This window comes from Aquarana catesbeiana, linkage group LG01 (assembly GCF_042186555.1).
Source record: "Aquarana catesbeiana isolate 2022-GZ linkage group LG01, ASM4218655v1, whole genome shotgun sequence".
NCBI lineage: Eukaryota > Metazoa > Chordata > Amphibia > Anura > Ranidae > Aquarana > Aquarana catesbeiana.
Window position 1 is genome coordinate 514,427,691 of NC_133324.1, and position 71,453 is coordinate 514,499,143.

At 45.1% G+C, this 71,453-nt stretch overlaps 1 non-coding gene and 20 pseudogenes across 1 annotated transcript; all 21 read right to left on the bottom strand.

Annotated features, from left to right (window-relative positions):
- Positions 1-11,605: 11,605 nt before the first annotated feature.
- Positions 11,606-11,724, bottom strand: LOC141124206 (5S ribosomal RNA; annotated as a pseudogene).
- Positions 11,725-11,822: 98 nt separating this feature from the next.
- On the bottom strand, positions 11,823-11,941 carry LOC141124204 (5S ribosomal RNA; annotated as a pseudogene).
- Positions 11,942-18,773: 6,832 nt separating this feature from the next.
- On the bottom strand, positions 18,774-18,892 carry LOC141125021 (5S ribosomal RNA; annotated as a pseudogene).
- A 230-nt stretch (positions 18,893-19,122) lies between these two features.
- On the bottom strand, positions 19,123-19,241 carry LOC141125168 (5S ribosomal RNA; annotated as a pseudogene).
- Positions 19,242-19,560: 319 nt separating this feature from the next.
- Positions 19,561-19,679, bottom strand: LOC141125093 (5S ribosomal RNA; annotated as a pseudogene).
- A 93-nt stretch (positions 19,680-19,772) lies between these two features.
- Positions 19,773-19,891, bottom strand: LOC141124200 (5S ribosomal RNA; annotated as a pseudogene).
- Positions 19,892-20,211: 320 nt separating this feature from the next.
- On the bottom strand, positions 20,212-20,330 carry LOC141124405 (5S ribosomal RNA; annotated as a pseudogene).
- Positions 20,331-21,453: 1,123 nt separating this feature from the next.
- Positions 21,454-21,572, bottom strand: LOC141124574 (5S ribosomal RNA; annotated as a pseudogene).
- A 941-nt stretch (positions 21,573-22,513) lies between these two features.
- On the bottom strand, positions 22,514-22,632 carry LOC141125077 (5S ribosomal RNA; annotated as a pseudogene).
- A 306-nt stretch (positions 22,633-22,938) lies between these two features.
- LOC141125142 (5S ribosomal RNA) lies at positions 22,939-23,057 on the bottom strand (annotated as a pseudogene).
- Positions 23,058-26,106: 3,049 nt separating this feature from the next.
- On the bottom strand, positions 26,107-26,225 carry LOC141125074 (5S ribosomal RNA; annotated as a pseudogene).
- Positions 26,226-27,156: 931 nt separating this feature from the next.
- Positions 27,157-27,275, bottom strand: LOC141125148 (5S ribosomal RNA; annotated as a pseudogene).
- Positions 27,276-27,964: 689 nt separating this feature from the next.
- On the bottom strand, positions 27,965-28,083 carry LOC141124871 (5S ribosomal RNA; annotated as a pseudogene).
- An 89-nt stretch (positions 28,084-28,172) lies between these two features.
- LOC141124680 (5S ribosomal RNA) lies at positions 28,173-28,291 on the bottom strand (annotated as a pseudogene).
- A 527-nt stretch (positions 28,292-28,818) lies between these two features.
- On the bottom strand, positions 28,819-28,937 carry LOC141124668 (5S ribosomal RNA; annotated as a pseudogene).
- A 307-nt stretch (positions 28,938-29,244) lies between these two features.
- On the bottom strand, positions 29,245-29,364 carry LOC141124835 (5S ribosomal RNA; annotated as a pseudogene).
- Positions 29,365-29,679: 315 nt separating this feature from the next.
- Positions 29,680-29,798, bottom strand: LOC141125112 (5S ribosomal RNA; annotated as a pseudogene).
- A 98-nt stretch (positions 29,799-29,896) lies between these two features.
- On the bottom strand, positions 29,897-30,015 carry LOC141124427 (5S ribosomal RNA; annotated as a pseudogene).
- A 306-nt stretch (positions 30,016-30,321) lies between these two features.
- On the bottom strand, positions 30,322-30,440 carry LOC141124740 (5S ribosomal RNA; annotated as a pseudogene).
- Positions 30,441-48,130: 17,690 nt separating this feature from the next.
- Positions 48,131-48,249, bottom strand: LOC141125164 (5S ribosomal RNA). Its single transcript, XR_012241372.1, has one exon. It is a non-coding gene; the product is annotated as a 5S ribosomal RNA (ribosomal RNA).
- A 12,962-nt stretch (positions 48,250-61,211) lies between these two features.
- LOC141125097 (5S ribosomal RNA) lies at positions 61,212-61,331 on the bottom strand (annotated as a pseudogene).
- Positions 61,332-71,453: the final 10,122 nt, after the last annotated feature.

The window sequence follows — 71,453 nt, forward strand, 5'->3', positions numbered from 1 at the left end:
ACTTATACGGTGATCAGTGGTGAAAGGGTTAACTAGGGGGCCATCAAGGGGTTAAAACATTTATTAGGTAGTATATGGGGGTCCCTGTCGCTATAAAACGCTGACGGCGAACCTAAATATTTAGATCCCTAACTAGCGTCACCAGCGACACTAATACAGCGATCAGAAAAATGATTGCTTAGCGACACTGGTGACAGGGGGTGATCAAGGGGTTAAAACTTTATTAGGGGGGGTTAGGGGGGTATCCTAGACCTACAGGGGGGTAATACTAACTGTCCCAACACTGTAACTGTCACAAACTGACACCAATGCAGTAATCAGAAAAAAAAAAAAAAAACTGCTGGTGTCAGTTTGTGACGGGGGGGGGTGATTGGGGGGGGGATCGGGGGGCAATCGGGGGGGGGAATCGGGGTGTTTAGTGTGCCTGGCATGTTCTACTGTGTTGTGTAGTGTTGGTGCACTCACATACCTGTCTTCTCTCCTCGGGCCGGAACGGAAATTACCGAGCCGAGGAGAGATGACATCATTTCCTTTGCTGCTGTTTAGCATACAGCAGCAAAGGAATGATGTGATTGGCCGGCGGCGATCGCGAGGGGGGGCCTCCCCCTCATCTCCGATCGCCGTGGGACCAAAGACGACCGCCTCGGGCACCGGGGGGGGGTCCGATCGGACCCCCCACCCGCGGAAGGCAAATCACGTATATATACGTGATTTTGCCTGTCCGTGCCACCTTGCCGACGTAAATCGGCGTGAGGCGGTCGTCAAGTGGTTAAACTACATCTTCCTGCCACTGATAAGTGAAAGCATTTCCCTATCTTTTGTTTGAATTTCGTAAAAGTGGGATAAGGTTTTTACTAAAATATTGGTTAGGATCCTTTGTCATGACGATTCCCAAGTATTTCAATGCATCCACTATTACCAACTGGAGCATTCCATGTACTGTTGGCACACTTATGGGGTCTATAGGTAATAACTCACAAAGAGAGGACACAAGGAGAGGAGAAAAAAGTGCTGCTCACCCCTATGAATAGGAACAAAAGAGAGGAGTTTCCCCGGGGTTGGAGTTTTTAGGCAGCACAATAACAGATTGAGTCAATAATGTATGAAAAAATAGACGTATTTATTTTTACAAAAATGACATGACATGAAAGTTAAAACAATGAGCTCCAGTGGGAAGTACTTTAAAATTTGGGTTAAGCTAAACATACAGTACATTTGCAGATATAAATCCATAACAACAAAAAAAAATGTTGATAATATGAACATTAAGCCTGACGCGTTTCAACCCATACACTAAGGGTCTTCTTCAAAGGGTCAGTCTGCTGGAAAATATATATAAGATTGGTACACATATAGAAATCTTACTTATGTATGATAAAATTAATATATAATACATAGATGTAATATAGTTACCCAACAATGTATGTCCAGCAAGAAAAGAAAGAAGCCTCCCACATGGAGATCCCTTTTAAAAATTACTTTTTTCTCTTCCCCAAAGGGGAGTCCCAAGGCACCTCCACTGCCACAGCAGCCAAAACCGGGGCAGTAGTCCAGCGATGCAACTTACGAGAGGTCACACTACCAAGCACCACCTGCTAGGTCAGAGGGACGGCCGAAAGGCAGGCCACACCTGTGATGAAATGTAAAGACAAACTAAGTGGAACGCCCATTATGTATAAAACAAATTAATAAAATTAATGGGCGGACAATTGGCCACCAGGAGACAGAAGTCTCCAAATGTATCATATGTATATAAGTAAAGAAAGCCTCAAAGCATTCAGAAGATATCTATGTATGCCAAATATATAAATAGGTAGAAAAAGGGGGGGGGGCCAATTAGATGGAGTGATTACATAGTAAGTAAAGAAGGTCATGCAAGCCAGGTCAATTTATACCATGTCAAATTAGTGGTAAGATGAATGTGAAGGAAAAGAAAATGAAAAAAAGGGGGGAAAAAAAAGGGAAGAGGATAATGGAAGGAAAGTGAGAGGGTGATGAGCATAGCATGAATAGTGTGAGAGTGAGGAAAAACTGTGCAATAGGTCTATGCTGTGTGAGAAAGGTGGTGACATAAGTGAAAAAATATTTTGAAAAAACCAACAGTGAGCAAAACGAGTGAGAGAGTACCCAAAATAGATCCAGGGAGTGAAAGGAAAAAACGTGAATCCAAACATTACCTTAGAGGGTATTAGATAGCACATGTGACTGCACCATATTGCCCCATATAAATAGACTGTAACTTGTGACCCAACCCGGGATTGGCCGCAAGCTGTGTCGGGCTCAGTGGATCAGTATCCAATCCAAGTCAACCAGTCTAAAATGAAATACGTATAGAAGAAATATCACTATAAGTAGATAAGTAAAAATAAAAGTAATTGATTTCATCATGAACCATAGCTACATTGGGCAAAAATGGTGCAAAGACACATTGCTAAGAAATATACTTACAGTGCAGGAGCTGTGTGCGCTTCTAATCCACCTGACAGGAAGAGACTAGAAGTGTATGGTTGCTACCACCCATATATATACCACTTACTGGGGGTGTGTGTGCCTCACCATGATCCACCACAGGTGTGCACTGACGGCCGATCAAACCATCACAGGTGGCATGGCCACCATCTGAGCAGCCTAGTGTGGCCTCCCCGGCGTTCGGGAAAAGCCGAACGGCTCCGAAATGACGTCACTCTCGTCGCAATTCCGTGACACTCTCACGTCACGTCGCACGCACGGGGCCTCGCGCATGCGCAGTGAACAGGGAATGCCTGAGAGTGTTCCGGAACGCCACCGGCAAGGAGGAAGGATCCCCAATGTGGCTCCCGGTGCCAGCCCGGGTGCCTGATGAGGAAGAAGGGGGGAGGAGCCGCCTGACAGTTGCCGGCTCCCCCCCTTGCCGGGAAGCCACATCAAAGGACAACCCCCAATCCGGAAGCGGCAGTGACCAAGGCGCCAGGTTCCCGATGGGAGAGGAGGAAAAAACAAAGGGAACACAAAACAAAACAGTCATTTATTACAAAACTTAGGTGTATAAACAAAGCAGGTATATGAAGAAGAGGTGGATAAGATTAATGTCTAACACACATAGGTGTTATCCCCAAGGTCTTCATAATTTCTTACATGTACATAGTAAGCAGGTATATGAAGAAGAGGGGGATAAGAATAATGTCTAACACACATAGGTGTTATCCCCCAGGTCTTTATAATTCCTTACATGTACATAGTAAACGTTTACACTTCAACAGTGGTGCTACTAGGCATCACATGTGATATGTATGCATGAGACATCAGTAAACACAGGAAACTCAATCACATATATTGGTAGATCTGCAAGATCAGAATCAAGCTAATAATAGAAAAATAAAATAGAATAAAATAAAACGGAGGGGAGGGAAGGAGAGATTGGTCAGAAGATCTTTTTAATTTTAATTAATTTTGATCAATTTTAAACTGATATAGAGGGGGATAATATTACTGGGTTTTCCCAGAAACAAAGCCCTTTAGGAATGGGGCGAACAAAATAGCCTAATTTAATCCTGGGAACGAGGTGGAATTTCATTTAAATATCCACCTCTGTTCGTGTTGCAGCAGAGTTTTGTTTCAATCACCGCCTCGTTCTGGTATATAAATCCGATCGAGAGTGGTGAAGGACACTTTGGGCATCTTGTAATTCTGCACTTCCACCACATGTCGCCCAAGTAGTAGGTAGTGGTTGCCAATTTGCATATGATAGACGTGTTTGGATATTCGGCAATGGAATTCTTGTTTCATCTTACAGACGTAATATGCTCCGCATTCACATAACATGAGGTACACAACTCCTCGCGTCTGACAGTTAGTAAAGTGTGCGGGCTTAAAGGTCGTCCCATTTGGAAGGCAGAAGGTTTTTTCACATCTTATGTATTGGCAGAAAGAACAATGTCCACAGGGAAAAGATCCAAAAATGGAGCAGTGTTTCTGTCTTTTATGTGCATCCTTAAACTCACTTTGAACCAATTTCTCCTTCAGCGAGGTAGACCGTCTGAAAGTAATTAAAGGGTTAGCTGAAATAAACCCACTGACTTTTGGATCGTCCATAAGTCTAGGCCAATGTTTCCGAATAATATTTCTGATCAATTTATGTTGTTTGGAAAAGCGTAGGATGATCCTGGTAGGATCCATACCAGGATAATTCCCCGCCTTCTTTTGAGATAGCAAGTCACATCGGGATTGCGCAGCCGCTCTATTAAAGGCCTTACATAAACAAGAGCGACTGTAGCCGCGTGCTAACAGTCTAGTTTGTAGGTTCTGTGATTCTAGTTTAAAGAGATCATCAGAACAGTTCCTGCGCAGTCGCAGGTACTGTCCATATGGGATGGATTCTTTTAAAGCTGTGGGGTAAAAGCTATCCGCATGGAGGATTGTGTTTCCTGCGGTGCTTTTACGAAACAGAGTACTGGAAATTTGGCCCTCGGGGGGTGCACCTCAGCTGTACATCCAGAAAAGTCATATGGTCATAATCATAAGTCATAGTGAACTTTAGATTGTATTTGTTCTGATTGATGCAATCAAAAAACTTCAACAGCATTTCTTCAGAGCCCTCCCAGATGAGGAGGACGTCATCAATGTATCGTAACACATAAAAATGTGGCTCGTATACATGGCAAGGTCCCCATCACCTCGGAGGGCTCTCTCCCACTCCCCCAGGTACAGGTTGGCGTAGGCCGTACACGAAACAGAGTACTGGAAATTTGGCCCTCGGGGGGTGCACCTCAGCTGTACATCCAGAAAAGTCATATGGTCATAATCATAAGTCATAGTGAACTTTAGATTGTATTTGTTCTGATTGATGCAATCAAAAAACTTCAACAGCATTTCTTCAGAGCCCTCCCAGATGAGGAGGACGTCATCAATGTATCGTAACACATAAAAATGTGGCTCGTATACATGGCAAGGTCCCCATCACCTCGGAGGGCTCTCTCCCACTCCCCCAGGTACAGGTTGGCGTAGGCCGGGGCACAGTAAGTGCCCATAGCCACGCCCTGCACCTGGAGGTAGTGGGAGTTGTTGAAGACAAAAAAATTGTGATGTAGAATATAGTCAAGCCCATCAATGATGAATTCATTCAGTGCTTCATATTATTTCTGACTTCTCTGAAGGAATGCCTGTACAGCTGCAATCCCCTTGTTATGGGGGATCGAGCTGTACAGGGCCTCAACATCGATGGCCACCAAAAGTGAATTTGCTGGGAGAGTTATTCCCTTGATCAATTGGAGTAGGTGTATTGTGTCCTTCAAAAAGGAAGGCATACACAAAACAAATGGTTGTAGGAAAGAGTCAATAACCTTACTCACGTTTTCGGATATTCCTCCATTCCCGGAGACAATTGGTCATCCGGGAGGTTTTGTTTGGATTTTATGGATATTAGGTAAGCTGTAGAACGTAGCCATACGTTTTATCCGAATAAATTCGTATTGATCTTTGGTGATCACTCCTTTTTCGAAGGCCGACTGAATTAGATCGTAAAATTTAGTATACGAAATTTGTATAGATTTGGTGGAGATGGTTTTATACCACTCACCATTATCTAGGATGTCTTGGCACATACGTACGTAATCCCGATTATCCATCAGGAACACGTTGCCTCCCTTATCTGATGGTTTTATTGTGATTTTAACATTGTTACATAGAAGATCGACGGCCTCAGATTCCTCAGCAGTTAGGTTTTGGGTGAGAGGAAGACAATACGATACTGCTTCTGATTGCTTCTCAAGCGCTGTCTGTTTTTCCTACACAATGTGAGTGAATTATGATATGGATGCAGATTACCTCATAAAGTTAGCTTTCATTGCACAATGATATATTTCTCTTTTTTTCTATTTCTGCAATATCAATTACGAACTGGGAGGACTATTATTCAACCACCTAGTCAACCTCAGAGCTGCAGGGCTGATATGTGCAGCTCCCTGCTGATTAATTGAAGAAAATTGGTTCCAACATATCTGATTATTAAGTGAACATTTCTATTTGTCTAAGGACTGAGTTTTAATTGCTGGTATATTTCTCTATACCTTTACTTTGTTTTTTATTTTGGAAATTTTTTATAACAATATCCAATCAATTGTTTTTCATATTTTGTACACCACTAATTCTGTTTTTTATTTATTTCCTTGTATTGATTAGGGATTATTAATAATTTATACTTTCATGGATACATCATCGTTTTAATAGGAAGTTAATTATTAGCGCACTTATATATGTATTCATTAATTAGGTTTTGGGGACATGTTTTCTTGCGTGGGAGTTTGGAAATATCTCTGAGTGTTTGTTTGACAAAAATCTCTATGCTTGGATTAAGGCTAAGAGGAGGAAATTTACCAGAAGATTTTTTCGAAACTTGTTGCAGGGTACCGTGTAGGTTCATTAGCATTTTCAAGTAAGGTTTCTAAGTCGATTTGATCTATAAGATCTAGAGTGTTATTTTCCTGAAATAGGAGTGTCAGGTCACGTAGGGCCTTAAATTCCTTCATAATGAAGCTGGCCCACTCGGTCGTATCAATGTTAGTATCGGTCTTTGCATGAAGGAGCTTCAATAATAGCTGACGTGCAAATAGCTGTAAATCAGTGACCACTTCGAATAAATCGAAGTTTTCCTGTGGGCAAAAAGTTAATCCGCGTGATAGTACATCAATCTCATCTGGGGATAGATAATAGGACGACAGATTAATCACGCTGAAGGATTCTGTTGAATCCGCGTGACATAAGCATCCAAATTCCCTACTCCCCTGTCTGTTTGGGATGGGGAGGATCCCTGGTTTAAAGTTTGTATGTGTCTTATTTGTTAAGATATTGGAAGATGAAGGGTCTATTTTGCTCGTGACTATATTAGATGTGTCAAATTTAGGCCCAGGAGGCCTTACCTCACCAATGGGAACGCTAGAACCACTCTCTGAGGCGATCTCGACGGTACATTTTTTCCTGTCTTGTTCTGGGGAGCCCTTGTTATTACGGCTCCTTTTAAATTTACCACGTCCATTAGGTGGTATCTTCAGATTTGGCTAGAATTAAATTAATTTTTGGGCTTAGATACGCTGTTCATATTGTTAGATTGTTGTTGCGACATATAATGCTTATTTTTTTGATGTTTTTTTTGAAGGTTGGTATTCCATTTATATGCTCATCCTTCCGAGAAGGCAGTGTGATCCCTCCAAAATTTCGACTCTTTTTTCTGCAAGACGCCTCTATTATAGGCCGACAGACCATCCCGGAGGTTCGCCTGTAGTTCCAAATAGAGGGCGTGTTGCATAAAAAGTCTTAAAGAGGCTTCTATATTGTCAATTTCTATGTCCAACAACGCCGTTTGTTTATTGTATTCTCTGGTAAGGATAGCCATCATTTCCTGGGAGCAGGCATTTAGATTAGCCTCCCATTCTCTTTTACATTCAGTGCTAATTTGATCTAAATTGGGGAATATTTGGATCCGAAGTCCCAAAGAGTTAATCTTCTCCTTACTATATTTGTCCAAAATTTTGATGTGCCAAAAGAGTGCAGATTTTTTCTCAAGTATTCTATTCAAATTGTGAAAGAGGGATGAGATCAGGGTTTTAGCTTGATCCCCCTGTTCAAAATTTGTCTCATAACCTGACATCAGACTAGCCCACTCAACTCCCTGGAAGTTGCTCATATTGACATTAACTCTTATTTCAATCATGCAGGTACCAACATTAAATGAACAAGTAATCCTATGTTCTGAAGCTCATGTTTCAACTCTCATGTGTCAGAGGGGAAGGGGTGTTTAACCACCCAAAAAATATATTACAAAGAGAGGACACAAGGAGAGGAGAAAAAAGTGCTGCTCACCCCTATGAATAGGAACAAAAGAGAGGAGTTTCCCCGGGTGGGGTTTTTAGGCAGCACAATAACAGATTGAGTCAATAATGTATGAAAAAATAGACGTATTTATTTTTACAAAAATGACATGACATGAAAGTTAAAACAATGAGCTCCAGTAGGAAATACTTTAAAATTTGGGTTAAGCTAAACAGTTGCATCGCTGGACTACTGCCCCGGTTTTGGCTGCTGTAGCGGTGGAGGTGCCTTGGGACTCCCCTTTGGGGAAGAGGAAAAAAGTAATTTTTAAAAGGGATCTCCATGTGGGAGGCTTCTTTCTTTTCTTGCTGGACATACATTTTTGGGTAACTATATTACATCTATGTATTATATATTAATTTTATAATACATAAGTAAGATTTCTATATGTGTACCAATCTTATATATATTTTCCAGCAGACTGACCCTCTGAAGAAGACCCTTAGTGTATGGGTTGAAACACGTCAGGCTTAATGTTCATATTATCAACATTTTTTGTTGTTGTTATGGATTTATGTCTGCAAATGTATGTTTAGCTTAACCCAAATTTTAAAGTACTTCCCACTGGAGCTCATTGTTTTAACTTTCATGTCATGTCATTTTTGTAAAAATAAATACGTCTATTTTTTCATACATTATTGATTCAATCTGTTATTGTGCTGCCTAAAAACCCCACCCCGGGGAAACTCCTCTCTTTTATAGGTAATAACTCAGACTTCTCCCAATTTATCTCCAGTCCTGTAAAACTGCCAAATGACTCTATTATTCTCATTGCCTTTAACAATGAATTACTCGTATCTCCCAAGAAGAGCAAGATATCATCCACTTGCGCGATTCTTTCTTTGCTCGTCCTTCTCTGCAAACCGATTATCTCAGAACTCGCGCTTATGGAGATAGCCAGGGGCTCCATCACCAAAGCAAAAAGCAATGGAGATAATGGACACCTCTGTCTCGTCCCCCTCTCAAATTCAAACCAATCCGAGAAATCATTATTAATTTTTAATCTTGCCTTGGGTCTATCATAGTGCATTTTAATCCAACCAATAAAAGAGGGACCAAATCCAAATTTCCCCAACACTCGCCAAATGTATCCCCACTCCACACTATCGAAAGCTTTAGTCACGTCTAGAGTCAATACTGCTCTTGAACCCCGTTGGGGATTGTAAATTTAAGAAGGCCCTTCTGATATTCAAGCTTGTGGATCTATTGGCTATAAATCCCGCCTGGTCCATATGGACCAGTTTGTGAATAACTCTATCTAGTTTAGCTGCCAAAACCTTGGCCAATATTTTGGCATCGGTGCATAAAAGAGAAATTGGCCTATAAGCGGCCACATCAAGGGGGTCCTTCCCATCTTTCTGTAGCACTATGATAGTTGCCTCCAACATTGAAGCGGGCAGGTGGCCTCCCTTAATTGCCCCTCCTAGTGCTTTTAGCAACTCTGGAATTAATACATCACCATAATATTGATAGGCCTCAATTGGAAGTCCATCTGGGCCAGGAGATTTTTGGTTTGTCATACTGGCTATCGCTTGTTGAAGTTCTGCAAGTGTTATTGGAGTTTCTAATAGATCACTTTCCTCTTGCGAGATGGCCGGTATTGCCAGGACCCCAGGAACTCCTCCATTACACCCTCCATTCCTTTTTTCTGAGTGGTATAAAGTTTTTTATAATAGTCCCTGAATATTTGCACTATCTTTGAGGTATTTAATAACATATCTCCTCCTAGGGACCTAATGGCAAGGATAGTGGATGGAGCAGTGTTGGACTTCACCAACTGCGCCAACAACTTTCCCACTCTTTCGCCCTCTACCAAGGAGACCTGTCGCTGAAGGAAACGCCTAGTCTCAACCTTCTGCATAATAACTACCTTATACTCTTGCTGTTTATCTAGCCAAGATGTTTCCCTCTCAGGGGTTGGGTCTATTATATAATTATTTTTGGCCTTAAGCACCTCTCTGAGTTTTTTCTTCCCCACTCCTAGCCTCTATTGAATTTGGCCACCTGCTGTATTAGTACACCCCTAAAAAAAGGCCTTTAGGGCATCTCACAACTCAACAGGCGGCACTGTTCCTTCATTAATTTCTACAAATTCTCTCAATTTAGGGAGAACCCCATCCGATTTTTTAATTAGTTCAGTACAGATTTATTTTCCACTCCTTCTGGGGTTTATTCCCTCCTAAATTCAATGTAACCACAACAGGGGAATGGTCTGATATACCTCTTGGCCAATTTAACATTTTTTCGGTAATCTGTAATGCTCTATCATTCCCCAAAACCAAATCTATCCTAGAGAGCGCAGAGTACGAGGCTGAGTAGCATGAATATTGCAAGACTCCCAGATTTCGTGCCCTCCACAAATCTAATAACATCACTTCGTCCAGAAATTGACGCAAGAGACTCTTCTCCTTAGACTCTGAGAGAGTCCGTACAGGAAATCTATCCAACTTTCTATCCAATATCTCATTAAAATCACCCACCACTATAATCGGCACCCCTTCTTTATCTAGCAGGAATTCATTTAATCTAAGCATAACATCCAAATTAAAGAGGCAGAGAGATGTATATATTTGCCACAACATACATACTACTGTCAATTGAACAGTAGAGAAAAATATAACGGCCCAACTCATCTATACTGGACTGCCTGCAGGAAAAGTTCACCCCTGTTTTCACCATAACGCTTACCCCCCCTACTATAGGAGGAGTGAACCGCATGGAATTGACATTGGTATTTCTTCGACTGTAGTTGCTGGAGTGTATTTTTAGTTAAGTGGGTTTCCTGCAGGCAGACCAGTTCTATGCCACAACTCTCCATCATGGAGAATACTGTCATCTTTTTGAGCGGTGTCCTCAGTCCCCTGACATTCCAGGAGCCTATTTTTAGTGTTTTAGCTTGCATCAAAATACCAAGAAATATGTACCGACCTGGAGGATATATCTATATAAAACTAAATTCATTACAAATTGACACTTTAACACCCCTCTGCCATACATTATTTTAAACAGTGAATTCTGTGTCACCTCTACTTGTAAAATCATTAGTGACTTTAAATGGCGTTCCAGCATAACCAACCTAAATAAATATTTACTAAAAGATACTTTCATGTGGGTTTCAAATACCTTTTTCCTATAATCATAACTTTGTGTGTAAGCCTGTATCCAACAAAGGTGATTTCCAATAGTGTTCCTACTTACTGTGAGTACTTTTAAACCAAGCTTCCCCATTTTCAGTGCTTCAGCAATACCTAGGTTACCTCCAGGTTCTTTATTCGGTGGTGAGCGAGCGAGTGGTGACCTCTACATACAGCCAGGACTTGTCGCACTCCCATCGCTTCCCGAATATCTCTCAGCGGCGTGCGGCATGTGACGTCACTCCCGGCTGCTCTTCGGCGCTCTCAGCTGCCCAGGAAGGATCGAGGATAGTTGGAGAAAATCAGGACGGCCTCGGATTCCCGAACTCTGTCCACCGGGATGAAGCACCCCGCCCAGCATCCGCACACAACGCACTCCCCGCCACAGCAAGCATGCCCCACCAGGTATGTCTTTGTCTAACAGGGGGAGCAGAGGGAGCAGAGGAGGGGGAGAACACTCAGCGTCCTCTCACTCACTCCATACCGCAGCTCACCACACACCCAAGCATCCGGTCACGCTCCCTCGGCCGTAGGCATTCTGCTATGGCATTCTTAACCCTCTTGAGAAACGGCAAGATGGTCACCTCGGGAAACAAGCCAAAATATAGGTCAAGTCCAAAAAAAAATAAAGCCTGCGGCACCTGGTTTTCCCAGGCGGTCTCTCATGCAGGTACTAACCAGGTCCGACCCTGCTTAGACTCCGAGATCAGACGAGATCGGTCGCTTTCAGGGTGATGTGGCCATAGGCAATCTCCTTTGGCACTCTCAACCCTCTTGAGAAACGCCAATATGGTCACCTCGGGAAACAAGCCAAAAAGTAGGTCAAGTCCAAAAAAAAAAGAAAGAAACCGATGATACCTGGTATTCCCAGGCGGTCTCTCATCCAGGTACTAACCAGGCCCGACCCTACTTAACCTCCAAGATCAGATGAGGTCGGGTGCTTTCAGGGTGATGTGGCCGTAGGCAATCTCATTTGGCACCCTCAACCGTCTTGAGAATCGCCAAGATGGTCACCTCAGGAAACAAGCCAAAATATAGGTCAAGACCAAAAAAAAAAAAAAGAAGCATACGGCACCTGGTATTCCCAGGCGGTCACTCATCCAGGTCCGACCCCGATTAGTCTCCGAGATCTGATGAGATCGTGCGCTTTCAGGGTGATGGCAATCTCCTTTGGCATATATATTTATTAGATAGTGAAAACTACCAACTACCAACCCGCGCTAATGGAAGCTTGTTAAACTAATATAGATTAAGGAGCAGCACGTTATAATGGTGATGAAAAATGAAAAACAATAATTGATTGCAAACCGCGCTCCCTGTAAAGTGCAAGTGCAGATGACACACTCTAATTTAAACAAAGTACAAATGTAGTATAAATATATGGTGTCAATATTGATACTCATGAGTAAATATCACCTAAATGAAAGCAGCGAATAATCAAACATCAAAGATTGAAAAAAAAAATAAAAATAAAACAAGACCAGTGAAAGCAACAGTCCAAATTCAAAATGAGTTCAAAAAATTAAATTAAAAAATTATATTCAAAAAATTAAATTCAAGAAAGTGTTCAAATAATGTTGAAATCAGACTCCTGGATGAATCCTCCTGGGGTTCAGCAAGGCATCAGACAACAGTAATCCACCAACACCGGCCACACAGCCTACTCACCAGATTGTGGTGACTCCCATGACAGAAGTCAAAGAACGCTTCAAGAACAGCCAAGGAAGCTCCACATGATCACGGCTTGGTTCAGGTGCTGGAACTCAGGTACCTCAGGTAACACTGTAACTGCTTAGATGCATGCAAATGAACTCCCGGATAGAGATGGGTCATTGAAGACCATTAGTGCCATGCATGGGATAAGATGAATGAATTCCCATCATGAAGTATGCCAAAATTTATTGGTCAGGCTAAAAACAGGCTAAAAAAGCTAAAAACCGCATCACCCACGTGTGGGTTCAAGTGGACAAACAAAATACGTTGCGAATGGAAATGGCGTGTCACGTTCGGTGCGTCCGACTGGTTTCGTCAGTGTGTGCTGACGTCATCAGGGATCGCACGAACTCGCACGCCACCTCCTTAAATACACACATCAATCAACCTTGTTGTTATAAAAAAAATACACACATCAATCAGAGGCTTCCAATCCGGTGATGTCCCACCTTGCAGAGAGATTAACCATAATTGAAAATTAACACTGCCATCTTGTGGCCAGCAAGTAGAATACGGTTATAAAATTCCTAAGGTATCTAAACTGCCATCTTGTGGATAGATGCCAGATTGCGCAACTGAGTAAAATGAATAAATCAGAATGCATAAATAAATTAAATAAAATGAGATTAAATAAATAAACTTAAATTTTAAGAAAATAGAAGGAAATATATAAATATAAAGGGATGAAACCGGAATGGATTGTCCCTTCACAACCAGTATAAATATAGGTCAATAATTGGACAAATAACAATTCAAGTCGATGTCGACATTGATACCTGCCAGAGTAAGTGTGTTCAAACGATAAATCCATTCCATTTCGTTTTTTGATATTCTCTGAACCATATTTCCTCCCCTCCAATCAGCATCCAGCTTGTCAATCCCAAAAAATCTAGCCAAGCTAGGATCCTGCCGGTGGTGGATTCTGAAATGGTTAGAGACTGTGTTTGGGAAAACCATTTTTAATATTTGTGAGGTGTTCATTGATACGGGTGCAGAGGTTTCTTTTAGTAAGTCCGATATACTGTAACCCGCACGGGCAAGTAATAAGGTACGTGACATAAGTAGATTTACAGGTGATGAATTTGTCTACTTTGTAGTCTTTGCCCGTACTAAAGGATGTGAAGTGTTCTACTTTTCTCATATTATTCCTAGTTAAATTTCAGGCTTTACACTTCCTACAATAAAAACCCTTTGAGATCCAAAAAAGTGGGAACTCTCCTGGGGGGTTTAATACATTCGGGGCTAGTTTATTTCGTAAACACGGTGCACGCCGATAGATGAACCGCAACGTATTTTGTTTGTCCGCTCGAACCCACATGTGGGTGATGCGGTTTTTAGCTTTTTTAGCCTGTTTTTAGCCTGACCAATAAATTTTGGCATACTCCACGATGGGAGTTCATTCATCTTTTTCCCATACATGGCACTAATGGTCTTCAATGACCCATCTCTATCTGGGAGTTCGTTTGCATGCATCTAAGCAGTTACAGTGTTACCTGAGGTACCTGAGTTCCAGCACCTGAACCAAGCCGTGATCGTGTGGAGATTCCTTGGCTGTTCTTGAAGCATTCTTTGACTTCTATCATGGGAGTCACCACAATCTGGTGAGTAGGCTGTGTGGTCGGTGTTGGTGGTGGATTACTGTTGTCTGATGCCTTGCTGAACCCTAGGAGGATTCATCCAGGAGTCTGATTTCAACATTATTTGAACACTTTCTTGAATTTAATTTTTTTACTATAATTTTTTAATTTAATTTTTTGAACTCATTTTGAATTTGGACTGTTGCTTTCACTTGTTTTGTTTTATTTTTATTTTATTTTTCAATCCTTGATGTTTGATTATTCGCTGCTTTCATTTAGGTGATATTTACTCATGAGTATCACTACTGACACCATATATTTATACTACATTTACTTTGTTTACATTAGAGTGTGTCATCTGCACTTGCACTTTACAGGGAGCGCGGATTGCAATCAATTATTGTTTTTCAATCTCCTTTGGCACCCTCAACCCCCTTGAGAAACACCAAGATGGAAACAAGTCCAAAAAAAAAAAAAAAAAGTCTACGGCACCTGGCATTCTCAGGTGATCTCCCATCCAGGTATTAATCAGGCCGACCCTGCTTAGCCTCCACGATCAGACGAGGTTGGGCGCTTTCAGAGTGATGTGACCATAGGGAATCTCTTTTGGCACCCTCAACCCTCTTTTTTTTTTTCCAATAGATTTTTATTGTTTTTCAGAAATATAATAACAAGAATACAAGAGATAACTGTAGTAAGTATAACAGTGTTATCAGTTACACAGTGACACTAATAAAACTGCGATACAGGCAGTTAACTAAACAATATTGGAAACAATATATCGATTGTGAAGGTTCAGATTGTTGATCCTTAATGCGATTTTAGTTTCTTTCCGGTTGGAGTGCGGTAGATCTGGTCTATGGTAGCCAATTGGCTGGCTCCCCTCTGGCACCCCATTGGGAGCCTACTGTGCCCGAGGGGGCCCGCCTCGTCATCGTAGAATGTGAGTTAGTTATACACACCTAAGGAGAAAAGGTCATTTCAGCTTTTGTATACCAGGAGGACTAAGGCGCCCACCTATTGAGGGCGTCTTGGAGACAACCTGAGGAGGACGCCACCATCCGCTCATACGTGGAATGTAGTTGGGTTAAGTCTATTACTTGAGCTATGGTGGGGGGATTGTTGTTTTTCCATTGTCTAGCGATTGTTAGTCTGGCTGCCAGAAGTAAGTGGACACAAGTATGTTGTATTGTGTGAGGAAAGTCTTCTATCTCTGGGGATAAAAGAGCCAAGGCTGGGTTTAGTGGGACCTGTTGAAGGGCAATATCAGAAATGATCTCAAAGATTTTCAGCCAGTATTGGTTCAGTTTGGGGCACCTCCATAGAACATGCATAAGGTCTCCTCGCAAACCGCAGTGCCTCCAACATCTATCAGATATGTGGGGATTGAATCGGGACAAGGAGGCAGGGGTATAGTACCACCTTAGGGTAATTTTGGCCAATAATTCCCACAATGAGGAACAACTTGAGGTTCTTTGCATGGTTTTACAGGCTTTGAGCCATTGAGTTGAAGTAAATGATTGTTGTAAGTCTGTTTCCCATTGGACATGAGAGGTGGTTTTAACGAAGGTCTGTTTCTGGTGGAGGATGTTATAAAATAACATAATTCCTTTTCGATATGGAATGTTAAATGTCAGGTAGACCTAGCTGATGTGTGGATCGAATGTAGGGTGTTAAGATTGGATTGGATGGGCAATGGTGGATTTGTAAGTATTTGTAGAAGTCAGTTTGAGGGACATTGAAGTCTTTTTGGATGACACTGAAAGATTTAAGCGAGCCATCGGAGTATAGGTTGTGAATGCATTTTATGCCTTTTGCAAGGCAGGAGTTAAGAGAAATTTAGTTAATGAAGTGGTGTAAAGTCAGTAAGGGAATTTCCACTTTCGTTGTGGGCATGGTTGGGTAATTATGGGTCAGAAGATCCAGCCATGTTTTAATTGAAATTTTCATGGTCGGGGGTAAGTGAGATGGAATCTTTGCTCCCAGTTGAGCTCTGAAGAGCCATACATTTGTTGGACCATAGGAGCCATAGGTGGACTGAATGGAGCCCCATATTGTAGTGGGAGAGGGAAGGAACCATTCTTTTAGTTGAGTTAAAATAGAAGCCGAGAAGTAATCCGGAAAATCTATGTAACCCACTCCCCCATAAATTCTGTGTTTGATTAGTTTGGCGTGGGAGCACCAGGATTTTTTCCGGTTCCATACGTATCTGGATAGCATTGTTTGAAGGGATTTAAAGAAGCTGGAAGGTATAGGGATGGGGAGAGTTCTGAATAAATATAGGATTTAGGGTAAATGAATCATTTTGAACGCGGCTAGCCTGCCCCACCAGGAAAACTCATGTTTGGCCGTTTTGCACAGGTCATCTTGGATTTTGGTTCGAAGTGATATGTAGTTACGAGACAATAGAGATGTAGTGGACCTAGTGAGTTTTTGAGATTTTGTTGGGTTAGCTTTGTAGTAGGAGACCTCTCCGAACCAGTGTAAGATTTTTTGGACTTCATGTAGGGAAAGTGAGGGATTGGTTAATATTAGGATTACATAATCCGCGAATAGGCTTATTTTGTGGACTTTTTTTCCTATGGTGATGCCGGATATTTTGGAGTTGGACCTAATGTGTTCAGCCAGGGGTTCCATCACAAGGTTAAAAATTAAGGGGGATATTGGGCATTCCTGTCTTGTTCCATTCATTATTTGGAATGGGGTGGATAGTAGATTTGAAGTGTAGACCCGGGCCGATGGAGTAGTGTATAGGGCCAGTATGGCTTGAAGGATGCGTCCCTCGAATCTGAATTTACGGAGTACCATGGACAGGTAAGTCCAATTGAATGCCTTCTCTGCGTCTAAGGATAGAAGCAGAGATGGCATTCCCGTGGAGTTGGAGTGGTGTATAAGGTTGATCAGATGCCTGGTAGCGTCAGAGGTCTGACGGCCTTTAGTGAATCCTGTTTGGTCATAGTGAATTAGCGATGGGAGGATATTTATGAGTCTGTTTGCTATCAGTTTGGCATATAATTTGAGATCTAGGTTTAAAAGTGAGATGGGACGGAAATTTTGTGGGGTATCGGGTTCTTTACCTGGTTTAGGCAGGGTGATCACTAGAGCAGATAGCATTTCAGGAGGAAATGAGAAGGATGCAGCATTTCTTAAAAACACCCTGAAGGTAATCAAAGAGGTACAGCAGGGACAACTATTACTTTGTGGTGACTTTAACTTGGTTCCAGACAATGATATGGACTCATCTTCTGGTCCTAAAAGATTTGCTTCTCCACTAACTTCTTTTCTTGCAGCTAATGACCTGTATGATGTCTGGAGGTGTTGCCACTCCACAGAGAGGGACTACACGTACCTTTCCCCACGTCACAACACATACTCTCGTATTGACCTGTTTGTCACTGATAAGTGGCTTTTGCAAAATATCCATGATTCCCAAATCCACACCATCACCTGGTCAGACCACGCACCTGTCAGTATAAAAATTACTAATAAAACCACCAACCCCAAATCTTATATCTGGAGGGTGAATAACTCCCTCCTTCAACAACCATCCAATGTCAAATACCTGTCTCAAAAACTGACAGAATTCTTCCTTGACAACACAGGCTCTGTGGCTAACCAGGCGGTCCTGTGGAACGCCCACAAATCCTTCATAAGAGGATTTTTTTATACAAATTGGATCTAAAATGAAAAGGAGGAGGATGTAGAAGTTGGATGAACTAACTGCTAAAATAGCTGAAGTTGACTCCCCAAATAAATTACATCCATCACCTTCACTTCAATCTCAAATTTTCAAACTACGACATGAGCTTCACTCAGCACTACTTGAGGGATATGAAATCAACCTTCTTTTCTTTTGTGGGACTGCATTGAGCGGTTTCCTGCTGTGTTGTGGAGCTTTGTGATGGCTCCCGATGAGCAGTATTACGCTGTTTAAGTCGCTGTTTCCTCGATCCTCGTCCGAACTATGGGCTTAAGTGGCCATCTCGATTGTGCGAGAGCCACGCCCCCCAACCCTCTTGAGAAATGCCAAGATGGTCACTTCGGGAAACAAGCCAAAAAATAGGTCAAGTCCGAAAAAAAAAAAAAAAAGAAGCCTACGGCACTTGGTATTACCAGGCTGTGTCCCATCCAGGTACTAACCAGGCCCGACCCTGCTTAAACTGCGAGATCAGACGAGATCAGGTGCTTTCAGGGTGATGTTGCTGTAGGCAATCTACTTTGGCACCCTCTTGAGAAACGCCAAGATGGTCACCTCTGGAAACAAGCCAAAAAATGGGTCAAGTCGAAAAAATGAAAAAAGAAGCCTACGGCACCTGGCATTCCCAGGCGGACTCCCAGGTTCTAACCAGGTCTGACCCTGCTTACCCTCCGAGATCAGAGGAGATTGGGCACTTTCAGAATGATGTGGCTGTATGCAAACTCCTTTGGCACCCTTAACCCTCTTGAGAAACGCCAAGATGGTCACTTCAGGAAACAAGCCAAAAAATAGGTAAAGTCCAAAAAAAGAAGCATACGGCACCTGGTATTTCCCAGCGATATCCCATCCAAGTACTAAAAAGGCCCGACCCTGCTTAGCCTCCAATGTCAGACGAGATTGGGCGCTTTCAGGGTGATGTGGCCGTACACAATCTACTTTGGCACCCTCAACCCTCTTGAGAAATGCAAAGATGGTCACCTCGGGAAACAAGCCAAAAAATAGGTCAAGTCCAAAAAAAAAAAAAGAAGCCTACGGCACCTGATATTCTCAGGCGGTCTCCCATCCAGGTACTAACCAGGCCCGACCCTGCTTAGCCTCCTAGATCAGACAAGATCGGGCGCTTCAAAAAAAAGTTCAAACAGTTCAAAAAAAAGAAAGAAGCCTACGGCACCTGGAATTCTCAGGTGGTCTCCCATCCAGGTACTAACTAGGCCCAACTCCGCTTAGCCTCCAATATCAGATGAGATCGGGCGCTTTCAGGATGATGTGGTCGTAGGCAAACTTCTTTGGAACACTCAACCATCTTGAGAAACACCAAGATGGTCACCTCGGGAAACAAGCCAAAAAATAGGTCAAGTCCCAAAAAAAAAAAAAAATAGATGCCTATGACACCTAGCATTCCCAGGCAGCCTCCCATCCAGGTACTAACCAGGCCCGATGCTGCTTAGCCTTTCAGATGAGATGAGATTGGGTGCTTTCAGGGTGATGTGGCCGTAGGCGAGCTCCTTTGGAACACTCAACCATTTTGAGAAACGCCAAGATGGTCACCTCGGGAAACAAGCCAAAAAATAGGTCAAGTCCAAAAAAAGAAAAAAGAAGCCTACAGCACCTGGTATTCATAGGCGGTTTCCCATACACGTACTAACCAGGCCCGACCCTGCTTAGCATTCAAGATCAAACAATGTCGGGTGCTTTCAGGGTGATGTGGCCGTAGGGATTCCCCTTTGGCACCCTCAACCCCCTTGAGAAATGCCAAGATGGTTACCTCGGGAAACAAGCCAAAAAATAGGTCAAGCACAAAAAAAAAGAAGCCTACGGCACCTGGTATTACCAGGCGGTCTCCCATCCAGGTACTAGCCAGGTCCGACCCTGCTTAGACTCCAAGATCAGATGAGATTGGTTGCTTTATGAGTGATGTGGCCGTAGGCAAACTCCTATGGCACCTTCAACCCTCTTGAGAAACGCCAATATGGTCACCTCAGGAAACAAGCCAAAATATAGGTCAAGTCCAAAAAAAAAAAAAGAAAAGAAGCCTACGGCACCTGGTGTTCCCGGGCGGTCTCTTATCCAAATACTAACCAGGCCAGACCCTGCTTAGCCTTCAAGATCAGACGAGAGAGTGCATTTTCAGGGTGATGAGGCTATAGGGAATTGCTTATGGCACCCTCAACTCTCTTGAGAAATGCCAAGATGGTCACTTTGGGAAACAAGCCAAAAAATAGATTAAGTCCAAAAAAAAAAAAAAAGAAGCCTACAGCACTTGGTATTACCAGGCTGTGTCCCATCCAGGTACTAACCAGGCCCGACCCTGCTTAACCTGTGAGATCAGACGAGATCAAGCGCTTTCAGGGTGATGTTGCTGTAGGCAATCTACTTTGGCACCCTCTGGAGAAACGCCAAGATGGTCACCTCTGGAAACAAGCCAAAAAATGGGTCAAGTCCAAAAAATGAAAAAGGAAGCCTACGGCACCTGGTATTCCCAGGCGGACTCCCACCCAGGTTCTAACCAGGCCTGACGCTGCTTAGCCTCCGAGATCAGCTTTGATTGGGCACTTTCACAATGATGTGGCTGTATGCTAACTCCTTTGGCACCCTTAACCCTCTTGAGAAACGGCATGATGGTCACCTCGGGAAACAAGCCAAAAAATAGGCCAAGTCCAAAAAAAAAAAAAAGAAGCCTACGGCACCTGGTATTCTCAGGCGGTCTCCCATCCAGGTACTAACCAGGCCCGACCCTGCTTAGCCTGTGATATCAGAGGAGATTGGGCGCTTTTTAGGATGATGTGGTCGTAGGTAACCTCCTTTGGCACCCTCAACCCTGTTGAGAAATGCCAAGCTCGGGAAACAAGCCAAAAAATAGGTCAAGTCCCAAAAAAAATAGAAGCCTATTACACCTGGCATTCCCAGGCGGCCTCCCATCCAGGTACTAACGCTGCTTAGCCTTTCAGATGAGATGAGATCGGGCGCTTTCAGGGTGATGTGGCCGTAGGCAAACTTCTTTGGAACACTCAACCATCTTGAGAAACACCAAGATGGTCACCTCGGGAAACAAGACAAAAAATAAGTCAAGTCCAAAAAAAAGTAGCCTACAGCACCTGGAATTCTCAGGCGGTTTCCCATCCAGGTACTAACCAGGCCCGACCCTGCTTAGCCTGTGATATCAGAGGAGATTGGGCGCTTTCAGGATGATGTGGTCGTAGGTAACCTCCTTTGGCACCCTCAACCCTGTTGAGAAATGCCAAGCTCGGGAAACAAGCCAAAAAATAGGTCAAGTCCCAAAAAAAATAGAAGCCTATTACACCTGGCATTCCCAGGCGGCCTCCCATCCAGGTACTAACGCTGCTTAGCCTTTCAGATGAGATGAGATCGGGCGCTTTCAGGGTGATGTGGCCGTAGGCAAACTTCTTTGAAACACTCAACCATCTTGAGAAACACCAAGATGGTCACCTCGGGAAACAAGACAAAAAATAAGTCAAGTCCAAAAAAAAGTAGCCTACAGCACCTGGAATTCTCAGGCGGTTTCCCATCCAGGTACTAACCAGGCCCGACCCTGTTTTGCCTCCGATATCAGATGACATTGGGTGCTTTCAGGGAGATGAGGCCGTAGGCAACCTCCTTGGGCACCCTCAAGCCTCTTGAGAAACGCCAAAATGGTCACCTCAGGAAACAAGCCAAAAAATAGGTCAAGTCCAAAAAAAAAAAAAAGAAGCCTATGGCACCTGGTTATCCCAGGTGGTCTCCCATCCAGGCACTAACCAGGACTGACCCTGCTTAGCCTGCAAGATCAGAAGAGATCAGGTGCTTTCAGGGTGATGAGGCCGTAGGGAATCCTCTTTGGCACCCTCAACCCTCTTGAGAAACGCCAAGATGGTCACCTCGGGAAACATGCCAAAAAATAGGTCAAGTCCAAACAAAAAAAAAAAGAAGCCTACAGCACCTGGTATTCCCAGGCGTTCTCCCATCCAGGTACTAACCAGGCCCGACACTAAAGCCTCCGAGATCAGATGAGTTGGCCGCTTTCAGAGTGATGTGGCCGTAGATAATCTCATTTGGCACCCTCAACCCTCTTGAGAAACGCCAAGATGGTCACCTCGGGAAACAAGCCAAAAAATAGGTCAAGTCCAAAAAAAAATTAAGAAGCCTACGGCACATGGTATTTCCAGGCAGGCTCCCATCCACATACTAATCAGGCCCGACCCTGCTTAGCCCCAGACAAGATCCGTCGCTTTCAGGGTGATGTGGCCATAGACAATCTGCTTTGGCACTCTCAACCCTCTTGAGAAACGCCTAGATGGTCACCTCGGGAAACAAGCCAAAAAATAGGTCAAGTCCAAAAAAAAAAAAAGAAGCCTACGGCACCTGATATTCCCAGGTGGTCTCCCATCCAGGCCCGACGCTGCTTAGTCTCTGCGATCAGACGATATTGGGTGCTTTCAGGATAACGTGGCCGTAGGCAATCTCTTTTGGCACCCTCCACTCTCTTGAGAAACGCTAAGATGGTCACCTCAGGAAACATGTAAAAAAATAGGTCAAGTCCAAGAAAACACAGAAGCCTACGGCACCTGGTATTCCAAAGCGGTCTCCCATCCACTTACTAACCAGGCCCGTCCCTGCTTAGCCTCCGAGATCAAACAAGACCAGGCACTTTCAGGGCGATGTTGCCGTAGCCAATCTCCTTTTGAACCCTCAACCCTCTTGAGAAACGCCTAGATGGTCACCTCAGGAAACAAGCCAAAAAATAGGTCAAGTCCAAAAAAAGAAACCTACGGCACCTAGTTTTCCCAGGCGGTCTCCCATCTAGGTACTAACCAGGCCCAACCCTGCTTTGTCTCCGAGATCAGATGAGCTGGGGTGCTTTCAATGTGAAGCGGCTGTAAGCAATCTTTTTTAGCACCCTCAACCCTCTTGAGAAACGCTAAAATGGTCACCTCTGTAAACAAGCCAAGAAATAGGTCAAGTCCAAAAAAAAAAAAGAAGCCTACGGCACCTGATAATCCCAGGCGGACTCCCATCCAGGTACTAACCAGGACCAACCCTGCTTAACCTCCAAGATCAGACGAGATCAGGCGCTGTCAGGGTGATGTGGCCGTAGGCAATCTCTTTTGGCACCCTCAACCCCCTTGAGAAAAGCCAAGATGGTGACATCGGGAAACAAGTCAAAAAATAGGTCAAGTCCAAAAACAATTTTAAAAGACGCCTACGGAAACTGGTATTCCCATGTGGTCTCCCATCCAGGTACTAACCTGGCCCGACACTGCTTAGCCTGCAAGATCAGACAATATTGGGTGCTTCAAGGGTGATGTGGCCGCAGTCAATTTCCTTCGCCATCCTCAACCCTCTTGAGAAACGCCAAGATGGCCACTTCTGGAAACAAGCCAAAACATAGGTCAAGTCCAAAAAAAAAAAGCCTAGGGCACCTGATATTCCCAGGTGGTCTCCCATCCAGTTACTAACCAGGTCCGATGCTGCATGGTCTTCGAGATCTAAAACTTTCAGGGTGATGTGGCCGTTCACAATATTCTTTGGCACCCTCAACCCTCTTGAGAAATGCCAAGATGGTCACCACGGGAAACAAGCCAAAAAATAGGTCAAGTCAAGTCAAAAAAAAAAAGGCTACGTCACCTGGTATACCCGGCCGGTCTCCAATCCAAATACTAACCAGGCCCGACCCTGCTAAGCCTCCGACATCACATGAGAGAGTGCACTTTCAGGGTGATGTAGCCCTAGGCAATCTCCTTTGAGAAACCCCCTTGAGAAAAGCCAAGATGGTGACATCGGGAAACAAGTCAAAAAATAGGTCAAGTCCACAAAAAATTTTAAAATGACGCCTACGGAACCTGGTATTCCCAGGCGGTCTCCCATCCAGGTACTAACCTGGCCCGACATTGCTTAGCCTGCGAGATCAGACAAAATCAGGCGCTTTAAGGGTGATGTGGCTGCAGTCAATTTTCTTTGCCATCCTCAACCCTCTTGAGAAACGCCAAGATGGCCACCTCTGGAAACAAGCCAAAAAATATGTGAAGTCCAAAAAAAAGAAACCTACGGCACCTGGTATTCCCAGGTGGTCTCTCATCCAAGTTGTAACAAGGGCTAACCCTGCATAGCCTCTGAGATCAGACAAGATCGGGCCCTTTCAGGGTGATGTGGCCATAAGCAGTCCCCCTTTGGCACCCTCAACCCTCTTGAGAAACGCCAAGATGGTCACCTCAGGAAACAAGCCAAAAAATAGGTCAAGTCCAAAAAAGATTAAAAAATAAACCTACGGCACCTGGTATTCCCAGGCAGTCTTCAATCCAGGTACGACCCTGCTTATCCTCTGAGATCAGACGAGATCGGGCACTTTCAGGGTGATGTGGCCGTAGGCAATCATCTTGGGCACCCTCAACCCTATTGAGAAACGCCAAGATGGTCACCTCGGGAAACAAGCCAAAAAATAGGTCAAGTCCAAAAAAAAAAAGGAGCCTACGGCAACTAGTATTCACAGGCGGTCTCCCATCCAGGCTCGACCCTGCCTAGCCTACAAGATCAGACAAGGTTGGGCGCTTTAAGGGTGGCCGCAGTCAATCTCCTTTGGCACCCTCAACCCTATGGAGAAACACCAAGATGGTCACCTCTGGAAACAAGCCAAAACATAGGTCAAGTCCAAAAAAATAAAAAAATTTTTAAAAAAGAAGCCTACGGCACCTGGCATTCCCAGGTGGTCTCCCATCCAGTTACTTACCAGTTCCGATGCTGTTTAGTCTCCGAGATCCAACGCTTCCAGGGTGATGTGGCCATTCACAATCTTCTATGGCATCCTCAGCCCTCTTGAGAAATGCCAAGATGGTCACCTCGGAAAACAAGCCAAAAAATAGGTCAAGTCAAAAAAAAAAAGAAGCCTAAGGCACCTGGTATACCCGGCCAGTCTCCAATCCAAATACTAACCAGGCCCGACCCTGTTTACCCTCCGACATCAGACGAGATAGTGCACTTTCAGGGTGATGTGGCCCTATGCAATCTCCTTTGGCACCCTCAGCTCTCTTGAGAAACTCCAAGATGGTCACCTTGGGAAACAAGCCAAAAAATAGGTTAAGTCCAAAAAAAAAACAAGAAGCCTATGGCACCTGGTATTCTCAGGTGATCTCTCATCCAAGTTTTAACAAGGGCTGACCCTGCATAGCCTCTGAGATCAGACGATATCGGGCGCTTTCAGGGTGATGTGGCCGTAAGCAATCCTCTTTGGCACCCTCAACCCTCTTGAGAAACGCCAAGATGGTCATCTCGGGAAACAAGCCAAAAAATAGGTCAAGTCCAAAAAAAATTAAAAAATAAACCTACGGCACCTGGTATTCCCAGGCGGTCTCCCATCCAGGTGCGACCCTGCTTAGCCTGTGAGATCAGATGAGATCGGGCGCTTTCAGGGTCATGTGGCCGTAGGCATGCTTCTTGGGCACCCTCATCAATCTTGAGCAACGCCAAGATGGTCACCTCGGGAAACAAGCCAAAAAATAGGTCAAGTCCAAAAAAAAAAAAAAGAAAAAACCTATGGCACCTGGTATTCCCAGGCGGTTTCCCATCCGGTTACTAACCAGGCCCGACCCTGCTTAGATCAGATGTGATCGGTCACTTTATGGGTGATGTGGCCATATCTCCTTCGGCCCCCTCAACCCTCTTGAGAAACGCCAAGATGGTCACCTCGGGAAACAAGCCAAAAAATTGGTCAAGTCCAAAAAGAAAAAAAAAGAAGCCTACGGCACCGGGTATTCCTAGGCAGTCTCCCATCCAGGTGCTAACCAGTACCGACTCTGCTTATGCCTTCAAGTTTAGACGATGTTGGGCGCTTTAAGGGTGATGTGGCCATAGGGAATCTCTTTTGGCACCCTCAACCCTCTTGAGAAACACCAAGATGGTCACCTCGGGAACCAAGCCAAAAAATAGGTCAAGTCCAAAAATAAAAAGTCGCCTACGGTACCTGGTATTCCCAGGCGGTCTCCCATTTCAATTACTAACCAGGCTCAACTCTGCTTAGCCTCCGAGATCGTGCACTTTCAGGGTAATGTGGCCATAAGCAATCTACTTTGGCACCCTCAACCCTCTTGAGAAACGCCAAGATGGTTACCTCAGGAAACAAGCCAAAAAATAGGTTAAGTCCAACAAAGAAAGAAGCCTACGGCACCTGGTATTCCCAGGCGGTTTCTCATTCAGGTACTAACCAGGCCAGACCCTGCTTAGCCTCCAAGATCAGACGAGGTCGTGCACTTTCAGGGTGATGTGGCCGTAGGGAATCGCTTGTGGCACCCTCAACCCTCTTGAGAAACGCCAAGATGGTCACCTCGGGAAACAAGCCAAAAAATAGGTCAAGTCCAAAAAAAAAAAAGAAGCCTACGGCACCTGGTATTCCCGGGCGGTCTTCCATCCAAATACTAAGCAGGCTGACATTGCTTAGCCTCCAAGATCAGATGAGAGAGTGCACTTTCAGGGTGATGTGGCCGTAGGAAATCTCTTGTGGAACCCTCAACCCTCTTGAGAAACGGCAAGATAGTCACCTCTGGAAACAAGCCAAAAAATAGGTAAGGTCCAAAAAAAAAAAAAGAAGCCTACGGTACCCGGTATTCCCAGGCAGTCTCCCATCCAGGCCCGACCCTGCTTAGCTTTCTAGATCAGACGAGGTCAGGCGCTTTAAGGGTGATGTGGCCATAGGGAATCCTTCTTCACACCCTCAACCCTCTTGAGAAACGCCAAGATGGTCACCTCGGGAAGCAAGCCAAAAAATAGGTCAAGTCCAAAAAAAATGGAGAAGCCTATGGCACCTGGTATTTCTAGGCAGTCTCCCATCCAGGTTCTAACCAGGCCTGACCATGCTTAGATTCAGAGATCAGATGAGATCAGTCGGATTCAGGGTGATGTGGCCGTAGGCAATCTCCTTTGGCACCCTCAACCCTCTTGAGAAACGACAAGATGGTCACCTCGGGCAAGAAGCCAAAAAATAAGTCAAGTCCAAAAAAAAAAGAAGCCTACGGCACTTGCTATTCCCAGGCAGTCTCCCAGCCAGGTACTAACCAGGCCCGACCCTGCTTAGTCTCCGAGATCGGGTGCTTTCATGGTGATGGGCCCATAGGCAATCTCCTTTGGCATCCTCAACCCTCTTGAAAAATGCCAAGATGGTCACCTCTGGAAACAAGACTAAAAGTAGGTCAAGTCCAAAAAAAAAATAAGCCTACAGCACCTGGTATTCCCAGGCGGTCTCCCATTCAGGTACTAACCAGGCCCGACCCTGCTTTGCCTTCACGATCAGACGAGGTTGGGCGCTTTCAGGGTGATGTGGCCATAGGCAATCACCTTTGGCACCCTCAACCCTCTTGATAAATGCCAAGATGATCACCTCAGAAAACAAGCTAAAAAATAGGTTAAGTCCAAAAAAAAAAAAGAACACTACAGCACCTGGTATTCCCAGGTGGTCTCGCATCCAGGTACTAACCAGGCCCGACCGTGCTTTGACTCTGAGATCAGACGAGTTTGGTAGCTTTCAGGGAGATGGGGCCGTAGGAAATGTCATTTGGTACCCTCAATCCTCTTGAGAAATGCCAAGATGGTCACCTCGGGAAACAAGCCAAAAAATAGGTTAAGTCCAAAAAAAAAAAAAAAAAAAGAAGCCTAAGGCACCTGGTATTCCCCGGCGGTCTCTCATCCAAGTACTATCAAGGGCTGACCCTGCTTGGCCTCCGAGATAAGAGGAGATTGGGCACTTTCAGGGTAATGTTGCCATTGGCAATCTCCTTTGGCACACTCAACCCTCTTGAGAAACACCAAGATGGTCACCTCGGGAAACAAGCCAAAAAATAGGTCAACTCCAAGGCAGTCTCCCATCCAGGTACGACCCTGCTTAGCCTCCGAGATCAAACGAGATTGTGGGCTTTCAGGGTGATGTGGCCATAGGCAGTACCTTTGGCACCCTCAAGCCTCTTGAGAAACGCCAAGATGGTCACCTTGGGAAACAAGCCAAAAAATAGGTTAAAATAAAAAGCCTACGGCACCTGGTATTCCAAGGCGGTCTCCCATCCAGATACTAATCAGACCCATCGCTGCTTAGCCTGCGATATCAGATGAGATCCGGTGCTTTCAGGGTGATGTGGCCATAGACAATCTCCTTTGTCACCCTCAACTCTCGAGAAATGCCAAGGTCACCTCGCGAAACAAGCCAAAAAATAGGTCAAATCCAAAAAAAAAAGAAGCCTGCTGCACCTGGTATTCCCAGGCGCTCTCCCATCCAGGTACTAACAAGGCCCAACCCTGCTTAGCCTTCAAGATCAGACGAGGTCAGGCACTTTCAGGGAGATGTGGCAACAGGCAATCTCCTCGGCACCCTCAACCCTCTTGAGAAACGCCAATATGGTCACCTAGGGAAACAAGCCTAAAAATAGGGCAAGTCCAAAAAAAAATAAAAAATAAGAAACCTATTGCACCTAATATTCCCAATCGGTCTACGATCCAGGTACTAACCAGGCCCGACCCTGCTTAGCCTCCAGGATCAGACGAGGTCGGGAGCTTTCAGGGTGATGTGGCCAAAGGCAATCTCCTTTGGCACCCTAAACTCTCCTAAGGAACGCCAAGATGGTAACTTCGGGAAACAAGCCAAAAAAATAGGTTAAGTCCAAAAAAAAAAGAAGCCTACGGCACCTGGTATTCCCAGGCGGTCTCCCATCCAATTACTAACCAGGCCCGACCCTGTTTAGCCTCCAAGATTAGAGAGAGGGCACTTTCAGGGTGATGTGGTCGTAGGCAATCTCTGTTGGCACCCTCAACCCTCTTGAGAAACGCCAAGATGGTTACCTCGGGAAACAAGCCAAATAATAGGTTAAGTCCAAAAAAAAAAAGAAGCATACGGCACCTGGTATTCCCAGGCTGTCTCCCATTCAGGTACTAACCAAGCACGACCCTGCTTATCCTCCAAGATCAGACGAGGCTGGGAACTTTCAGGGTGATGTGGCCGTAGGCAATCTCCTTTAGCACTCTCAACCCTCTTGAAAAATGCCAAGATGATCACCTCGAAAAACAAGCCAAAAAATAGGTCAAGTCCAAAAAAAAAAAAAGACGCCTATGCCACCTGGTATTCTCAGGCAGTCTCCCATCCAGGTACTAACCAGGCCCGACCCTGTTTAGCCTCTGAGATCAGGAGCTTTCATAGTGATGGGGCCGTAGGCAATCTCCTTTGGCACCCTCAAACCTCTTGAGAAACACCAAGATGGTTACCTCGGGAAAACAAGCCAAAAGATAATTTAAGTCCAAAAAAAAAAAAAAAATAAGCCTACGGCACCTGGTATTCCCAGGTGGTCTCTCATCCAGGTACTAACCAAGCCCAACCCTGCTTAGCCTCCAAGATCAGACGAGGTCAGGGCGCTTTCAGGGTGATGTGGGCATAGGGAATCTCTTTTGGCACCCTCTTTAGAAATGCCAAGATGGTCACCTTGGGAAACAAGCCAAAAAATAGGTTAAGTCCAAAAAAAAAAAAAAAAAAAGAAGCCTACGGCACCTGGTATTCCCAGGCAGTCTACCATCCAATTACTAACCAGGCCTGACCCTGCTTAGCCTCCGAGAATTAGAGAGAGTGCACTTTCAGGGTGATGTGCTCATAGGTAATCTCCTTTGGCACCCTCAACCCTCTTGAGAAACACCAAGATGGTTACCTCGGGAAACAAGCCAAATAATAGGTTAAGTCCAACAAAAAAAAGAAAAAAGAAGCATACGGCACCTGGTATCCCCAGGCTGTCTCCCCTTCAGGTACTAACCAAGCCCAACCCTGCTTATCCTCCAAGATCAGACGAGGCTGGGAACTTTCAGGGTGATGTGGCCGTAGGCAATCTCCTTTAGCACCCTCAACCCTCTTTAAAAACGCCAAGATCACCTCGGAAAACAAGCCAAAAAATAGGTCAAGTCCAAAAAAAAAAAAAAAGAGACCCCTATGACACCTGGTATTCTCAGGCAGTCTCCCATCCAGGTACTAACCAAGCCCAACCCTGCTTAGCCTCCAAGATCAGACGAGGTCAGGCACTTTCAGGGTGATGTGGCCGTAGGGAAACTCTTTTGGCACCCTCTTGAGAAACGCCAAGATGGTCACCTTGGGAAATAAGCCAAAAAATAGGTCAAGTCCAAAACAAAAAAACATGCCAACGCCATCTGGTATTCTCTGGCGGTCTCCCATCCAGATACTAATCAGGCTCGACCCTGCTTAGCCTCTGATCTCAGATGAGATCCAATGCTTTCAGGGTGATGTGGCCATAGACAATCTCATTTGCACCCTTAACCCTCTTGAGAAACGCCAAGATGGTCACCTCAGGAAACAAGCCAAAAAATAGGTGAAGTCTAAAATAAAAAAAAAAGAAGCCTACAGCACCTGGTATTCTCAGGCGGTCTCCCATCCAGGTACTAAGCAGGCCCAACCCTGCTTATCCTCTGAGATCAGAAGAGATTGGGTGCTTTCATGGTGATGTGGCCATAGTTAATCTCCTTTGGCACCCTCAACTAGGGATGGGCTGTCTGTTCGAGTCGAACATGAGTTCGACTTGAACATTGGCTGTTCGCCTGTTCGCCGAATAGCGAACAATTGGGGTGTTTGCGGCAAATTCGAAAGCCGCAGATCACCCTTTAGTCTATGGGAGAAATCAAAAGTGCTAATTTTAAAGGCTTATATGCATGGTATTGTCATAAAAAGTGTTTGGGGACCTGGGCCTGCCCCAGGGGACATGTATCAATGCAAAAAAAAAAGTTTTAAAAACGGCCGTTTTTTTGGGAGCAGTGATTTTAATAATGATTAAAGTGAAAAAATAAAAGTGAAATATTCCTTAAAATTTTGTACCTGGGGGGTGTCTATAGTATGCCTGTAAAGTAGCGTATGTTTCCCGTGTTTAGAACAGTCCGAGAGCAAAATTACATTTCTAACGGAAAAAAAGTAATTTAAAAGTACTCGCGGCTATATGAATTGTCGGTCCAGGCAATACACATAAAAGTCATTGAAAAAACGGCATGGGATTCCCCCACAGTCCATTACCAGGCCCTTTGGGTCTGGTATGAATATTAAGGAGAAACCCGAACCAAAATAAAAAAATTAAAAATTGCGTGGGGGTCCCCCCAAAAATCCATACCAGACCCTTATCCGAGCATGCAACCTGGCAGGCTGCAGGAAAAGAGGGGGGGATGAGAGAGCGCCCCCCTCCTGAACCATACCAAGCCACATGCCCTCAACATGGGGAGGGTGCTTTGGGGTAGCGGCCCCCCAAAGCACCTTGTCCCCATGTTGATGGGGACAAGGGCTTCATCCCCACAGCCCTTGCCCGGTGGTTGTGGGGGTATGGGGGCGGTGGGCTTATCGGAATCTGGAAGTCCCCAGGGGGACCCCCAAATTAAATTTCATAAAAAAAGTGTCAAACATGTTAAAAAAAAGACATTAGCCGGTTTTTGACAATTCCTTTATTAATGTTTTCTTCTTTCCCAGCTTCTTCTTCCATCTTCTTCTGGTCTTCCTTCGGTTTTCTTCTTCTTCCCCCGCTTCTTCCTCTATCTTCCTCTGTTTCATTCTCCGGTCTTCTCCTCCGGCATCTTTCTCCAACTTCTTCTTCCCTCACTTTATCTCCCGGACGATCTGCCTCAATGGGAGTCTCCCGCTGTGACACGCTTCTGTTCTTGTGACAGCTCTTATATAACTGAGGGCAGGGACACCTGGTGACCCCGCCCCCTCTGACACACAGGGACTTCCCTATGGCTTCCCCCGTGGTGTCAGGGGGGACGGAGTCATCCGTTTACGTAAACGGGTGACCCCGCCCCCTCTGGCCCCCCCTGGGAAAGCCATAGGGATGTCCCCGTGCGTCAGAGGGGGGCGGGTCACCCGGGAACGTTACGGTGTAGCCCCACCCTCAGTTATAAAAGAACTGTCACAAGAAGCGTCACACAGCGGGAGACTCCCATTGAGGCGGATTGTCCGGGGGACGAAGTGGGGAAGAAGAAGCCAGAGGAAGATGCTGGAGAAGACCAGAGGAAGAAGCAGAGGATCGGAGGATGAAGCAGAGGAAGATAGAGGAAGAAGCGGGGAAGAACAAGATGGAGGAAGAAGAAGAAAACTGAAGGAAGACTAGAAGAAGATGGTAGAAGTAGCGGGGAAAGAAAAAGACATTAATAAAAGGAATTGTCAAAAAACGGCTATTGTCTATCATTTTTGACACTTTTTTGTGAAATGGAAGGGGTACATTTGTACCCCATTACCATTACATACAGGGGGGGCGGGATCTGGGGGTCCCCTTGTTAAAGGGGGCTTCCAGATTCTGATAAGCACCCCGCCCGCAGACCCTCACAACCACCGGGCAAAGGTTGTGGGGATGAGTCCCTTGTCCCCATCAACATGGGGACAAGGTGCTTTGGGGGGGTTACCCCAAAGCACCTTCCACATGTTGAGGGCATGTGTCCTGGTACGGTTCAGGAGGGGGGGCGCTCTCTCGCCCCCCCTCTTTTCCTGCGGCCTGCCAGATTGCGTGCTCGGATAAGGGTCTGGTATTAATTTTTTGGGGGACCCCCACGCCATTTTTTTTTTAATTTTGGTGCGGGGTTCCCCTTAAAATCCATACCAGACCTGGAGTGCCTGGTATGATTTTGGGGGGGACCCCAATGCCATTTTTTTTTATTTTGGCGCGGGGTTCCCCTTAATATCCATATCAGACCTGAAGGGCCTGGTAATGGACGGTGGGGGAATCCCATGCTGTTTTTTTCAATGACTTTTATGTGTTTTGCCGGGACCGACAATTCATATAGCCGCGAGTACTTTTAAATGACTTTTTTCCTTTAGAAATGTAATTTTGCTCTCGGACTGTTCTAAACACGGGAAACATTTATTTATTTATTTATTTTAGGTACTTATATAGCACCATCAATTTACGCAGCGCTTTACATATACATTGTACATTCACATTAGTCCCTACCCTCAAGGAGCTTACAATCTAAGGTCCCTTCCTCACATTCATACATACTAGGGACAATTTAGACAGGATCCAATTAACCTACCAGCATGTCTTTGAAACATGCGCCACTTTACAGGCATACTATAGACACCCCCCAGGTACGAAGTTTAAAGGAATATTTCACTTTTATTGTTTCACTTCAAGCATTATTAAAATCACTGCTCCCGAAAAAATGGCCATTTTTAAAACTTTTTTTGGCATTGATGCATGTCCCCAGGGGCAGGACCCAGGTCCCCAAACACTTTTTATGACAACACCATGCATATATTGCCGCGTACACACGAGCGACTTTACGGCAGACTTGGCCCGGCGTACCGGATTTCGGCGGACAATTCGATCGTGTGTGGGCTCCAGCGGACTTTGTTTTCTCAAAAGTTTGACGGACTTAGATTTGAAACATGTTTCAAATCTATCCGACGGACTCTGCTTTCTAGCGGACAAACCAGTCGTCTGTGTGCGGACCAAAACTCACGCATGCTCTGAAGTAAGTACAACACGGAAGCACTCGGTCTGGTAAAACTAACCTTCGTATTGAAGCTAGCACATTCCTCTTCTGTGATCTTTTAATACAGCGCTTTTTTTTTTCTTTATAATGCGAGAGGAATGAAGTTGTTTTGCTGCTTTATATTCACACAGAGTTCTCACAAACTACTTTCTTCATGATTTATCCTCATGCCATGACTAATATGATATTTTTAAAAAGCCAGATCTCCATAAATAAAGTATTAAATTAGATTATGGACTCATCTTTCTTTTTTTAGATTTAAACACTATCTATTTTACAATGTGTGCTAAATTATACAAATTATTATTTTTTTTTTTTTTTTAGTTTTGGAGTTTCAAGTTACCACAATAACCTTAATATTTTGTGTTGTTTTAATGAACCTTAATGAGGTTGGTGTCCCTTGTAAATTAGACATAGGGGGGTTTATTTTCCAAAGGCAAATTCATTTTTCACTACAAGTGCAAATTGTACTTGGAATTGCACAGAAAGAGCATTTTGAAATGCATTCGCTGTGGATCCGAGGGGCACATGCAAGGAACCACAAAAAAAAAAAAAAAACGGGGCGTGGCTTGGATGGCTTCCGGAGCGGACGTGTTTCCTTAGAGCTCCTGACCAGGTCCGCCTGCACACAGCTAAAAGCAGCGAAAAAGCACCGATATAATGGGCAAACCTCGAAAGGCTAAGGACACAGAACCTAAGGGACACGCCACAAGATCCTCCTCGGCTCCCCCACCTCTCATCACGGAGTACTTCGGCCTTGGAGCTTCGGCAGGACAATACGAGGCCAAGATGGCGCCTGTGCCGGCTCCCCCAACATACGCAGCGGCCCTCTCCTCCTCTCCTCCGCGGCTCTCCCTGGGTCAGCGAACCGACAGGTATGCCTCTGAAGGGGACTTGTTGCCCGGTCGCCCACCGCTCCCACCAACTAACACCCAGGCCGGTCCTGCGCTCTCCCCTATGGGAAACACACTAGGCAGCCTGTCCCAGCCGTTTCCCCCCTGCCTAGTGGGGCCTACACAGTCACCGTGCACAGGCCAAGCCTCTCCTCTGTGGGAAACTTCAGCCCAGGAGTGGGACCCACGCTCCTTGCCACAAAGACGCCAGGTCCCAAGGGACAAGACACCATCCTCATCCCCGCAGTGCAGGGAGGCCAGCAAAGTCTCAGGGCCTTCCTCATCACCACAGTCAGATGAGCTGCAGGGGGCTTATTCACATGCAGCCTATGTACACGCTACTGACCCAGCCATGCAGCCTAACTCCAAGACCCCTCCACATGCACTTCAGAGGGGACTCCCCCCATCGGTTACCCCCTCCATTCTTATGAGGGATCCACACTCCTATGCCATATTGGACCCTGACCCTGAACCTGAGGCATGTACTTCATGGAGAGACTATGTTCGTTGTATGCCTACGAAACAGGACTTCCGTTTGCTTATTCAAGAGGTGCGTGATACATGCAGATCTGAAATTAACATGCTCCGTACTGATCTGCATCACCTTTCTGCCAAAGTCAATTCCATAGAAGAAGAAGCATATGATATAAAGATGGAAATTTCCCATATACACGATCGATTGTCTACGCAAGCCTCGGCCCTCAGAGAGTTTCAACGCCACCTTGAGGATCTTGATAATAGAGGCAGGCACAATAACATTGGAGTCCGAGGCCTCCCAGAGGCGACTCAGGACGAGGACCTACAAGTGAAATTACAAGCTATTTTCAATATGTACTGGGTCGCCCGGAAAATCAAAGAGTTAAATTGGACCGGGCCCATCGCGCACTCCGCCCCCGTGGACCAGGTCCAAGACCACGGGATGTAATTTGCAGGGTTCACAACTACACCCTGAAGGAGGACATAATGAGAAAAGCGAGCAACATGCACACCATCAACTTCGATGGCGCCCCTATACAGCTATACCCGGACTTTTCCTGGATCACCCTTCAGCAAAGACGCTCCTTTCAACCACTCCTCACAACACTGAAGAAACATGACTTCCGATACCATTGGGGTTTCCCTTTCAGCCTCACAGCAAAGAAAGATGGGAGATCCACCACTCTACGGTACCCGGAAGACCTCCACTCATTCTGCAGGGATCTGGACATTCCGGTTCCGCCCACTCCTGGGTGGGACCCCCTACCAACCCCACCACCTCGCCCAGAGCCCTGGGTCAAGGTGAATGGGAGACAGCGACAGAGGCCGCACTCCAATGGCCCTCCAGCAATTGCCCATCAGAGATAACTTTTCGTTGCTTGGGAGACACTTGATTACAATGAGACACTAGTATGGGAGTCACTATTACTGCCTATCATGCTAAGAGTTTAGGAATTATCCTATTTTTCCTCCTACCTTACAGAGGGCTAGACTCTAATTGCCACTATATGGGATTATGGTATTATGGTTTTGCACTTTAGCACCTATTCAAGTTTAGTCTGTATACTACTGATGATATATTATTGTCATGTTTAGGCTCTCCTAAACCATCTACGGGGTCTCCCCTTCCCTTGTCTACCCATTTTCCTTCCCTCATCCTCTCCCCTTCCCTTCCCTACTTCTTCCCCCCATCTCCTTATCCTTGCCCCCCCTTATACTCCCCCCCTCCCCACATTCACCATTCTCTACCCCCCCAACCCCTCCCTGCCCTTCCACCCCATACTTTATTAGGGTGTATTACTACGCTTACTTATTTACTTTCGCCCTCCCTGGGTTCCTGGAAGGGTACCCGGAGAGGTCTCTAGGCTTATATGCTGACCAGTGATCCCTATACTATTCCTGTTTGTCCACTAATGAGCGAAAAACTGCATCAGTTGGCCTTACCTGCTGTCATAGCCTAGACCAAATGGTATTCTAGTTACTAGTTGATAAATATAAGTTTTTCTTTATCTAGCTTTACTACGGTGTGCTGCATAATTACTTAACTGTAGGCGGACCTGGGAGAGGGTGGCGACCGTCCTGGAGCTGTCCTATCCTCCCCCGGGAGACCTTCGTGGGGCTCCCCACTTAACCCCCTTGGAGGGTATTGTTTTTACCTCCTATATGGGGGGGGGGGGCCCTTCAAGGGTTTCCGACCCACCACCTTTTATAGGTGGGTTAAACCATGCTTGGTTATTACTTGATTTTGTACTAATTTTTGTTTTCTTTGTCGTCCACATCTTTCTCTACTCTTTTGCTACTGGCTTTTCTTTTCTCTATTCCCCTTTTACCTACCTCATTGTGGGCACCCCCCGCCTCTGGAGCCTGGGTCCAGTCGGTAGAACCGTGCTTCCTACTAGGTACGTGACTATTCTGAAGGCTCAGCCGTTCATCATCCTCCACATCCAAATCCACTTCAGTCGTCTTGGTAAGCTAATGTTCCTTTTTTTTTACACACCCGATGATTGACATACTGTCACTAAATGTGAAAGGCCTTAACTCCAACACTAAACGAAGCTTAGCATTAAAGGAATTCAAAAGATCTAAAGCTGACATCATTTTCACTCAGGAAACACATCTTACTAAGACCAACAATATGGCATTTGCTACCAAGTATTATTCCCAGATATACCTAGCCTATATCCCTCGTAAACGAGCTGGAGTAGCTATTCTGTTTAAAAAAGACTCCCCCTTTAAGTTACAATCAATAATCTCGGACCCCTTGGGGCACTATATCATCTTGAGAGGTACATGGAAAGACGCCAATCTCACACTCTGTAACATATATGCCCCAAACACTAACCAAACCTCCTTCCTATCTAAAGTGTATAAACGACTATTTGCATTTCCTCACCAATACCTGGTTATCGGAGGAGACTTTAACCTGACCTTTTCCTCCTGCCTAGATAGACAATCCCTTGGACAGAGTCAGGTCCCCAAGGCCATTGATAGAAGATCATCTCTCTTCCGTCAATTAACCAGGAAATACGCTCTGTTTGACTCTTGGAGGACTGCCTTCCCTTCGGCTAAACAATTTACTTTTTACTCTCATCCTCATAAATCTCATTCACACCTAGATTACTTTTTTGTAAATGCCCCGACCCTGAGAGCTTGCAAGGGCTCAGATATTCAAGCAATCTCATGGATCATGCTCCAATCACACTGTCTCTTGCATTGTCCCCGGGAACCCTTCATACATGTCACTGGCGTTTGAACGATTTCCTGCTTAAACATGACCCCTCCAGGGATGAATTGGAAAAAAACATGAAATTATATTTTGCAGAAAACAATTCACCTGAGGTTTCCATTGCTACTCTCTGGGAGGGTCATAAAGCGGTCCTCAGAGGCCAATGCATTTCACTATCCACGGCACTCTAAAGGAACGCGAATACTGCCCGTATAGCTTTACTAGACAAGCTTAAACAGTTGGAAACACGCCTGCTTTCCTCTCCGTCCTTAAACACTCTTAGAGAGATTATACAAGTACGGGCTGGTCTAAGAGACATAGACTTAGGTAAAATTGAGAAGGCGCTACTACGATTAAGGCAAACCTATTACGACAAGGCTAACAAACCGCACACGCTATTAGCCAGACAGTTAAGGGACCGAGTCACGACCGTCTCAATTGCCCATCTTAATGATGGAAGTGGCATTCCCCAAACCCATCCCACTAAGATTGCTCAGATCTTTCATGACTACTACTCGTCCTTGTATAACAATCCGACTGTCCCACACAACCCTCCCCCACAAGACCTGTCCCAAAGGATCCACTCTTATCTGGAAGAATGTGAAATACCGAGACTCTCTCCCTCTGCCCTGACCACCCTAAACTCCCCTATTACAGAGGAGGAAGTCAAGGACACAATTAAATCCCTTCCAAACAATAAAGCCCCAGGCCCTGATAGATTCCCATACCAGTACTACAAAACCTTCCTACTGTATTTACTCCCTTATATGACAACACTGTTTAATTCATTTCTGTCGGAGACATCTATTCCACGAGATATGCAAAATTCTTTTCTCACGCTGATCCCCAAGCCTGGAAAGGACCACAGCTTACCATCGAACTATAGACCTATTGCGCTACTTAATGCGGACCTCAAAATTTTCACGAAATTATTAGCTAACAGGTTAAAAAATGTTATGCCGTCATTGATTCATAAACACCAGGTAGGCTTCATACCCATGCGGCAAGCAGGGGACAATACCCGTAGGGTTATTGATCTAGTGGAGGTGGCAAACAGGACCAAAGTAGAAGCACTTCTGCTCAGTCTTGACGCTGAAAAAGCTTTTGATAGGCTAAGCTAGCCCTTTCTGTTTGCGACCCTACGACGAGCCGGAATCACAGGTCCCTTTTTACGAGCCATTTATCATCTATATTTGTCCCCATCGGCCAAGGTACGCACCCAACACGCAACATCTGCCACCTTCCCGATATCTAACGGAACGTGGCAAGGTTGTCCGCTCTCACCGCTGCTCTATGCCCTTTGTATAGAACCCCTAGCGGCCCATATTAGGGAGAACCCAAATATTCATGGCATCCCAGTCCGTATTAGAGACTTTAAGATTTCCCTATATGCTGACGACGTTCTCCTGACTCTGACGCAACCACACATTTCTCTGCCGAACCTACATACAGAACTAGATCGATATAGTGCCCTATCTGGATATAAAATAAACAACTCTAAAACAGAGGCTCTGCCCCTTAATATGCCTACCCAGACACTAACGGCTCTCTCGCAATCATTTAATTACTCCTGGAAAACTTCCTCCTTAAAATACCTCGGGGTCCATCTCACAACCACTTATGACTCCCTCTAACTTTCCCCACTTATATACTGCTATCAGAGCCTCGTTGACTAAATGGAAATCCCTGAAACTATCCCTCTTTGGGCGACTAGCGACCCTGAGGGATGACGATTCTACCCCAGCTCCTATACCTATTTGAGACACTTCCGATACCCATACCAGCTCCACATCTAAAGAGACTACAGGGCGACCTGATTAATTTCTTTTGGAATTATAAGAGACACCGGATTGCTAAATCGGTTCTTTACGATCCCCTTACTCAAGGTGGCCTAGCGTTTCCTAACATAGCCAAATACTATTTGGCAGCCCAATTACGCCCTGTAGCCTCTTGGTGTACCCTCCACGCTTTCAATCGCTGGACACAAATCGAGAAGCTTTGGTTTGCCCCTATACATCGGAACTCCATGTTATGGAGTTCCGATGTATCTTCGGAAAGCTCACGGCTACTGGGACCAACGTCCCTCCTACGCCAGCTGTGGCGGCGCGCAAAACTGACATACCCACTTACCACCCCCTCCTCACCGGTTACGTCCTTCCTATTTACTCCTAACATCCCAGACAGCCTGACCTCACAGATGTCCCATTTCTGGATGGAAAGGAACCTATTTCGTTACGGCCAGCTGATCGATCCCAGGACCCGCATACTAAGATCATTTCAATATCTGCAAAAAGAATTTGACATTCCCAAACAGGCTTTTTTTAGCTACCTACATATACGGCATTATGCACAATCTCTAGTTCCTAACCTTCAATTCTCCCCGTTAACTGACTTTGAAAAGTTGTGCTTAGAGAGCTCATCTCCCAAAGGCATGATTTCACAGACCTACCAGCTCTTAACGCATGACTTCTCGCCAGAGGGTCCTCGGCATGCATATATGGGTAAGTGGGAACGAGCCTTGGGTGCAGATCTCCCTCTACATACATGGCAGCTTATATGGTCTTAGGCCTCTAAAAGCTCTGTGTGCACGCTATATAAAGAGAACCAATATAAGATCTTGTTCCATTGGTACCAAACTCCAGACTTGCTCCACTCCATGTATCCATTGTCCGACTCTCGCTGCTGGCGATGCCATAAAGACAGAGGGACGTTACTTCACATTTACTGGACCTGCCCTCTGATTGCCCCATACTGGGAAATGGTTCACTCCCTGCTCCGGTCCATCTTGGATACTGAAGTGCCTTTTGATCCGAAGTTTTTTTTGCTGGGTCTCCCACCAATCTCTCTCCCTAAAATGCCCAAGAAACTTTTGTCACATATATTAACTGCCGCACGATGCTTGGTGGCATTAAAATGGAAGCAGAGGGAACCACCTTCGATATCGGAATTGCACTCCAGGATCAGGGATGTCAAGAGAATGGAGTACCTCACAGCTTCCTTAAATGATAATCTTGAGAAGCATAATCGAATATGAGAGCTGTGGGTCCTTTTTGAAAATCCCATAACCTAATTTTTCCTGTGGCAGGTCCAGGGTAGTTGGTTTTCTCTATTAGTGAGGGAGCGGTGGGCTTCAGGGGCGAGGCGCAGCTTCGTTACCTTCATCCCTCTTCCCTACTCCCTACCCATCTTTACTCACCCCATCTTAAGCCTTCTGCTAACCCCCCCTCTTTTCTATTCTCTTTTCTACCTTATTTTCTTCTGTTTTCTTTTATTTATTTAATTTTGTTATGTTATACAAGGTGTACAAGCAGTAATATTTGACTAAGGTAATGTTTTTGTCAATGTAATCTGTTCTCAACAATCAGATCGAACGACACATAAGCATCTTCTATCGAGTGATGTATTGTTTGGACTTTTCCCCAGAAGTACCTACTACGCTTTAAATTGTATTACCTTGTATTTTATGTTATTATTTTTGTTCTCTTTTGGAAAAATTAATAAAAATTGTCAATTTTTCAAAAAAAACAAAAAACAAACAAACCTTTCTCTTGCACATGATTGTATGATAAAATCAGCAGAGCTTCCCCTCAGATTTACAGCGACTGCACTTCCAACAAGTGCACTTGCAGTGCAATTTCTAAAGTGCACTTTTCACTAGTACTTTGCACTTGATTTTCAAAATGATTTAGCCTTTTGGAAAAAAACACACATAGTCTTTTTGACCTGTACCTGCCTACTCCCAAACCAAATGTTGTTTTGGAATCAAAACACATAGTCAATAATGTAAGGTAAAGAAAAAATCAATTTATTTTGGAAAAAAAAAATAAATGAGGAAGGCAACACTGGAGACACTTTTGGAATCTGTGAAGCCTTTCGTCCCCCAGGACACACATCAAGTTTTAGGACAAGAAAATTGGTATCTTGGGACTAGGGAGCACAGGGAGCACAGTCAGACCAGATAGAAGCCAGGCAATCACTTTTGACTCTTCCGTGGAGCCTTCCCTCCACGCTTCTCTGCAGCCTTCCTTGGAGGCTGTGCCTCTGGTGGTGTACTTGGGGCAGGAGGAGGAGGAGGAGGAGGAGGAGGAGTGGGTTCATCTGCTAGATATGTTTTAGCAGTAAGCTCCCCTCTCAAGCCCTTCTGATAGGCCTGAAAAATCAGACCCTCACAGAGGAGGCGTTGCCCCTTTTCGAGTTGCAGCAATCTGCTGGCCATATATGTCCCATACGCCTCTTCTGCATTGGGTGGTGAGCTGATGATTTTGCTGGCTTCACGAATGAGGGCTAGTGATTCCTCCTCAGTTTGGGTCATTTTTCTGGGCCTTTTGGTGGTATTATGGAGGGGAGGCACCTGACACTCCGTGCTGCTTCTACTGGGCCCAGCCACAGCCTCCTCCTCTCTCCCACTGGGCAAGGCCTCCTCCTCTCTCCCACTGGGCAAGGCCTCCTCCTCTCTCCCACTGGGCAAGGCCTCCTCCTGGCTGAGCTCATCCTGGGTAAAAAAAAGGGACAGTTGTAATTTTGGGTTACGCAATCACACACAATTTTCAGCTCATGACTTGCAAATATAATTCCAAACAAATAGTAAAGGCTATCTATTTGACCCCACCATTATTCCAGCTGCTCACCAATATCTGAAGTACATAGGCGTGCGCACAGGGTGTGCCAGGGCACACCCTAATCGCCTTGTGTGGTGCATATTCCTCCCTGTTTAGACCACTGATATTTCATCCAAAAAAAAAAGTTACAAAATAAAATAATTTAAAAAGAATTAAAATCAAACTACTGACACTGTCCACTGCCCTACTGACAGCATCAGTACATATACACATGCATATGTATTTGAGCTTTGGGGTGCACACCCTAATGCAAGAGGCTGCGCACACCTATGCTGAAGTATATTTTTGGCCACTACTGTCTAATGATATGTCTACATATTAATATTTGTGATGAAGTCATTTTTTCAGAAGCACTTAAAAATTTGAGACCTTTACATCATTAATATTTACACAATCACAAATTCAACAAAAAAGGATACCTGGCTGAAGCTGGGAGCATCCACTTCATCAAGGATGAAAGGGCCCAGTTCTTCCTGGTACTCCTCAGCTGGGGTGGAGGTGGAGGGAAGGCTGGAGGGAAGGGTGGGGGGAAGGGTCGAAAGTGATTGCCTGGCTTTTGTCTGGTCATCCAGAAATCGCATTTTTTGGTAGTACCACAGCTTGGGGAAATAAACCTGGTCGGCTGCTGCTCCGGATCTCAGCGACTCCTGGATCTTATTGTGTTCCCGCTTGTACATATTGCGCAAGATACCAATTTTCTTGTCCACAAACTTGAGGTCTGCCTGGGGGACTCGAGTCTTCACAAATTCCAAAAGTGTGCCCAGTGTTGCCTTCCTTACATCTCTATTGAAATATAATAGGTGTTTGACCTCCCACAGGTTTTTGTTTTCCCGATACAAATCAATGAATCTTGACAAAAAATCAGCCTCCTTAAAGGGATTCATTTTTGCTGAAAGACAAGACACAAGATAAAAACTGTAATGTCAGTCAGAACTCCCAGGATTATTTTTGGCAGAATCTAGGGGACACATATACACGCACACACACACACACACACACACACACACACACACAAACACATTCACCAAACACACACACACCCCCACGTTTCATGTTACCTTCGTTTGACGCTCGCTACTTCCGCACGGACATACGTAGGCCATCGTAATAGCTTTATATACACTGCGCATGTGTCATGCTCCGCCTGCGTCGCCCGCCCCTGACTTTCTTTAGTACAATTTGTCCCCGCCCCTTCACTCTTCATTGCACAGTGGGAGTATATAGAGAAAGATGGCGGAGAGATTATCTGGAAGTAGCGTGGAGGAAAGCCCGGAGCCACAACCATCCACATCCAGGAGGAGATATAAGGCCACCAACATGGCTTTTGAAGAGATGGTGGAGATGGTGTCCATATTGAGAAGGGAGGACTACGATGGGAAAAAAGGACCGTACACCCGACCCAATATGCGGAAGGACAAAATAATGGCCTCAGTTGTCACCACTCTAGAAGCAAAATTTGGCACTAAACAGGCTAAAGATCAATTGAAGAAGCGGTGGTCTGACCTCAAAAGTTGGGAGCCTGAACGTTATTGGTGAATAAAGAAGCTGCTTAAAAAAAGTAAGTACTTGTTGTGTGTTCCTATTGAGATACTTAACTTGCATGCTGATCCATATTTTTTTCGTTTATACAGCATCGTTCGTAAAGACCGTTCTTTGTAAAACACATATGATACTAAGAAAATTACGTATTTTTTTCGCCAAAAACGATGGTACAGGGTTGGACATACATTTAGGTCTTGAGAATTTGTCATATTCCAAAAATGTGGTGATGTTGTGTAGATGTGTTTGAAAATATAATGCTTCTTCAAAAATGATTCAATGTAATGTAAAGGACAGGACACAGCAGCTGTTTCCACATCTGGACTCACGAGCACTTGTGTACTATGTGACCATAAAGAAATTTTTGAGGGGTAATACACATAGGAAATCATTGAGGTGTCTGCATCTGTGAAACTTGCATGAAAATGTGTATTGTTTATAATTTTTGTTCAGAGGGAACTTTCATCCTGTCTTCTAAATTTTTGTGGCCAAAAAATGACAATTGTCCCCAACTCTTAACCAACATTTCATATTATTTTAAAAAAAAAGAAATATCACTGTGTTTTAACTATACCTTTTGTTTAATTATCATAGGGGAGAAAAGACTCAGACAACAGTCCAAGGATCCCAGGACCCCCCCAAGTCACCAGCCTCAAGCTGAATATACCCCAAGCCCCAGCTCAAGACCACGCCCACCCAACGAGCTGGAGGAAGGAGAGGTGGAGGAATTGTGCGAGATTTCAACCCCACCAAGTCAGTGACTGACACCCCAGCTTAAGGTAATCTATTTAGGCGTGCATATTTTAACCCATTTTTTTATCCACACATTTTAGGTGACGTTCTGGTTGTGGAAGGCCAAGCGGAGGAGCCATTTAGCACAGACAGTGCACAAAGACTTATTGGCCAGATAATGGTGTGGAATGGCCAAATTGATCGAATGCGTGACCAAATTGACAGCATGCGAAATCAGCTGGACACCATGCAACAGGAAATGAAGAACATGATTGATGTTTTGGGCAGAATATAATAACGTTTTGCCTAAAAACATCAATCATGTTCTTCATTTCATTGTCAAGTTTGTTTTTTCATCACCAGCACCGTTATTAACATGTTGAACTTTGTAAGTTTTTTTTTTTGTATGTTTTTAAAAACACTGTTGTTAATTGTAATTTTGTAAAGAAGGTCTATTTTTGTTGAAATATGCCTAAAATAACAACAAAAAGAAAAGATTGTTTTTGAAAAAAAAAAAATAAACACGTTTCCAAAAAATGCACCTTTCAATGTGCACACAGTAAAATGTTTTTACTACTACAATGTGTGTGGCTGATTATTTATCAATAAGGTTTTGATAATTTTTGTGTGGTTACAGTGACAAAGGGCCTTATTAACTAAAGGGAAATGCACTTGCCACTACAAGTGCACTAGGAGACAGACAAAACTAAATGCAAACACGAATAAAAACAAGATATTTAAAAAAAAAATGTTCCTTTATTTTATCTTGTTAAATAGCAATGGCCCCCCGACCATTAAAATAATTAACATATCGGTCACGCACTTGACGTGCGGTTTGGGGGGCCAAGCCAATACAGCCACTTTCCAGGCCTGTGAGTGTTTGTTCAACTACAAGTCCGGCCTCAGGCCCAACAGAGGTCATATATGTAGCAGAATGTCTTCTCAAATAATTATGGAGAAAGCAGCAAGCCATTATCACATGATTTATTTTATAGTCCGCCAGATTTATGGCCGAGAGGAACAAACGGAACCGGCTGGCCAGAATCCCAAAGGCATTCTCCACAACTCTTCTTGCTCTGGCCAGCCGGTAATTAAATACCCTCCTCTCAGGGGTGAGAGTCCTTTGGGGGAACGGCCTCATCAAGTGCTCGCCGAGAGCAAACGCTTCATCAGCGATAAAAACTGAGGGGAGTCCATCCACATTCTGGTCATCAGGTGGCAATCCTAGGCCACCAGTCTGGAGACGCTGGCACAGCTCGGTCTGTGCAAAGACTCCTCCGTCAGACATCCGGCCGTTCTTCCCCACGTCCACAAACAGAAATTCCAAATGTGCCGAGACCACCGCCATCAAAACTACACTATGGAACCCCTTATAATTGTAGAAATAAGACCCCGAATGGGGTGGTGGCACAATGCGGACATGCTTCCCATCAATCGCCTCGACACAGTTGGGAAAGTCCCAACGGTCAGCGAACTGGGAGGCCACAGTCTGCCATTCCTGTGTACTGGAAGGAAACTGTGGAGTGAAACAATACAAAAAATAAGATAAGTACTTTTAAACATAACTTGGATATCAGATTACACAAAAACATTCTTGAACAACAGCAGTCGAACATTAGTAATATGTGTTTTTTTTCTTTTAATTCTAAAAAACATAAGGCCCACTTATAAGATTACTCACCCCCTCTGATGGCCCATTGATCAATTTGAATGTGGGGGGAGGGGTTCTAATTTGGGTAAAAAACACACCTGACAGTTGCAAACATTTGAGGGGGTGGGGGAGGGGTTCTACTTTGGGTAAAAAACACACCTGACAGTTGCAAACATTTGAGGGGGTGGGGGAGGGTCAAACAGTACAATGGAGCTGACAATATACATTGTTCAAGGGACTATAGGCTAGAGATATAAATCGACCCAGGATTGCATGGTGGGGAGGTTATTGAAGGTAAATATGCATGTAGGGCAATAAATGATTAATGTAAAAAAACAGGCATGCATGAAGATTAAGGGGACATTCACAGCTTATTCCAAGCATGGTAATTGGGTAACGAGGACATTTTGACAATACATTAGCAAACATTTAATACATATCATGTAATGTTAAAGTATAAAACTTACCTTCATATAGTCCTTCTGCAGGACCTGAATAATGGCAGAACAGGTCTCTGGGATTATGATCCCCAGAGCATGGGGGGATATTCCTGTCGAGAACTTCAAGTCCTGAAGACTTCTCCCAGTCGCCAAGTAACATAAAGTGGCAACTAGCCTCTGCTCCGCAGTGATGGTTTGCCTCATGCAGGTATCCTGCCTGCTGATATAGGGGGTCAGCATAGCCAGCAGACGTTCAAAAACGGGGTCCGTCATGCTGAGATAATTCCTGAAATCCTCAGGATTATTCTCACGGAGCAAAGGCATGTGCGAGAATTGGTCACGGTGGCGCAACCAATTCTTCATCCATGAACTCCTCCTCGCCCTGTTCATGGACTGGACTCGGGTCAAAGTATCAACCCCAACACCAAGTCCCCACGCAGCACGAACTCGAGAACAAGTACGTCCACGCGATATGGCTTCAAAACGGTCGGCTGGTCAAACAAACAAAATTATAACAAACGCACTGAAGAACAGCAAGGCCTATGAAGAGCGACCTGAAAATCAGGAACGAGCGGACCAGAACGGCCTGCTAGGCAGGTTACGAACTGACCAATACGCACTGAAAAGCAGATACAAACCTCACAAGCACAAACTGAACCGCAGAAAACGATCGAAATAAGCTGAAGTGTGAAAAGCGCAAATCGTCTCTAACCAAATTTCTACTAACACGAGATAAACACGAGATTAGCATAAGGAGCCCAAAGGGTGCCGTAGTGGGGCTTGAACTTCCTTTTTCTAGTCCCGTTGTACATGCTGTATGTCACCGCGTTCAAAACCATCGGGCTTTTGGAGTGATCGTGTGTGTACAAGTCAGTCAGTTTTTAAGTCCGGCGCACCTAGCGGACAAAGTCCGCCGAAAAGTCCGCCGGACAAAGTCTGCCGTAAAGTCTGCTCGTGTGTACGCGGCATACGCCTTTAAAATTAGCACTTTTGATTATTCATGTTCTTGTCCCATAGACTTTAACGGTGTTCGCGTGTTCAAACACATTTTTTGCCTGTTTGCATGTTCTGCTGCGAACCAAACCGGGGGGGGTGTTCGGCTCATCCCTACCCTCAACCCTCTTGAGAAACGCCAGGATGGTCACCTTGAGAAACAAGCCAAAAAATAGGTCAAGTCCAAAAAAAGAAAAGAAGCCTACAGCACCTAGTATTCCCAGGCGGTCTCTCATCCAGTTACTAACCAGGCCCGACCCTGCTTAGCCTCCAAGATCAGACGATATCAGGCACTTTCAGGGTCATGTGGTCGTAGGCAATCTCCTTTAGCACCCTTAACCCTCTTGAGAAACGCCAAGATGGTCACCTCGGGAAACAAGCCAAAAAATAGGTCAAGTCCAAAAAAAAAAAAAGAAGCCTACGGCACCTGGTATTCTCAGGCGGTCTCCTCAGGTGCTAACCAGATACTAACCAGGTACTAACCAGGCCCGACCCTGCTTAGCCTCCGAGATCAAACGATCTCTTTTGGCACCCTCAACCCTCTTGAGAAACGCCAAGATGGTCACCTTGGGAAACAAGCCAAAAAATAGGTCAAGTCCAAAAAAAAGAAGAAGCCTACGGCACCTGGTATTCCCAGGCGGTCTCCCATCCAGGTACTAACCAGGCCCAACCCTGCTTAGCCTCCGAGTCCAGAAGAGATCGGGCGCTTTCAGGGTGAAGTGGCCATAGTCAATCTCCTTTGGCACCCTCAACTAGGGATGGGCTGTCTTTTCGAGACGAACATGAGTTCGACTTGAACATTGGCTGTTCGCCGAACAGCGAACAATTTGCGGTGTTCGTAGCAAATTCGAAAGTCGCAGAACACCCTTTAAAAGTCTATGGGAGAAATCAAAAGTCCGAGAATAGTCCGAGCGCAAAATGACATTTCTAAAGGAAAAAAAAAGGAAAATTATATACTCACCTTTCCGTAATTTTCCTTTTCTGGTGCATCTTCATGGCAGTATACAGATGGATTATGACTCCGCCCCCACAACCTGATAGGACTGGTTAACTATAAATCAAAGATAGACCCGGCTCACAGCATTCTCTAACTCTTACCATTTGGGTGGGTATCTGTATGCTGCCATGAAGATGCACCAGGAAAGGAAAATTACGGAAAGGTGAGTATACAATTTTCCATTTTCCTGGTGCATTATGGCAGCATACATATGGGGACTAACTCGCCATACGGGAGGGTGCAAGAAAAAGTTGTAATCATCAGTAGTGCAAGTATGCACCATGAAGTTTCCAAATTTTACTTTTGCAAGCCGGGTTCACCTATTGCAGTGTAATGAAGGTGTCCTGGGAGGACCAGATTGCTGACTTGCAAATAACCTCAGGAGACACTCAGCGCTGAGCTGTCCACAGAGCTGGCACTGCCCTAGTTAAATGTGCTTTTAAGACCTCAAAAACGGGAAGGCCTTGAAGAGTAGGCTCTTTTAATTGTCTTAACTATCTAGGAGGTGATTGAACGTGTTGATGCTGACTGACCCTGCCTTAAGCCACGCTGGAACCGAGAACATATTTCAGCTTTCCTGAATGAAAAGGTAGCTGCCAAGCAAGTCACCAGTGTTAGCTCAACATCCAGGGGATGTGGTTCTCTCGACCAAGAAAGATGGCAAATTGACTTCCTGATTAAATTGGAAGGAGAAAGACACCCCATGGATAAAAGCAGTCTGGAGTTTTAGGACTATTCTGTCCGGGTAGAATGTTAAGTGAGGCTCCTTGAGTACAAAGCCTGCAGTTATGCGTTTGCAGAGTGCAGTCAATACTGTAGGGTAGAAATGAGGCCTTGATAGAAATGAGAACCATAAGCAAGTTCCAAATAGGGAACAATGGTTTCCTGGAGGTCTATAACTTCATGCAAGCCTTTTAAGAATTGCATCACTAAAGGGTTAAAGCCTCCTAAAACCCTTGCAAGTGCAGACAAGACTGAACTTTTAGCTTTAACAGATTTGAACCTAGGCCCCTGTTCAGCCCCAGTTGTAAGAACTGTAGAACCTTGGCTGGTTTAGGTGATAAAGGACTCCAGGCTTTTGCTGTGTGAGATCTGCATCATTTTCCCATATTCTTTGGTAAATCTTATTCATGAAGACCTCTCTGGTTTGACACAAGGTAGGCACTACCTGCACTTAGCATGCTTGACTTGGTAGCTACTGCCTCTCAACTACCATGCCATCAAACGTAATCCCTTGGAGCTGGATGGCAAAACTGTCTATGAGAGAGCGAATCCATCATCACTGGAAGTGGCAATGGTGAGAGAGAGAGAGAGGAAAGAGAGAGGAAAGAGAGAGGAAAGAGAGAGGAAAGAGAGAGGAAAGAGAGAGGAAAGAGAGGGGAAAGAGAGGGGAAAGAGAGGGGAGAGACAGAGACAGAAAGACAGAGACACTAGAGCCTCCTGAGCAAGAATGGTATATTTGCAATTATTGATACAGGAAGCTCTACTGACAGCCTAAGAATTCTACCCTTCCACTGCTGTCTAGGCACAGTACAAATCTTGCTCCTTTTGCTAAAGGGAGTGAATGACAGAAGTGCTTTGAACACTACTCGGTTCAAGAAAATTCAATACTTTTCCTCATAGGCTTAACATCCCATGATCTTAAGCAGCCTGCTCTTTGAAATGCGTCCCCAACCTTTCTAGCTGGGGTCTGATGTGATAATGTTCAATCTGAAAACAATTGGTCAGTTACGAGCCAAGGATACTCCGGCACTGTTCTGCTGGAAGAGACTTCACTCCCAAAGTACCTTTGGCTTTCTCTATCAGAGGACAGAAATTCCCTTGTGGAAGTTCTACTGAATTTTTCCCGTCGCTATTGCAGACAGTAAGACCTTTGTGAATTCCCTGGGGGAGATGTACAGACCGAAGGGGAGGGACTCAGACTGGTAGAATTGGGACAAGTAGGTGTCTGATAAACCTACAGGAGAATCCAGTCTCCCAGATTTATGAATATTATAATTGATTGAAGGTTTTCCATCTTGCACGACTAACTTCCTGTGCAGTGTTGCCAACCTAACAGATTGAAATTTACTGACACGACACCCAACATTTACTGGCACAGCCAAGTTTTTACTGGCATTTCCAAAAGTTACAAAATTCACTATTTAGGCTACAAACACGTACAATATGTAATTAGCAATGTGATTTAAGGTAGATAATAGAGCAAAAAACATATTTCTTATTTTATTTTCGATATAGTAAGTAAGTAGCTCAGGGACAGGACTCAGGAGGGCAAGAAATTAGAATGGGCGGCACACACATAAAATTGACTCTCACAGTGATACTAACAGCAGTGTGCAGCAGTACATATTACTGACACGGCACGTCCCCAGTCACAGTGACAGTCTCTGTCCAAGCCAGGTGGTTCCTCCAGTCCAAACAGCACTGATGGTCCCGCTCCCGGCCTGCCTTGCTCCCATCCCGCAGACCCACACACAAGGCTCTGGCCACTCTGCTTGGCTTCCTTGCACCATGACATCACAGGACATGCTCAGGCACCGCCTCCACCAGAGCCGCCCCCGAAACACACTGTAGCAGGCACTCGTATGGTCTCGGCTGGCTCCGGGCTGAGCGTCACAGCCATATTTTTTACTGGCAACCTTTTCTTTTTACTGGCATTTACTGGCAGGAGAAAATTGCCTGTTTTTTACTGGCTGCCAGTAAAAATACTGACGGTTGGCAACACTGTTCCTGTGCTGCTTGTCAAATCTTATTTTTTTTTAAACTTTAGCACTGGGCACAGATTACCTGGTTTTTATTTTTTATTTATTAATTTATTTTTTTTGCTAGGAACAAAAGGTGAACCGAATCTTCATCTCCTTTGGGTAACTAGAACCTTCACGATTGCTCGTTTTTTTTTTTGTTTTTTTTTTAATCCAGCTACAAACTGGACCAGAATTTTTTACTTTTCCATCAACTCTGGTAGCCTGGCTGACTGGAAGAGATTGAAAGGTGGACTTCCCACCTGTCAATGTTATATGATCATTATGCTCATTGAATTATGTCCCTGAATGGGTGAGTTTGTCATGAGGTTATACTTTTTCAGTAATAATTATTGTACCAGAAAGGCGGCCCCCCTTAAACTTCCATCAAGGTCACGCCAATATAGCTGATATGGCCCACTGATCCTGAAGGTTTTCCATCCAGGTATGTGCGTAAGCTTCGCACAGGCACCCCTTGAATTAGTGCACCCTTAAAAAGGACTTCCGCTGTTCTCCTAAGACAGGAGCCTTAGATCTTTAAGGCTTCAATAATGAAGATTGGGTACTTCTCCAGTTCGTTTACTAATCTTTTTCCTGGTCCGTAGGATTTTGCCTCCTGGTATCTACTTGGGAGTCGCCACCTGTATGCTGGACCTTTTTGAATTTTCTGTTTTTTGTCAGATGATATTTGCCCTGACCTGCTAATGGTCACCCTTGAGATGGCTGTATCCTGTCTACTCCCAAATAGATTGGATCTGTGTTCGTGTGTCTTGCACCATTTTTTTTTCGGCGGGATCCACCAACCATGGCTTCAGCCATAATGCACTCTTTGCCGTGACCGCAGGGAACACCGCTCTTGAAAAACATCAATTGACATCTGACACATCCACCACAGAGTATGCCGCCAATTTCAGCTCTTACAAAGCTGTTACCACCTGTCTCTTAACTTCTTCCAGACGGGGTTATTTAACCACTTAAGCCCTGGACCATTTGGCTGGCCAAAGACCAGAGCACTTTTTGTGATTCGGCACTGCGTTGCTTTAACTGACAATTGTGCAGTCGTGCGAAGTGGCTCCCAAACAAAATTGACGCCCTGCTTGTATGACTGGTTCACTGATTTTCCCAGAAGTCTGCACCAAGATAAGTCAGATTTTTTTGGCATCCACTGCTATAAAAATTTAATTTTTTAAGCGATTCCCTATTGGAAGTATCTTCTCTAAAGGGTTGCAGACCCTGCCACTTTCCTCAGAGTCCTGCAGGTGCAGCAGCTGGTTGATAATTGTGAAACCACTTCCATTAGACTCACTCAGCACATGGGCTGGTTTTTGCTGGTGTGCCAGCAAATTCAGATGCTACAGTACGTAGGAGCACTTCAGATCTGGATCTAATTTTCGGACTAGAGCCTCCTTGAATGTGACATGTCTTGCCAGCTACATTCATGATGCATCCATCATCGGAGGAGACTGCAGCAGGTTGACCTTTAGCTTTTTCAGGGTATACAGTTTTGACAGCCTGTTTATAAGGGCATTTTTCTCTGACCCCTTCAATTCTTCCTGGATTAACTCTTCCAGTTGTTCAGTGAAGGAAATTAGTACTTTGTAACCTTGTGGAGAGTTTCCTCCATTTCAACCCAGGCAATTGCGTCCTTAGCTTCCCTTGCGTAAAAGTCTCTATTGGGCAATCTTCAAAGCTTGTGGCCCCTTTAACGCTTTATTCTCATGGTAAACTTTCCTATTTGGACACCACCTACTGGCTCTGGTTGGAAGTGATAGGCAATTCATGCATTGTAGCATGTAAAGCAATGACTTTCCACCAAGAATGCAGCAGCCATTAGGGCTGGTAATCTGTAGTGTTTGTAAACAGGGAGCAAACAAAATGAGAAGTGAGATGATGACATTGATTAATGTTGCCTGTATGTCTGCGCTTGAACAGTGACTGTCCTGGCTTTTAGCAGGCTCTCTTCACCTTGAGGTCATTGCAGGGCTGTATAGTGCTTATTTCAGGGAGATTTGACATACTAGCTTGGCAGGCAATGACTTTCCACAACAAATGCAGCGACTATTAGGGCTGGTAACTTGTGATGTTTGTAAACGGGGAGCAATGATAATGAGGGGTGAGATGATGAGTTTAATCAACATTGCCTGGATGTCTGTTCTTAGATAGTGACTTGTCTTGACCGTCAGAAGGCTCCCTCCATCTTGTAGTCCTTACAGGATTATAAATATTGGCTTTCTTTTTCTCAATCTTCATTACTTACCTAATCCCTATACCTTAAAGGCAATGGGTGGTCTGACTGGACAGCGTTTCTCATAGAAACAGAGCAAAGCAGCAGACTGAAATGAAAAAACAGCATAAGACTAAGTCTCCACTATTGCGACCTGAAAGTCGCATGATTTTGCCGCAAATTTGATGCGACTTGAAGCAATGCCTGTGTATTGAGGTCTATGGACGCACATATGAACGGAACTCATTGGAAATCATGGGGTACTGCTTGTCATGTGACTTTGCAGTGACAAGTCGCACTAGTGGAAACTGAGCCCAACACAGTGATCCCAGAGCAAGCATTGAAAAGGGGATAGGAAGAGCCCAGGTGAAGGCCATAAAGAGCACAATGATCCTAGAACAACACTGAGAAGGAGATAGGAAAAACACCTGCAAACAATGACCACATAAGCATCCAGCATGCATGAGTAGAGAGCTCCACCATTTGTTGCCCAAAAATGTCATAAAATCATTTAAAACTCACATTTGCCATTAGTGATGATATCAGTGCCTGAGCATGTTTAGATCACCATCCTGGAAAAGCTCTAGCCAGAAAACACAGAGGCCGCATCACTTCCTGCCTCTCATGCTCTGAGTGTGCTTGCACTGCTGCAGCTATCTTGGGAATGGCAAACGCCCATAACACAGAAAAAAGAAGTAAAAAGCATATGGAAAGCAAAAGGAAACGCTGTCACTTATGTCAAAGCTTGTTTAAAGCTTTCTTTGAGAAGCCTGCACCACCAGAATGGGGCTCCAACCATATAGCTCATTTAGAGACTGTACAGAAAGGACTTCCACCCAGGAGAGGCTGAACCTGGCTGGGGCGACAAACGGTAAGGGATACCTCATGATTTCAGTCCTGATCAGGTGAGGAAAAAAAGGACAATGCTGTGAGCCGGGTCTGTCTTTGATTTATAGTTAATCAGTCCTATCAGGTTGTGGGGGCGGAGTCACAACCCATCTGTATGCTGCCATGATGCACCAGGAAAGTCATTTAAAAGTACTCGCGGCTATATGAATTGTTGGTCCCAGCAATACACATAAAAGTTATTGGAAAAAATGGCATGGGATTCCCCCACAGTCCATTACCAGGCCCTTTGGGTCTGGTATGAATATTAAGGGGAACCCCAAACCAAAATTAAAAAAAAAAAAAATTGCGTGGTGGTCCCCCCAAAAATCCATATCAGACCCTTCAGGTCTGGTATGGATTTTAAGGGGAACCCCGTGCCAAAATGAAAAAAAATGGAGTGGGGGTCCCCCCAAAAATCCATACCAGACCCTTATCCGAGCACGCAACCTGGCAGGCCGCAGGAAAAGGGGGGGATGAGAGAGCGCCCCCCCTCCTGAACCGTACCAAGCCACATGCCCTCAACATGGGGAGGGTGCTTTGGGGTAGCGGCCCCCCCAAAGCACCTTGTCCCCATGTTGATGGGGACAAGGGCCTCATCCCCACAGCCCTTGCCTGGTGGTTGTGGTGGTATGCGGGCGGTGGGCTTATCGGAATCTGGAAGTTCCCTTTAACAAGGGGACCCTCAAATTTCATTTCACAAAAAAAGTGTCAAAAATGTTAAAAAAACACAATAGCCGGTTTTTGACAATTCCTTTATTAATGTCTTCTTCTTTCCCAGCTTCTTCTTCGATCTTCTTCTGGTCTTCCTTCGGTTTTCTTCTTCTTCCCCCGCTTCTTCCTCTATCTTCCTCTGCTTCATCCTCCGGTCTTCTCCTCCGGCACCTTTAACAAGAGGACCCCCAGATCCTGCCCCCCCCCGTGTGAATTGGTAATAGGGTACAAATGTACCCCTTCCATTTCACAAAAAAAGTGTCAAAAATGTTAAAAAAAGACAATAGCCGGTTTTTGACAATTCCTTTATTAATGTCTTCTTCTTTCCCAGCTTCTTCTTCCATCTTCTTCTGGTCTTCCTTTGGTTTTCTTCTTCTTCCTCCATCTTGTTCTTCCCCCGGTTCTTCCCCTATCTTCCTCTGTTTCATACTTTGGTCCTCTGGTTCTTCCTCCGGTCTTCTCCTCCAGCATCTTCCTCTGGCTTCTTCTTCCCCACTTCGTCCCCCAGACGATCCGCCTCAATGGGAGTCTCCCTCTGTGTGACACCCGGTGACCCCGCCCCCCTCTGACGCACGGCGACTTCCCTATGGCTTCCCCTTTGGTGTCAGAGGGAGGCGGAGTCACCTGTTTACGTAAACGGGTGACCCCGCCCCCCTCTGGCACCCCAGGAAAGCCATAGGGATGTCCCTGTGCATCAGAGGGGGCGGGGTCACCCGGGAACGTCACAATGTGACCCCACCCTCAGTTATAAAAATACTGTCACGAGAACAGAAGCGTCACACAGCGGGAGACTCCCATTGAGGTGGATCATCCGGGGGATGCAGCGGGGAAGAAGAAGCCGGAGGAAGATGCTGGAGAAGACCAGAGCAAGAAACAGAGATCCGGAGGATGAAGCAGAAGAAGATGGAGGAAGAAGAAAAAAACCGAAGGAAGACCAGAAGAAGATGGTAGAAGAAGCGGGGAAAGAAGAAGACATTAATAAAGGAATTGTCAAAAACCAGCTATTGTCTTTTTTAACATTTTTAACCCTTTTTTTGTGAAATGGTAGGGGTACATGTGTACCCCATTACCAATTCACACGGGGGGTGGGATCTGGGGGTCCCCTTGTTAAAGGGGGCTTCCAGATTCCGATAAGCCCCCCGCCCGCAGACCCCCAAAACTACCGGGCAAGGGTTGTAGGGATGAGGCCCTTGTCCCTATCAACATGGGGACAAGGTGCTTTGGGAGGTTACCCCAAAGCACCCTCCCCATGTTGAGGGCATGTGTCCTGGTACGGTTCAGGAGGGGGGCGCTCTCTCATCCCCCCTTCTTTTCCTGCAGCCTGCCAGGTTGCGTGCTTGGATAAGGGTCTGGTATTGATTTTTCAGGGGACCCCCACGCCTTTTTTTTTTAAAATTTTGGTGTGGGGTTCCCCTTAAAATCCATACCAGACCCTTTTGAGGGGGACCCCCACGCCATTTTTTTTTTAATTTTGGCATGGGGTTCCCCTTAATATCCATACCAGACCTGAAGGGCCTGGTAATGGACTGTGGGGGAATCCCATGACGTTTTTTTCAATGACTTTTATGTGTATTGCCGGGACCGACAATTCATAAAGCCGTGAGTACTTTTAAATGACTTTTTTTCCTTTAGAAATGTCATTTTGCTCTCGGACTGTTCTAAACACGGGAAACATGCGCCACTTTACAGGCATACTACAGACACCCCCCAGGTATGAAATTTAAAGGAATATTTCACTTTTATTGTTTCACGTTAATCATTATGAAAATCACTGCTCCCGAAAAAACGGCCGTTTTTGAAACTTTTTTTTGCATTGATACATGTCCCCTGGGGCAGGACCCAGGTCCCCAAACACTTTTTATGACAACACCATGCATATAAGCCTTTAAAATTAGCACTTTTGATTATTCATGTTTGTGTCCCATAGACTTTAACGGTGTTTGCGTGTTTGAACAAACTTTTTGCCTGGTCGCATGTTCTGCTGCGAACCAAACCGGGGGTGGGTGTGTTCGGCTCATCCCTACCATCAACCCTCTCGAGAAATGCCAGGATAGTCACCTCAGGAAACAAGCCAAAAAATAGGTAAAATCCAAAAAAAGAAAAGAAGCCTACAGCACCTGGTATTCCCAGGCGGCATAGGTGTGCGCAGCCTATTACATTAGGGTGTGCACCCCAAATGGAAGAGGCTCTGGTGGTGGCAGGCAGTTGATTGGGAGCATATTATGTTACACCCTAAATAGAGGTGTAACGTGTTCCTAAAGTTGAACCTCGCCTTTAACCACTTACCAACCGGCCCATAGCCGAATGACGGCTGCAGGGCGGTTGGATAACTCTGGTTGGACGTACTATGACGTCCTCCCAGAATTCCCCTCTCGCGCGCCCCCTGGGGCGCGCACCCGAACACATCCGTGACCGCCGGGTCCAGAGGACCCGGCGCATCACGGATCCCGGTAAATGGTCGCTGATCGTGGCCGTTTACCATGTGATCGCGCCGTCAAATGACGGCGCGATCACATGTAAACAGACCGGCGTCATCTGATGACGCCGGTTCCTCTCCTCCCCCTCTCCTCTCCGCCTGTGTACCGATTGGTACACAGTGAGCGGGGAGGGGGATGGATGGATGTCTGCAGCGCTGTGGGCTGTATGTGTAGTGCCCACAGCGCTGCACAGAGACATCCAGGCATCCATCCATCCATGCTCAGCCATCCCCACTACACTGCAATGCTGAGCAATACTCTGCAACACCCCCACAATACTCTGCAACACCCCCACAATACTCTGCAATACCCCCACAATACTCTGCAATGCTGTGCAATACTCTGCAACACCCCCACAATACTCTGCAACACCCCCACAATACTCTGCAATGCTGTGCAATACTCTGCAATACCCCCACAATACTCTGCAATGCTGTGCAGTACTCTGCAATACCCCCACAATACTCTGCAATACCCCCACAATACTCTGCAATGCTGTGCAGTACTCTGCAATGCCCCCGCCATACTCTGCAATGCCCCCACAATACTCTGCAATGCTGTGCAATACTCTGCAATTCCCCCGCAATACTCTGCAATGCCCCCGCCATACTCTGCAATGCCCCCGCCATGCCCTGCCATGCCCCCGCCATACTCTGCCATGCCCCCGCCATACTCTGCCATGCCCCGCCATACCCCGCCATACTCCGCAATACCCCGCCATACTCCGCAATACCCCGCCATACTCTGCCATACTCTGCCATACTCTGCCATACCCTGCAATACCCTGCAATACCCTGCAATACCCCGCCATACTCCGCAATACCCCGCCATACTCCGCCATACTCCGCCATACTCTGCCATGCTCTGCAATACCCCGCCATACTCCGCAATACCCCGCCATACTCCGCAATACCCCGCCATACCCCACCATACTCCGCAATACCCCGCCATACCGAGCCATGCTCAGCTGTACTCGGCCTCTGTATGTGGCCAGGCTGTGGAAGTCTCACACATGTGGTATCGCCGTACTCAGGAGGAGCAGGAGAATCTATTTTGGGGTGTCATTTTTGGTATGTACATGTTATGTGGTAGAAATATTGTATAAATGGACAACTTTGTGTTAAAAAAAAAATGCGTTTTAACCACTTCCCGCCCACCGGCCGTCATACAACGTCCTTGACTTTGTGCGGAGATATCTGAATGATGGTTGCAGCTACAGGCATCATTCAGATATCGGCTTTTTCAGCCGGCGATTCCCTACACCATGAGAACGATCATAGCAGCTGTTCCACTGCTTGATCGTTCTTACGGGAGGCGAGAGGGGATGTCCCCCCCTCCCGCGCTTCTACAGACTCACCGCTACGATCGAAGCCAGGATCGTTTTTTTTTTTTTTTATTTCAGGCTTCCCAGCCTAGAGGTGAGATGTGGGGTCTTATTGACCCCATATCTCACTGTAAAGAGGACCTGTCATGCCATATTCCTATTACAAGGATGTTTATATTCCTTGTAATAGGAATAAAAGTGGTCAAAAATTTTTTTTTTTGGAAAAAAGCATCAAACTAAAATAAATAAAGTAAAATGAACAATAAAAAAAAATAAAAATTTTTTAAAGCGCCCCTGTCCCTGCGTGCTTGCATGCAGAAGCGAACGCATACGTAAGTCCCGCCCACATATGAAAACCGTGTTCAAACCACACATGTGAGGTATCGCTGCGATCGGTAGAGCGAGAGTAATAATTTTGGCCCTAGACCTCCTCTGTAACTCAAAACATGTAACCAGTAAAAAATTTTAAAGCGTCGCCTATGGGGATTTTTGAGTAGCAAAGTTTGGCGCCATTCCACAAGCGCGTGCAATTTTGAAAGGTGACATGTTGGGTATCTATTTACTCAGTATAACTTCATCTTTCACATTATGCAAAAACATTAGGCTAACTTTACTGTTTTGGTTTTTGTAAAGCACAAAACAGTTTTTTTCCCAAAAAAAACACGTTAAAAAAATTGCTGCGCAAATACCGTGCGAGATAAAAAGTTGCAACGACCGCCATTGTATTCTCTAGGGTCTTTGCTAAAAAAACATATATAATGTTTTGGGGTTCTATGTAATTTTCTAGCAAATAAATGATGATTTTTACATGTAGGAGAGAAATGTCAGAATTGGCCTGGGAGCTACAGAACGCCTGAAGGTGCTCCCCTGCATGTTGGGCCTCTGTATGTGGCCACGCTGTGTAAAAGTCTCACACATGTGGTATCGCCGTACTCGGGAGTACTAGCAGAATGTGTTTTGGGGTGTAATTTGTGGTATGCATATGTGGTGTGTGAGAAATAACCTGCTAATATGACAATTTTGTGGGAAAAAAAAAAGTAAAAAAAAAACCTTGATTTTGCAAAGAATTGTGGGAAAAAATGACAACTTCAAAAATCTCACCATGCATCTTTCTAAATACCTTGGAATGTCTTCTTTCCAAAAAGGTATCATTTGGGGGGTATTTGTACTTTTCTGGAATGTTAGATAGGCCGTCAGTACTTCAGGTGTGATCAATTTTCAGATATTCGCACCATAGCTTTTGGACTCTATAACTTTCACAAAGACCAAATAATATCCACCGATTTGGGTTAATTTTACCAAAGATATGTAGCGGTATAAATTTTGGCCAAAATATATGAAGAAAAATTACTAATTTGCAAAATATTATAACAGAAATGAAGAAAAATGCATTTTTTTACAGATTTTTCGGTCTTTTTTCTTTTACGGCGCAAAAAATAAAGAACTCAGCAGTGATTAAATACCACCAAAAGAAAGCTCCATTTGTGTGAAAAAAAGGACAAAAATTTCATATAGATACAGTGTTGCATGGCTGAGTAATTGTCATTCAAAATGTGAGAGCACCAAAAGCTGAAAATTGGTCTGGTTAGGAAGGGGGTTTAAGTGCCCAGTTGTCAAGTGGTTAATATGATGGGGGCATTTGCACTGGCTACTGGCACCCATAATCACCCACCTGGTGTTGCACCTGGATAATGCTAATGCACATGGGGGGGATTAGGGTGTGCCTAGGCACCCCTGGCACACCCTGTGCGCACACCTATGCCAGGCGGTCTCCCATCCAGGTAATAACCAGGCCCGACCCTGCTTAGCCTCAGAGATCAGATGATATCAGGCGCTTTCAGGGTGATGTGGCCATAGGCAATCTCCTTTGGCACCCTCTACCCTCTTGAGAAATGCCAAGATGGTCACCTCGGGAAACAAGCCAAAAAATAGGTCAAGTCCAAAAAAAAAAGGCATACGGCATCTGGTATTCCCAGGCGGTCTCCCATCCAGATACTAACCAGGCCTGACCCTGCTTAGCCGATGAGATCAGGCACTCTCAGGACAATGTGGCCGCAGGCAATCTCTGTTGGCACCCTCAAACCTCTTGAGAAATGCCAAGATGGTCACCTTGGGAAACATGCCAAAAAATAGGTCAAGTCCAAAAAAGAACAAAGAAGCCTACGGCACCTGGTATTCCCAGGCGGTCTCCTCAGATACTAACCAGGCCCGACTCTGCTTAGCCTCCGAGATCAGATGATCTCCTTTGGCACCCTTAACCCTCTTGAGAAATGCCAAAATGGTCACCTCGGGAAACAAGCCAAAAAATAGGTCAAGTCCAAAAAAAAAATAAGCCTATAGCACCTGGTATTTCCCAGGCGGTCTCCCATCCAGGTACTAACCAGGCCCGACCCTGCTTAGTCTCCGAGATTAGATGAGATCGGGCACTTTCAGGGTGATGTGGCCGTAGGAAATCTCCCTTGGCGCCCTCAACCCTCTTGAGAAACTCCAAGATGGTCATCTCGGGAAACAAATGAAAAAATAGGTCAAGTCCAAAAAAAAAAAAAAGAAGCCTACGGTACCTGGTGCTCCCAGGCGGTCTCCCATCCATGTACTAACCAGGCCCGACCAGGGGCGGACTGACCATTGAGCCACTTGGACACTGCCCGAAGGCCCTGGGCCACTAGGGGGCCCCATCAGGGTTGCCAGCCTCAGTAAAACCAGGGACAGTATGTATAAATCTGTTTTTTTTACATCTGTCTGTGTATACTGTGTGTACATGTATGTATATACTGTGTGATTGTGTACTGTGTGTGTGTATACTGTGTGGCCCCATAATCTCTGATTGCCTGGGGGCCCCATAATCTCCTATTGCCCGGGGGGCCCCATGAGTTATCAGTCCGTCTCTGGGCCCGACCCTGCTTAGCCTCCGAGATCAGATGAGATTGGTCGCTTTCAGGGTGATATGGCCATAGGAAATCTCCTTTGGCACCCTCAACCGTCTTGAGAAGCGTCAAGATGGTCACCTCGGGAAACAAGCCAAAAAACAGGTCAAGTCCAAAAAAAGAAGCCTACGGCACCATGGTATTCCCAGGTGGTCTCCCATCCAGGCCTGACCCTGCTTAGCCTCCGAGATCAGATGAGATCGGGCACTTTCAGGGTGATGTGGTTGTAGGCAATCTCCTTTGGCACCCTCAACCCTCTTGAGAAACGCCAAGATGGTCACCTCTGAAAACAAGCCAACAAATAGGTCAAGTCCAAAAAAAAAAAAAGAAGCCTATGGAACCTGGTATTCCCAGGCAGTCTCCCATCCAGGTACTAACCAGGCCCGACCCTACTTAGCCTCCTCCTCTCCTTGCGTCCTGGTTGCCAGGTGGCCGGTGGCTGCGGAGCACACGCGCGCAAACTGTGGCTTTCAGCCATGCATATCGTCCCAGGGCCGGCCCTGCCAGCTTCTTTTAAGACATGCGGCTTTGCAGCCCAGCGGCCCACAGCCCACTGGGCAAATGCCCGGTCTGCCCTATGGCCAGTCCGGGCCTGGACTAAATCCTCGCTTCTTGTTTCTGACGTTACACAGTGAGAGGAATAACATTCGTTCCTCTCACTGTGTGCCTAGAGCTGGATGCCACCAGTTGCGTCCTTACTGGGTTCCCCAATCACACAGGAGAGCCTGGTGAAGGTGGCGGTGGGAGCGGGGCATGTATATGTGTGTGTGTGTGTATATATATATATATATATATATATAAAAATATATATATATATATATGTATATATATAATGGGGAATTAGCTTGTGGGGATCACCTTTTTCTGAATGACAGCCAGCAAACGGTACTTTCTTCAAAATCTGGCAGATGCCAGGTTTATTTGCAGGAGGTTTGCAAAATAAAAACAAACAGTAAATTAAATCTTTGCCATCCGGCGCTAACTAAACAAATAGTCTCCTCTCTATACAGTGCGGGACTGGTCCCTGTCAACCACAAAACATGCGGAAAAGCAAACCTTTTTTGTCCAACACCCAGGGCTCCTCTCACTCAGATTCCTTTCCGAGTCTCAAAACCAGAGAGCTCTGTTGTGCTCTCTTCCTGGTCATTTAAAGTCCAGCTCAGTGTGGGCTCAAGTGGACCAGAACATCCGGACCGGAACCTAGCCTGCCACAGAGGCTGGAAAAAACGATTCCGATTCAGTCCCATACAACAGAACGAATGTGAAGTGAAATATAGCGATTATCGACTATATCACCTCGCATACCGTCACAATATACAGTGGGGATGGAAAGTATTCAGACCCCCTTAAATTTTCACTCTTTGTTATATTGCAGCCATTTGCTAAAATCATTTAAGTTCATTTTTTTCCTCATTAATGTACACACAGCACCCCATATTGACAGAAAAACACAGAATTGTTGACATTTTTGCAGATTTATTAAAAAAGAAAAGCTGAAATATCACATGGTCCTAAGTATTCAGACCCTTTGCTCAGTATTTAGTAGAAGCACCCTTTTGATCTAATACAGCCATGAGTCTTTTTGGGAAAGATGCAACAAGTTTTTCACACCTGGATTTGGGGATCCTCTGCCATTCCTCCTTGCAGATCCTCTCCAGTTCTGTCAGGTTGGATGGTAAATGTTGGTGGACAGCCATTTTTAGATCTCTCCAGAGATGCTCAATTGGGTTTAAGTCAGGGCTCTGGCTGGGCCATTCAAGAGCAGTCACGGAGTTGTTGTGAAGCCACTCCTTTGTTATTTTAGCTGTGTGCTTAGGGTCATTGTCTTGTTGAAAAGTAAACCTTCGGCCCAGTGTGAGGTCCTAAGCACTCTGGAGAAGGTTTTTGTCCAGGATATCCCTGTACTTGGCCGCATTCATCTTTCCCTCGATTGCAACCAGTCGTCCTGTCCCTGCAGCTGAAAAAGCCCCCCACAGCATGATGCTGCCACCACCATGCTTCACTGTTGGGACTGTATTGGACAGGTGATGAACAGTGCCTGGTTTTCTCCACACATACCGCTTAGAATTAAGGCCAAAAAGTTCTATCGTGGTCTCATCAGACCAGAGAATCTTATTTCTCACCATCTTGGAGTCCTTCAGGTGTTTTTTAGCAAACTCCATGCGGGCTTTCATGTGTTTAGCACTGAGGAGAGGCTTCCGTCGGGCCATTCTGCCATAAAGCCCGACTGGTGGAGGGCTGCAGTGATGGTTGACTTTCTACAACTTTCTCCCATCTCCCAACTGCATCTCTGGAGCTCAGCCACAGTGATCTTTGGTTTCTTCTTTACCTCTCTCACCAAGGCTCTAGCTCAGTTTGGCCAGACGGCCAGCTCTGGGAAGGGTTCTGGTTGTCCCAAACGTCTTCCATTTAAGGATTATGGAGGCCACTGTGCTCTTAGGAACCTTAAGTGCAGCAGAAATTTTTTTGTAACCTTGGCCAGATCTGTGCCTTGCCACAATTCTGTCTCTGAGCTCTTCAGGCAGTTCCTTTGACCTCATGATTCTCATTTGCTCTGACATGCATTGTGAGCTGTAAGGTCTTATATAGACAGGTGTGTGGCTTTCTTAATCAAGTCCAATCAGTATAATCAAACACAGGTGGACTCAAATGAAGGTGTAGAACCATCTCAAGGATGATCAGAAGAAATGGACAGCACCTGAGTTAAATATATGAGTGTCACAGCAAAGGGTCTGAATACTTAGGACCATATGATATTTTAATTTTTCTTTTTTAATAAATCTGCAAAAATGTCAACAATTCTGTGTTTTTCTGTCAATATGGGGTGCTGTGTGCACATTAATGAGGAAAAAAATTAACTTAAATGATTTTAGCAAATGGCTGCAATATAACAAAGAGTGAAAAATGTAAAGGGGTCTGAATACTTTCCGTCCCCACTATATATATATATATATAATATATATATATATATATATATATATATATATATATATATATATATACACAGTATCTCACAAAAGTGAGTACACCCCTCACATTGTTGTAAATATTTTATTACATCTTTTCATGTGACAACACTGAAGAAATGACACTTTGCTACAATGTAAAGTAGTGAGTGTACAGCTTGTATAACAGTGTAAATTTTCTGTCCCCTTAAAATAACTCAACAAACAGCTATTGATGTCTAAACCGCTGGCAACAAAAGTGATTACACCCCCTAAGTGAAAATATCCAAATTGGGCTCAATTAGCCATTTTCCCTCCCCAGTGTCATGTGACTCTTTAGTGTTACAAGGTCTCAGGTGTGAATGGGGAGCAGGTGTGTTACATTTGGTGTTAACACTCTCACTCTCTCATACTGGTCACTGCAAGTTCAACATGGCACCTCATGGCAAAGAACTCTCTTAGGATCTGAAAAAAAGAATTGTGGCTCTACATAAAGATGGCCTAGGCTATAAGAAGATTGCCAAGACCCTGAAACTGGGCTGCAGCACGGTAGCCAAGACCATACAGCAGTTTAACAGGATAGGTTCCACTCAGAACAGGCCTCGCCATTGTCGACCAAAGAAGTTGAGTGCACATGCTCAGCGTCATATCCAGAGGTTGTCTTTGGGAAATAGACATATGAGTGCTGCCAGCATTGCTGCAGAGGTTGAAGGGGTGGGGGGTCAGCCTGTCAGTGCTCAGACCATACGCCGCACACTGCATAAAATTGGTCTGCATGGTTGTCATCCCAGAAGGAAGCCTCTTCTAATGATGATGTACAAGAAAGCCTGCAAACTGTTTGCTGAAGACAAGCAGACTAAGGACATGGATTACTGGAACTATGTCCTGTGGTCTGATGAGACCAAGATAAACGTATTTGATTCAGATGGTGTCAAGTGTGTGTGGTGGCAACCAGGTGAGGAGTACAAAGACAAGTGTGTCTTGCCTACAGTCAAGCATGGTGGTGGGAGTGTCATGATCTGGGACAGCATGAGTGCTGCTGGCACTGGGGAGCTACAGTTCATTGAGGAAAACATGAATGCCAACATGTACTGTGACATACTGAAGCAGAGCATGATCCCCTCCCTTCAGAGTATGGGCGCAGGGCAGTATTCCAACATGATAACTACCCCAAACACACCTCCAAGACGACCACTGCTAAAGAAGCTGAGTGTAAAGGTGATGGACTGGCCAAGCATGTCTCCAGGCCTAAACACTATTGAGCATCTGTGGGGCATCCTCAAACAGAAGGTTAAGGAGTGCAAGGTCTCTAACATCCACCAGCTCCGTGATGTCATCATGGAGGAGTGGAAGAGGACTCCAGTGGCAACCTGTGAAGCTCTGGTAAACTCCATGCCCAAGAGGGTTAAGGCAGTGCTGAAAAATAATGGTGGCCACACAAAATATTGACACTTTGGGCCCAATTTGGACATTTTCACTTAGGGGTGTACTCACATTTGTTGCCAGCGGTTTAGACATTCATGGCTGTGTGTTGAGTTATTTTGAGGGGACAGCAAATTTACACTGTAATACAAGGTGTACACTCACTACTTTACATTGTAGCAAAGTGTCACATGAAAAGATATAATAAAACATTTACAAAAATGTGAGGGGTGTACTCACTTTTGTGAGATACTATATATATATATATATATATATATATATATATATATATATATATATATATTGACACTTTGGGCCCAATTTGGACATTTTTTACTTAGGGGTGTACTCACATTTGTTGCCAGCGGTTTAGACATTCATGGCTGTGTGTTGAGTTATTTTGAGGGGACAGCAAATTTACACTGTAATATAAGCTGTACACTCACTACTTTATATTGTAGCAAAGTGTCACATGAAAAGATATAATAAAACATTTACAAAACTGTGAGGGGTGTACTCACTTTTGTGAGATACTATATATATATATATATATATATATATACACATACCCAAAAGGTGTCCCGAAGCCGGACTGCATTGCCGGTTTGAAATCGTGCGAGTTCAGCTGAACTTGCACGATTTCAAGCCGGCAATGCAGTCCGACTTCGGGGGCAATTTGACAGACATCTGTGTGGGTTCATGCACAGATGTCTATTCAAATCACCCCCAAAGTCGGCAAAAGTAGTGCAGGAACTACTTTTGGGAATTGGTGCGGTGCCGCAAAGTCGGCGTTGCACTGATTCGGACAGTTCTATTGCCAGCATTAGCCGCAGATTTGGCATGCGATTTTACATGTCAAATTGCATGCCAAATCGGCCCAATGTGAATGTGGGCTCAATGCAGGACGCCTTTTTTTTTTTCAAATAACAGTTTTTATTATTGTTATCATTCTTGGTAGCAATACAGAATAAAGAAACATAGAAAATCTCAAATATTATCCAGCATATCTTATCCACAATATCAAACACATACTTATGAAATAAGGGTATTGAATTTGTGTCAAGTTTCAATGACATCTCAATGTTTAACTTTTAGCAGTTCCTTTTGTAGTTAAAGGATGTTAATTCAGTTACACTGTTGCAGAATAATGCCTATGATAAAACATATCTTTAAAACCTGTAATATAGTGGGATAAATAGAAGTAAAGGAAGAAGAGAAAAGGAAAGGAGGGGAGAAAATATGAAGTAGGCCATCTGAGTAAGGTTGGTACCTGGTCATGGAGGATCATCCCGGAGATGCCACAGCTCCCAAACCCCGTTGTGTGCCTCCAATCTGTCCTGTATTCTAGCCGTCATTTTCTCCATCAGTTCAACATCCTTAATTCTGGAGTATAGATCTTCAAGAGAGGGTGGAGTACGGCGTTTCCATTGTAGGGCTACGAGGCATCTGGCTGCTGTGAGTATGTGCCTTACTAGTTTCTTATAAGGTATGCGAAGTTTAAGTGGTGATAGTCCTAGTAAAAAGAACTTTGGGGACGCTCGAACTTGCATTTCCAAAAGGTGGGATAGTAGGTGTTCGACCTTGTCCCAAAAAGGGGTAATCAATGGGCAATCCCAATAGATATGTATGAGGATGCCTTTTGCTCCCTGACATCGCCAACACTGATCTGAACTAGTGGGAAAAATTGCATGGAGCACATCTGGAGTCATATACCAGAAGAACAAGATCTTGTATGCATTTTCTTTATAAAGTGTGCACATTGAGCTCTTTGCTGTCTGGTTCCATATCACCTGCCATTGCGCTATAGGGAGTTCCTCATCAAGGATTTTCTCCCACTTAAGCATATAGGAGTGTTTGCCTTGCTCCTCTAGGGAGATGGCGTTTAAAATCTTATAAATTCCCGATATGATACCCTTCTGTGCGTTCCCAGCTAAAATTATAGTTTCAAATGAGGTTGGGAGAGAGAACTGCAAGTTCGAGGTTATAGTCAGTGCATAATGTCAAATTTGTAGGTACCCGTAGAATGCCTGTCTCTGTAAATCATGTTTGGCCTGTAAGTCAGAAAAAGATAGCAATCTACGGGTTCTGGGTTCTACTATACTCCCGAAATGAAATACGTTTCTAGAAGACCAAGGGTGGGACATCTGGTGTGTTAGGCTATCTGGCACTTTAGGATTACAGATAAAAGAGGTCAGTGGTGATCTCTCTGAGGACAGTTTATGAAGCCGAGCCATTGTACGCCAAGTCCGTCGTAGCAGAGACATGGGGCCCAGCAGGCGGATCAGGGGCTACCTCCGCATTCGCACTCCATAGAAGATTGTTTGGGTGTATTGGAGCTAGCCAAAGCTTTTTGATTTCCGTCCATTTATTATATGATTTTTGAGTAAACCATGAGACTATCGTTTTCAATTGCGCAGCCTGATAGTATTTAATAATATCAGGAAAAGCTAGTCCTCCCTCACTGCGTGACGCCAGCGTTACCGATTTCGGTATCCTATGCCTCTTATAGTTCCAAACAAATTGGAGTAAGTCCGACTGGAGTTTTTTCAGGTGTTTAAGTGGTAGGGGTATAGGGAGAGTTTGGAAAAGATATAGGAGCTTCGGGAGGATGGTCATTTTGATAGAGGCTATACGGCCTAAGAGGGAGATATGGTGTTTTTTCCACTGTATCAGTAAGGATCTAATGGAGCGGAACAGGGGGGGAAGTTTTCTTGGTATAGGGTATCATATTTTGGGGTGATACAGGTCCCTAGATACTTCAGAGGAGTTGTTTTCCAGTTATAATGGAAGTTGGCTTTTAAAAGTGTGAGCTCGGCTGCAGGGATATTTATGGGTAAAGCTTCTGATTTTGATGCACTGATTTTATATTCCGAGAGAGCTCTGAAACGATCTAATTCCACACGTAGAACCAGAAGGGTAATATGGGGTTGGGTCAGTGTAAGAATGATGTCGTCGGCAAAAAGGGAAATCTTGAACTCCTTATCTCTAACCGCTATCCCCCGTATATCCGGGTTATTCCGGATCGAGGCGGCCAGAGGTTCCACGAAAAGGGAAAATAACAGGGGCGACAGTGGGCACCCCTGTCTGGTGCCATTTGTTAACGAGAAAGGTGTGGAGAGTGTAAAGGGGGTTCTGACTTGTGAGGAGGGGTTGGAGTAGAGGTGCCTGATCGCTCGCATAAAGGATCCACAAAAACCCATGTGGGTCAACGTAGCGAACAGAAAGGGCCACCCCAAACGGTCAAAAGCCTTCTCGGCGTCTAAACTCAGCAGTATTGAAGCGGATCCCTCCCTATTCGCCACGTCCACCAGGTCAATCACCCTTCTGGTATTGTCACTTGTTTGCCGCAATGGAACAAACCCCACCTGGTCCTTGTGGACCAATGATGGGAGGATCATATTTAGGCGGTTGGATAGGAGCTTAGTGAAAATCTTAAGGTCGGAGTTCAATAATGCGATGGGTCTATAATTGGCGCAGAGGGATGGATCCTTGCCTGATCTGGGAATTAAGGTGATAAAGGATCGCTGCATATCTAGAGGAATAGGAATGTCGTGAAGAAAGGCATTAAACAGCTTACACATATGGGGAAGCAACAAAGGGAGAAATACCTTATAATATTCATAGGGGAAACCGTCTGGACCAGGGGCTTTATGGGATGGTAGGGATTTGATAGTCAGTTCTATTTCCTCTTCCGTAATCTGCACATTAAGCGATAGCAGGTCAGATGGTTGGAAATGGGGAATTCCGCTTTGTTCTAGATAGTGTCGCATATTTTGGGTCAGTTCCGGAGAGTGAGGGTTACTGGGTATGTCAGGGTTGTTGTACAGATCTTTGTAGAAATCTGCGAAGGTACGGGCTATTTTTATCTGATTCGGGGATAGCATGTGGGCGTGTTCGCGGAGATTGTTGGCCAAGAGGGAGTGAGCCTTATTGCCTTTGCCATAGAACATTTGTTTCAATCTGGTCAATGCCTTTTCCACATGGCCCAGGGCCAGGTCCCTAAGAGTTGTACGAAGGTTAGTTATTTTTTTAAGCAAAGGTACTGTGGGGTTGGCTTGGAGCTTATGTTCCAGTGCTCTAAGTTCCCTTTCTGCTTTCACTTTTGCAGCTAAGGCATCTTTTTTTAGCGCTGTTGAGAGCGCCATACACTTACCCCACAGAACCGCCTTATGGGCTTCCCAAAGCGTGGTAAGTGTGACTTCCTGGTTATTATTGTCTTTAAAATAGAGTTTAAGAGTGGAGTTTAATTCTGCCTGAGAGGGCTGGTGTTGGAGGAGGAAAGTATTTAGCCTCCAATTATAAGGCCTACGAATGGTGGTGCCCAGGTCTAGAGTGAGTAAGATGGGGCCATGGTCTGACCATGAAATTGGGAGTATTTGAGCCTTACGTGTGAGCTGTAGGGTGTAATTATTAATGAAAAAGTAATCTATACGGGAGTGGGTACGATGGGGGGCCGAATAGAACGTGTACTGCCGATCGCCTGGACGGAGAGCCCTCCACGCATCAAAGAGCACATATCGTCTAGAGATTTGTCTGAATAGTCTCGAGTCCCTGAGGACCCTGGGTGAAGCTGCTTGGGGGCCCACCGTCTGGCGATCCGCGTAAGTTGATTGGGTAAGATTGAAATCACCCCCCACTACGAGAACCTTAGGTGTAGTTCTAAAGAGGCGGGCATACACCCTGGATAGGAAGCTGTGTTGTTTAGCATTCGGGGCATATAAAGTGCACAGTGTAATTTCCTGTGTTTGCCACAGTCCTTGTAAAATGATAAAATGGCCATGAGGATCACAATGCTGGGTCACGCAAGTGAAGGGGGCTCCCCTCTTAATAAGTATGACCACTCCTGCCTTTTTATGGGTACCCGACGCCATATATCTCTGGGAATATTATCTGGAGGCGAACGCAAAGGAGCCCCCTTTATCATAATGGGTCTCCTGGACCATAATAATATCAGCCCCTGACTGTCTGAACTCCCTCAGCGCCAGATGTCTTTTTCTATTGGAGTTTAGTCCATGTACATTCAATGATAGAATCGTAGCCATGGCAACGTGTATGGTAGTATGGGTAGAAGCTTACCTGATGTTGACGTGCTAGAGTTCGAGGTCCTGGGTCTGGGGCAGGCACTCTCCGGGAGGAGACCAAGAATTTGTGTGATGATTGCTATATAGGCTTGGTGATGGCTGGATGGGAAAGGAAAGAGAAAAGACTGAGAAAGAAAGAAAGACATTGTTAGAATGCAATAAACATGGAAAACATACATTACTAATAAACCCGTAGAGGCC